Consider the following 72,089-nt stretch of genomic DNA (forward strand, 5'->3'; position numbering starts at 1 on the left):
ATATTCGACGCTAATATTCGTCATTTTCATTGTTTTTTACATGCCACCGTCTCCCTTTTTATGAGTATTATGGGGGACTGAAATTGGAATGTAAACTGTATCGGAACTGACAGTGTCAATCTCACAACATGCAGACTGTGGATTCGACACTCATATAGACCATTTTCAATCATTTTTATATATTACACTTCCTTAGGCGTACAAGAGAGTCTTACCCTCAATAAGGGACTGAAATTGAATTGAAAGGTCATTGAAACTGTCACCAATTTGCTCATAGACCTTGAAAATTATGAATTCGAAACTAGTGTGGATCATTTTTGGTCATTTTATTATACTTACTCTCTCCTCCTATGTATGATTTTTATTTTACTCACACAGTACTCTTTTCCAGACTGTAAGAAATATGTATATTATATTGAGTCAAAATTCCTCCAGGCGTTCTAGAGTTATGCGGAAACGAACACACACACATCTATTTTTATACACCCATGTATAAGGATATTTTCGTTGTGACTTGAATGTTACTATACACTTTTAGAAAATCTATTTGCAGTAGAGTGACATATTTTGCGTATATTCGGCAGATGCCCCTGTTCGGCAATCATAAAGAAGTTAATGTTATTTGTTGTCGATCTAGATGTGTAAGTTTAAAAAGTTTAACATATTTCACATTTAATATTGAAAAATATATATTATTTTACATTTTGTCACAAAAGCTTTATATCCAACGTAAATGGAAAATGTTATTTTGTACCGCCACATGTCAATGTATAGAAATATCAGTTTGAAACCCCTGAAATAAATACGATGCTTTTGTTTTAATTACATCGTAGCTATTGTAATTGTAATTATACTCTGAGAAATTACTGGAAACGAAAACTGACATAGCATATGAATCATTATTATTTATAGACTATAATTAATTAACTATTCTTTTTGATTGACAGTTCATAGGTTTTGTCAATATTTCACTAATATCAATAGGTTATTTCAATATCTCAATGCATTCAATATATTTCAAATGAAGTCAAAATTTCATAATTATGTGGTACATAACGATGTGTTGTAATTACGTAGTTAATGAAGCTCTGTAATTAGGTGTTTTCGTTAATTTATGCAGCAATACAGTTGATGTTCTTTTAAAGTAAAAACAATGGTTTTATTATATATGTTATTTAAAAATCAATTTAACGAAATTCTAGTTTAGACAAATTATTATGAAACCATTATTTAATGTTGCGGTATTATCATGTAAACAAGCAACACGTTTTCAAAAAATCATCAAAAATATGAGAGTGCTAATTATAACCCTTTCTGCTAAGGCAGAACTGACTTCGGTTTCGACTTCTGTTTGAATAATTAGCGAACTAGCTAACTCTATGGCGTATGTCCCGAAAGTTCAATGCCGCTTTCAGAACAACTCTCCATTGACTTCTGTTATTAGCCAGCTGAATCAAGCTTTTACTTTGTGTTTTTATCTTTGAGATTTGTCTTAATAAAATCTTCCCTTCTGCGGCTCAGCCTTCCTAATAGTCTCATTTCGATTGGGTTTCTACTTAATATTTTGAAAATGTCCCTACTTTCTTTCATTCTGGTTACATGACAATTTGAGACTACTAAACTTAAAGACTTTAGGAATGTTAGATAAAAGGTATAAATTTTTCAAGATCCTATCCTGAAGTATCCGACATCCCTCTTGGATCCAAATATTCGCATAGTTTTTTTTCATCTGCGTTTGTTCTACAAAGTAAGAGGATATGTTTTGCAATAATACAACACAGTCCCCCTTCAAATGAGTTTGGGCTGAATAATAACTCAAATGCCCTGCTTTCGGTTGATATTCAATCCAATGGGATAGCATTACAAATATTGAACGCAACGTAAATGTTGTAAAATCCACCGTAACTGATGCTGAGAGTGAATGCTGAAATGCAACACACACTGTCACTGACTGATATATCACTTTCTATTTTAAAATCATTTGGACGTTATTTCTGAACACATTTTTGTGGAAATTCTATATTAAGAATAGAAGCATTTAATACATCTTTTCGTGTCTTTTGATGAGCAACAGCTTTTTCAACACATTTCCTAAAAATGGGCACGTACATTCAGCCCATGCAAAACATTTTCTGGAGGAATTTTGATCACGTCTGCTATTATTGCTTCCGGTTAATCAAGATTTTTTTGGTATCTTCTCCATAGTCTATCCCTGGAGGATAACATGTTAAATCTATGTGGCAGGTTGGCCATTAATTTAGATCATGTCTCCTCATCCAACGACCAAACAACATGTCATACAGCAATTCGTGGACCTCGTCTCATTAATTGCAGAAACTCTACAGTGCAGAAAAGGCGTGGTTGTTTCAGTTGTGAATTACTGGTCGCAAGAGTTCTAAGTATATACTAATATATTTCACTAATCATTGTGTTCCGTACGAAAATAAAATGGCCTTGAACTACAGAAGACATAGAACCACACCATATCAATAAATTTGTATGCTGTTCTGCTTTTTAAACACACATCTTTCTCTCATAAATGAGTGCTATGTCTGTTCAGAAATCTACAAACATTGAACTCCTGGATCATCACCCGACAAAATATTGTCAAATATCTCGGGTCAATTATCATAAGAACCCATGGTTCTGTAATCTCTAGATGTTTGTCAGTCAAGAAACAATTATTTTTCTTAATAAGGTTTTCATGTCTTAAAAGAAAGAGATACTTCTTGAGATTGATGCTCACTTCATAACGTGTGAGACATGTATCACAAGTCTCTTGATGCACTGATTTCTTTTGATTCACGATCAACTCGATAAAGCTAGCAATATTCCCTAATATTTATGAAATGACCTCATTGCATCAGTGACACTCTCTGTTATTACTGAGTTGTAGCCGAAATATTTATTTACTTTTGCGTCCAACATTGCATAGGTTTCCATTTGACTCTTTGCCACCTCTGCACTCGAACAGCATACCTTGTTAAGAATAGTTGATCGAACTATGACCATCTCTTCCCCAGATACTGATGCCCTCCTCCTATACTTATCCCGTTTTAATAAACAACCTTATAAACATATTAAAGTCCCATCTACGTTCGGAAATGTATTACTTAGAGTATGGCACTCAACGTTAACCTCAATAGGTTCCTCCAGCATAAGTCTGCCTGTGTCCTTCAATTAATGCAACAGGTGATACCTAACTGGACGGGAACTGTAACAAATAAAAGTGGAGACATTTATAAAGTTCAACTGCTCATATAATTTTCCATTGTACTCGTACCAGAGTCGGGAGAGTATCATGTCAATATGTAATCTTATACTATAGAGCAACAAAGAAGCAACTTAAGATTGTACAATCTTAGTTTAACGTCCCTAACTTCTAAATACTTACTAGGAGTGCACTATACACAAATCACCTTACTAAATTATTTATTTTCTCTATGGCGACGAATAACTCTTTCATGTATTTCTTAATATCGTGTTCAGTTTCGTCCTTTGCCCTTATTTGCTCGCGGCGCGTGAGAACGATGGGACAGAAATAGTTTGTACGGATGCGTAATATTATCTTGTTAGTACAAACATCATTTTCCATAATGTCACTTGAAACTGACGGTAATAGTTTCTTAAATTAACATATCGTGATTTACTTAGAAGATGTTTATTACAGAAGTCAGTATGGAGCATACATTATTCATATGCTACATACTCTTCCCACTTAGATGTTACATCATGCTATTGCAGGATGTATGGAATTTAACACTCTTTCGTATATTATATACATATACATATGTTACATACATCAGCTATATGTTACATACGTCCGTCTATATGTGAGATCCTGACTGGCTATATGCAGTTCTTTTCTTGTGCGGAAAGTACGTTTATTCGGAACACTTATACGGAAAATACGTATAAAATATTTTTTTCAGTTTAAGTACTAAAACTACAGTATTTACACATTTAACCTACTTTTCCCTTACTCCACATACATTTTTGCTCAGTGTAGTACCATCACGATTTCAATTTAGAAGTCTACCAACTTGAATTGATGTTCAATATTTTTTAATAAGAACGTGATCATGCGATATACCGTACTGGAGTAGCTTTTCATTACGAACAAACGTCTGACTTTATTTCAAAACTTTCATCAATTAATAGTTAATATCTTTATAATAAATATGGATCAACTTAGTTTTCTTTCCAAACTTACAGGGTACCTTCGCCTCGTATTGTATATTATGTGGTGAAACTTAAAAACTTTTCGGAAGTCGTAAAAAAAAGACTACGTTAATATACAGGGTGTAACATTAATGCATATCGAAAAGTAACGAGGTGATTGCGGACATCCAAATAATTAAAAATGTTCTTATAAAGATGGGTCCGATGCCACTTCGTTTCCGAGAACAGGATGTTCAAATCTCGAGTCCCTCCAATGGCTTACTATGAGAAAGTGAATGAAAATGTTCATTATTACAAGAATAATACAATCAAGTGGAATTATGCCTATGCAAATATATTTACACTAACATAGAGGATGAAATTAGTCAACACTTGAGGTTATTGTATTGTCAGGTTACCAACCTCATACAAAGTATTATGTTTTCAAATAGTACTAGGCGTCCACACAAAGTGGACAACATTTAATTACTTTGTGGCTTCATACGTAAGTTATCATTATGTGCATTCATTTGTAACGACACAATAACACTTTTATGCAAGAATGTTGATCTATGAACCGTTTTTTCCTATGGTGGGCTTTTAATTGACTTCGCATTTGGACGCCTTGTCTTTCGAAAACGAAGCGGGATCTGCCCCATGTTTACGAACGGTTTCGATGTCTGCAACCGTATGTTAACGTGTTCACTTCTAGTGCTATTTGAAAACGTAACACTTTGTACCAGGTTGGCAACACTAACGACCTAACAGCCTTAAATGTTAATCAGTTTCATTTTCTGTGTTAGTGTAGATGTATTTGTACTGATATAATTCCAGTTTATTGTATTACTCCTGCAGTATTGAACATTTCCATTCACTTTCTCAAAGTGAGCCATTGGAGGGATTCGACATTTGAGCACTTTGTATCTCGGAAACGAAGCGGCATCGGACCCATGTTTATATTAACATTTTTACTTATTTGGATGTCCGCAATTACCTCGTCACTTTTGGACATGCATTAATGTTACACCCTGTATATATATGACCGGCTTGTAAAACATACCTTTTACATGTTATAACTTTTATGTTAACTGTGAAAGATATTTCAATATTCTCATGCAACTCAATGCAATGAAACCTACCAAGCAAGCTTCCTTTTTCATCTGAAGGTATATTTCAGAAACTGAAGTGCGTACAGCGTGATCCAGAAGTGGGCGTACCCCTAATGCACTTTTTCGAAGACAATGGACATTCCTACCTGGAGATGCTTAATGCGTTGTTGGTGCCTCAACTTGAAGAAAATAGTATCAAAGACACTGTTGTGATACAGCAGGATGAAGCATCAGCGCACTTCTGATTCACGAGCTCAGTTACTTGAATCAGATGTTGGATTGGAAGCGGTTGTGCATCTCTACTAGCTCCTTTCCTGGCCTCCAAGAAGTTCCAAACTGACGACACTAGACAATGCTCTCTGGTGTTTCATAAAACAAGTAAGAAACACTTGATATCACACAATGCAGGAATTACCAGGAGCTGTGGACCACGCCTTCACCCTCGAGACTCCGTAGTATCTCTGCAAAACATCTGCAAGAACTTAGCACAGAATTCAGCTGTGTTACGACATGGATGGTGATCATAGAGATGTTTGTGTCTCTTAAGACTCAAGATAACTGTACAAACATTCTATCATAACTAACACTATATTGTTGAAACTAAAGTGGCATTAGCCCACTTCCGGACCACCCTGTACATATGAGTTCAGTTCTATTGTTCAACTTCACCCTTAAAAAGTAAAAACTTAATTTCATTGGAAGTATTACTTGCATTATGTTCGACCTAGTCTTTTATATTTACACTGTATTTATTATATATGTAATTGGTTTCTTAAGTTCGAATCCAAAATTTGATTACCTTCAAGTCGGCAACTAAGAGGTCTCTATCCACTTCACGAAATTTGAAATGTTGTCAGATTTGAATGAGTTCAGTAAGTATGTGAAATATGGGGTGTACAATTTAAGCTTCAGAGTTATTGTTCTATTAATTTGGATATATTTTTAAAAAAACTACAAATACCGACTTTAATGGGCAATAAATAAAATAAATCCAAAATCTGCATAGCATAATGTTTCATATGCATATAATGTCGTGAACATCTACGATCATGTCAAATTTGGTGGCGCTCAGTTCAGTTCACTCTTTGACGTCTATACAGCAATCAATGGCATGTTTTTTAAAGAATGGGTTCCCCAAATGGGAATTTGTACGTTTTTCGTCAAGAGTCCAAACCTCATTACTTTAACTCAGACTTTTGTTTCGTTCTCGAGATACTGACTCTATTAAAATTGGGGTTTGGACTCTTGATGAAAAACGTACAAATTCCCATTTGGAAGCTCCAGTAGCTTAGAAACAAAAGCTCTGCACATCATCATATTCCGTACTGTTACTTGTATAAATATACCACCATTACAAATTTGATCAAAATATACTAAGTTATATCAATCACGTGCATCATATAGGCCTACATCATTGGAATTGAGTTTTGAAGAAAATGTCAAATGAAAGATAAAACCAGCCTTAATCATGTAGAAAACTTTCTAATGTCTTTTTATTAAGGACGCCATAAAGATTGATTGTCTCACATAAGATATTTGACATAAATTTTGTCATAAATATCCCATAACTGTAAACAACAATGTGTACTGCAAACACATAAAATATTATCAAGCTGTAATTCTCGAAGTGTGACTTCGTAATCCCTTTAAATAGAATATTAGTCCAAGATAAAGAATCAAATGAACACGGTATAACTTATTGTAATGATTAATCTAAGGTTATCTGCATAAATATAGGATATGTCCAATTGCATTACAAAATGCATGTGTGTTTCACATTGTTACTAACTTTCAATCCAGAATGAACTCACGTCGGTTTCTGAAACTGTTCACATGTAAATAGACAAGCTGTCGCGTATTCATCGTATTTTCTAATACACTTGAAGATCTCCTCAACCACTTGTGTATTATCTTACAGAATTCCTTGTGTAGATCTTAAATGCAACTCGTAATTCCTCTATTCTTTAGTCTGCTATCCCCTTATACTTTACTTTTTTTTAAAAAATGCTCTTGAATAGAAACTTATTGCATGAAGACGTTATCATAGAAGCGAGAGAAGTTGGAGATAATTAATTAAGCACGTCATAGGGATACACAAAAACCATTAATACACGTCAGTTAATCTGGTCTGTGTGGTGATGGACGTTCTTCCATTCAGCAAGAGGAAAAAGCTGGGTATTCAGTGTTAAGAGTTTATTAATGGTATTATTCACTGTCACTTTTGTTGTTATGTGGCTGTTCTTTTTCTCGTTATTGCCGTCCCACTTCACGTATCGCATGTGACAGCATTTAATACTATTTCCAGCCAGTGGCCTTTCTTGTAGTCAATTTAACATAGGTTAACAATGTTCAGTAAGGTATTAAGCATTAGGCACAGATCATACTGTCTAGAATAATAAATATTAATCTTCATTTATAAGTTTCAAGTCATTTTTTTCCAGTTGACGATATGTAATTTTGTACTCTTTATATTTGTAATCAACGAAGTGTAATGACTTATGATTAATTCGAAGATACTGGTTTGAGTTTTGTACTCAATGATTCTGCAAGGACTGTAGGTTCATAGAATAATATTTAATCCTTAATTACTAACCATTTATATAATCACACTATTACTAAGCCCGGGTGTATTTTCACATTGTTCAATGCAGTAGTCAAACTCCAGATGTCTGTACACTTCCACTGCCACCAGCACACTGAGTAATAAAAAAAATACACCGAAGACAGTTTTGTAGGTGCTAACCTCTTTTGATGGTAAACGAAAATAATTCTCTTAGGTGTTTTTTTTAACCCTGCGTTTAATGAAATTAAGGGTTAATGAAATTACGTGAGTAATCTGCATGTCTAGCAAGAAACCATTTCTCTGCTATCAAAAATTAAACTTCCAGTAAACTATGTTTCGATGGTTTTGTTATATGAATATATAAAGTATTTAGTTAGAACAAATTACTTCCATGAATTCTTGAGTAAAATTAAATTCGAACAATTCTTATCAAACAACCTTATCAACACATATATCCATCAAAATATATGGACAAATCTAATTGCAGTATGCACCAAGTCATGTGTAAGCGCCTGTACCAATAAGTATTCTTATTCAGTAATAATTATTTGGATATTGTCATATGCATTTTAGTAATCAATTATTACCCAAAGGAATATCTATACGATCAGAACAAGAAACCACGTCTCACGTCAATACTTCTAGATGTATTATTATTAGAAATATGGCTCTAGAATGGATATAAGATCACAACTATGGACACTTAGAGTATTTTCTTTATATAAAAAGTAGAACAAAGAATGGACAAATGAGGATAATAGATAACAAAAAATAGAAACAACACAATGTTTAAACAAGTGCTCTACTTTAGCAGAAATTGTAAATAAGGAAAATAGTCATAAATAAGAATTAGTATTTTCTCTTTATCTGATAAATATATTTATTTCTTGACTTAAATTGATCATATGACTGTTTTATATAGACAACCATACACGAAGTTACGTCTTCACGAAGATTTTAATACATGGAACTTCGGAAAGCATCAAGAAAAGCTCTTTATGAACCTAGCCAACTGACAACATAATCTTTATCCACTGTCAATTGTTACTGGAATAGTTATTATATTTATAAAGATAACGAATATTTAGCGTTAGCATCAAACACAAAACAAGTGAATGACATTTAGCAAACAATTCAAAATGATTGAACTTTTTATACTCCACACTATTCTCCGAATACGTTAGAAACATTACATCTATTTATTACCTGTGACCGCTATATTTTCTAAAAATCTACTGTAATAATTTAAAGCACCTATTCTATGAGATTAATTGTTTTAATAATCAAAATAAGTGCTTTGATACGCAAACACTATTACGTTTAGCCGAACTACTATAGTCAATGAATAATGCCTTTACAAAATTGATCTTCATTTTGTTTTAAATTGTGAATTTTTATTAGTGAATTATTAGAAAATGTACCTCTCCCAGGATAAACGATGGATTCAACATTTGCACTGTATTAGAAAATTTGTTCTGAATACGTAAATCGTTTCGGTTAGGTTGGCTTCCTTATCTTGAGTTATCAAATAACGTCATTTGATCCTAACGTTAATGAATTCCTAATCTATATTCCTTGGGCAGTCGCTTGTTCGTTAAACATGTTGAGAAATACTCCACTGATGAGCTCGAAATATTTCCTATGCATACACATTTTTTTCTAGAGGGTCTATTATAAAAGTAATGTGCAGTACCTGGGAATATATTTATTGATCGGACCTAAAGAAATGCTTAAAATTCTTCAAAGTACTCTCCGCATGCATCAATACACTTGCGGAATCATTTTTCCACGCCTGGAAGACACCTTGAAAGTCCTCGATGGGAATGTCTCTCAAGAACGTTGTATATGCTATTGGATGTTTTCCACAGTCTCCCAATGTTTTCCTTTCAGCTGTCTCTTCAGTCGGGGAAACAAAGAAAAGTCGCACGAAGCCAAGTCGAGACTGTAAGGGGGATGGGAGACTACCGGGGTGTTTCTCTGAGCCAGGAAGTTGGTAACGATGAACGACGTATGGCTGGGGGCATTGTTATGGTGGAGCTTGACCGTGTCTTTCATGTCAGCCCTTACGCGCGCGACCCGGCGTTTCAGTCTCTTGAGCACCTCCAGTTAAAAGACTGAGCTGACAGTTTCTCCCTGCAGTACAGACTCAAAACGGCCGTTGTTGGGCGTCCAGAACGGGGTTCTTTGGCGACCTCCTCCCGGCCCTCCTTGAACGCCTTTTGCCACCTCCCGGACTATGGCCTTCAAATGCAGTCGTCCTTGAAGGTCTCTTGAAGCATCTGGAATGTTTCGGTTGCATTTTTTCCAAGCTTCACACAGAACTTAATGATGTGTCACTGTTGAAGCGAACGCTCCATCGTGCCGTGTTACAAAGTCGAAAAAAATAAACACTTGACGCGGAGGCACGTTTTCCCGCTCACCCTGTTAGGAGCAAACTGGTGACCGGTACGTTGAAAGGGCAGACCCCCATAACACTGCCCGACCGAATTTACCGCGCTGCCATGGATAGTCGCATTACAATAAAATCATGCGCATTATTTTCATAATGGACCCTGTACTTACAGCTTATTGAGAACCTAAGTTGATGTGTTTTTCTTCTCTATAATATATTGCCAATCTTTTGCCATGAATTGTTGATTAACCTTGTAGCTAAAATGGAGTCAATCTGATATTTAACATAGAGTTATAGCTTGCAAATATTTTGGGAGTTTAAATTAAGAATGTAACTTGCAAAACCATGTAGCAAAATGTTTCTTCCTCGAAGTAGGATAGTATTGAAATTACTTGTATCTATTGTAAAAGAGAGAAAAAGCATGGATTTTCATTCCACCAATGTTTTTGTGTGTGCCACGGCTAGTTTAAAATTTACTGCTCGTCTAAAGTTTCGATAAGAGATCCTAAGTGGTCCTACCTATTGTACAAGGTCAGAATACAACCACAAATTATAACACAATTGTTCCTATCAATAGTATTATCGTTAGCCTTTTGACAATATTTTGATTAGAATATTAGAGACTCTGAACGTTTTCTACAAGTTCGAGTCTTTCATTCTCAAGCCCTAACTGACTTCATTCCTGAAATTGAGTCTTTAGTTCTCAAACCCTAACTGATTTCATTCCTGAAATTGAGTCTTTAGTTCTCAAACTCTAACTGATTTCACTCCTGAAATTGAGTCTTTAGTTCTCAAACCCTAACTGATTTCACTCCTGAAATTGAGTCTTTAGTTCTCAAACCCTAACTGAATTCATTCCTCAAATTAAGTCTTTAATTTCCACACCCTAACTGATTTCATTCCCGAAATTGAGACTTTAATTCTCAAAAACTAACTGATTTCATTCCTGAAATTTACACCATATTTCGCGAGTGTTGTTTTAAGTACCCTATCTTTTACGAAAGTTATAGGTGAAGTTGCCCCTTACCGTTAACGAAATAACTTACTAATCGAATGTTCAGATAGACAGCCTCAAAGAAACCCACACTGCTTTATAAAATTCCGATATTTTATAAGGAAAGCTATCAGTGACTTTCTAGATAGAGTGAATTCTCATTTGTTCCTGAATAATTTAAAATACAATTATTAGATCAAATTTGTGAAGGTAAAATAAATAATATGTTATTTAAAAATCGATTTTTTTTTTCTCTGAAGGTACTACAATTCATTGGAATATTAAAAGTTCCTATGCTTGGATAAAAGTCTAATTACATATTTTATACTAATTTGAGAACGTAAAGTCCAACAAAACTATTGTTAACATATTTGTAACGAGAAAAAAAATACCAAAAACTCGGAAACAAATTTGCTTATATTTCATATTTTATTGACAACAGGCAGGCATTACAGGTATAATATTATGTAAAAACCAAACACCATTCATATATAGTACGTGGTATATACTATTTCATGAAATCGCTTTTGATACATAAAAATAATTATCATAGTAATTAGAAAACAATAACTTGAAACATTGACGACACAGTGCAATTACTTTTCAGACAAGTTATTGGGTGATGTCAATAAAACAAAAAAGTTACACATTACTCCCAATTTTGGAAAATAAAATCTTTGAGTTGTACGTCTCACTGTTATGCCAGTTAGGTTAAAGGAGACAGTGATGATGAGTGATGAATGAAATGGTAGAGTGAAGAAAGTGGGAGGAAACGGGAGAACCCCGAGAAAACCTACGCACACGGTGTTTGTCCATCACAAAGTTCACTTGGCGGGAGCTGGGATTGAATCCCAATTTTGGAGTAGTTACTCGCATTGGTATCAATAAAAGCAGAACTGAGTACCTACTCTTCTCGGCTGGTCTTGGAGAATTCCCACCCTTTGTAGTAACCACACCTCAATTCTCGATCTGAGTAAGTACTCCGCATTTGATATCAATAAAATTCAGAGATTGCTCTGTGGTGCAAGTAACTTCTCGAAAGTTTTGGAGCAACCACAGTAGGTGACTCCGTGCGAAACATGGTAGAGTACATGATTGTTTTGCCTCGTAGAAAAACTTATAATGCTAGAAATGGTGATTACAAAAATCTTTATAGGTTCAAGAAAGAAAATGTGGAGTGGTTAGCACAATACTTTTTTTTCTTTCTTTTTCAAGGAGAATCAAAAAGTGATAAGGGGTTTCAGGTCGGTGGGTGTCAGAAGATTGAGGTGTGGTTCAAAGCGATAGAGCTCACCATTTAATCTTGATACTGCTGGATTCGAATCACCATCCATCAGTTCCCATGGTTTCTGTATTACTTTCTTGTTTCCTGTTTTGTTTTTCAAATCACTTTTTTGGTTTATTCTCGCTCAGATATTAAAGATTTTCTTTTGGATTTGTGTCTCAGTCATTGGAGTATTTGACAATTCGTTGCATTCCACTGTCATTGCTTTTAAAGCTTCGGCTTTCCTTCGTTTACTTCCTGGTAACTGTGACTTTGAAAGTATCACTGGAACTTTTTATAATATCCACAAATACACTTTGATGGAAACTGTCGTCGCTACTTGACATTTCCATAGCGTTTAGAATACTGCGCCATAGGTTAATCCCAACGATTTAACCGCCCAACAGATGGGAGAAATGAATAATTACTTCTTTTATTGATATGATTCACTGACACGTATAGAGAAAACGCGAGTAAACGGTCATAAATCTGGAGCAATCTCGATGTGAGTAGTGGCTTGCTTTATTGGCACGAAATTGAGGAAGGATATTGCTCCCGGTGTAGTTACTCCGATTCTCGTGAAGGACTTCTTAGGAGTAGTTCGTCATTTTTATTGATATGCCCCATTATAAGAATATGTTCATATCTCTTCAATTACTATTAATAACTCATTTACTCACATAGACTTAAACTTAATATTTACGTTAAAATTGATTCGTTTCGTAACATTGTTACCTTTTATATCCTACATATCTATTTTATATATATATATATATATATATATATATATATATATATATATATATGTATTTAGGGTGTTAATGAATTATACCGACAAACTTTAAGAGGTGGTTCCCAACATCACAATAAGAGAAAAAGCTCATATATACCCATGACAAAAAGTGCATAGTTTCAGAGCTAAGGCTGTCCGAAATCACGAAAAAGTCAAATTTCAAGATTCCCTATTTCGAATTCGAGAAACTGTGGATGGTGGCCCTTATCAGCGAAAAGAAATTCACGCACACGCAATCCAAAAATGCATATTTCATTAATGTTCAATGGGTGTACGGATTATTCCCTGCAGGGTGAAATTCCCAGACGTGCCATCAACCGAATTTTGAGATATGCTATCACTTTATGATTGGTCTAAAGTAGGCAAACAATAAGCCTTGATTGCAATGAACACGGAATCCTTTAGCGCGATGTCGGAAGTGTTAAGGATCGTCAGCAACACCGTCTCTCGTACTCGGGAAAACGCATGGTGCTACGCTTTCTTTCACGCTTATAAGTGAAGAAAACGTGAAATATTCCGTGAAAAAATACATATCATCACACGTTGTTGAGAACACATAGAAACATGGAGCTACCGGTTCCTGGTACTGCCGCCTTCCCTCCGAAGCATTGGATGTCTTTTGTTGTCAAAGTTTACCTCCTGCCTATATTAGACCCTTCTTGAAATCAGGGTATATCTGAAAACTATATTGAAAACATATCTGAGAATTACACCCTATACGGAATAACCTTTACACCTATTAAAAATTGATGAAATATTCACATTTGCGTTGTGTATGTCTGGCTTCCTTTATGCTGATAAGGACCACTATCCAGAGTCTCTCGGATTCCAATAGGACCTCTTGAAAATTGGCTTTTTCACGATTTTGGACAGTCTTAGCTCTGAAACTATACACTTTTCTCCATATAGTTCATTAATACTCTCTCTCTTTCTCTCTCTCTCTCTCTCTCTCTCTCTCTCTCTCTCTCTCTCTATATATATATATATATATATATATATATATATATATATATATATATATATATATATATATATATATATATATATAGGGTGGACAATTTCTCTTGATTATCCGTTATAGCCTAGAAACCAAAAGAGAGAGAAAAACGAAACTTCGCACGAAGCAACCATGAGGTAGGGGACATCTTCGTATGTATTAAACAGACACACCCAACAAACAATGTTGCCAACCAAATATAAAGTTATGTTTTCTCAAAAAGCACTTCATCAGAGTATTACTTTTTTCAGATCAATATGTCAAACGAAAACTAAAAATACCGGTACCACTTTTGTTATTCAGTGTTGCAAACTAAAGACGTTACTGTATCACAAACATCCAAAGCTTGGAAACCTCTATCACACACAAACACACACACAATACAATGAAAACGGACAGGGTAGTGAATATCGAAAGTACCTTGGCGTTGGGTACAATGGTCATGGTACAGCTTGTTTTGAATGAATACGAACGAAGTTATAAGGGTTTGGAAATGTAATTTTCTCCAAAAAGTTTTATTTCGAAAACGTGCTTAGATAAGTGTCATACCTAATTGCTTGTATGGTTTGCAATTGGCAAACAGGTCATTTTGCAGTAAACATCACTTCGATATATCAAACCGCACCGCAGATATGAAAAATAATTACTGAAATTTGCAACATTGTTTAAATTCAGTAATTGGAAAAACTTGTTGTAATTGAAGCTACTAAAAACCATTGCCCTAATGCTGTAAAAGAGAAGGAACACAACAATAATTATAAATATTTTCCACAAATACACCATTTTCAGCAATGTTGCTAATTTCATCAATGTTTATCATATCCCCGGAACGTTTTGAGATATGGAAGTGATGTGAACGGCAAAACGATTTATTTGTTTTCGAATTGCAAAGCACACAAGTATATAGGATACTTATCTAAGAATGTTTTCGAAATAAAACCTTTCGAACAAAAATTTCAAGCCCTTCTCGCTTTGTTCCTATTCATTGGTAACAAGCCATACCATGACCATGGTATTCAACACAAAGGCACTTTTGATGTGCGCTATCCTTCTCATTTCCGTTATGCTGTATGTGTGATAGAGGCTTTCAAACTGTGAATGTTTGTGATACTATAACATCCTTAGTTTGGAACACTGAATAATAAAATTGGTATTTTAAGTTTTCATTTGACATGTTGATTTGAAATATGCAATAATCTGGCGAAGTGTCATTTGAGAAAACATAACTTTATATTGGGTTTGCAACACTGTTGGGTGTTTCTGTTTAACACATGTAAAGATGTCTTCCTTCTTATAGTGTCTTCGTGCAAAGTTTCACTTTTTTCTCTCTTGGTTTCTCCGTTGTAGCCGATGATCAAGATAAATTGTCCACCCTAATATATATTTGTGTATTCAATAACAGATCACATCTTATGTTGTAGTTATATACTAATAAACTTCATATAACTTTCTAGACCTTTAAAGTTGTATTATTTTTTAAGTATTTTAGTAAGAGACTGATAGCTTATTGAGGAAATCTTCTTGAAATCCTATATGTTTAAATTATGTTTGCAATATGATATTCTGTACTTAAGGGATTTCTTTTTATAATTAATAGATTCTAAGATAAAATCAAATACAGTGTTATTACAAATGGTCTGCCCACGTACAACCTGAACAAATATTTTTTAACGAAACTTAACAAACTGAGAGGCATTACAGTAGTATCAACTGAAGCGAAAACACGAAATGCTATGTTCCACATTTGATTCATATCGCCAGTCAAATGCTCCCAATGTGAACTCCTTTCGTCACATGACAAACCTCTAGTCTATTTTTCCCACGCACGTTATAACATTTAGATCCTGGATACTAGTTAGTAAACCTAAGCGATACATATGTTGCTTGACTAAACACCAGGGAAGAAAAAAATCTCAGGTTTTAAGATCGGGGGAATATGGAGGCCAGTGCAAACGTTCACTATCATTTCTACCATCATGCCAATCAATCTGTTTGGTAATCACCTATTCAGTTCAAAGTCTGACATGGAAGTAGAGATAGGGTGGTGCTCTATCATGCTCGTAAATGAAGCAGGTATTTTCTGTTCTACTTGTGGAAGAAGCAATTCCGTAACATCTGGTGGCTTCATTGTATCCTCGTCGAAGAAGAAAGGAGCACACACCTTTTCATGATTGATAGCATGATACAGCGTTCAATTTGGTGAGACTAGGAGGCCACGTTCAAGTTCCACATAATATTTAGGATTATCTAAGAGCCAGATCCTGACATTATGTTTGTCCATTTTGCCTGATAGGTGGCAGAAGTGGCAGCGGATTTCATCATTCAGTACTAATATTTTTTTGAATCAATCTGTTTCCATTTCGATTTTGATATTCCAGCAGCGGCGTAGCGTAAGGGAACGCCTGTATGCCCGGCATCCCCTGTTAATAAGAAAAAAGTACGTATTTCATTATATTTATAAATTGTTTGCTTATAATTATCACATTATTTCCACTGCAATCTTGTGGATGCGCTCTCTCGCTTCACTTTGGCAAGCGGAACCTACGCATGCGCATCACTCAGATGCACATTTTCTGTCTTTCCTCTTGTTGTACGCTACGTTCCTCGGGCATCCAGGCCTACTGCAAGCATCGGGGTTTTCGTCTGCTTTCTGTCGAATGCGCATGCCCAACTACTCCCCGCCCCCCCTTGGCAACCCAACATTTGCTTTAGATAAAAGCTGGCGTATGCTCAAGTACTGCCAACTCTATATATTTTGAACTAAGCAATGGTTTCTGTATAGAACGTACGACCGCTGTCAAGGAAATAGAACAAAACATAAATAGTTAGTTCAACGCCATTATGAAGCATGTCGCTTATGTAAGTGATATATAAAAATAGTTTTGCTTTAATCGTAATTAAATGCATCGTAATTGTAATAGTAATTAAAGGCAAACTAATAATCTACATCATAAATACATATCATGTCCCAGAATGTAGCCAGATATTCTTTGAGAGGACTCACATACACAAGCATAACTATAATTCATTCTGTAAAATCACGGTCACCGATCCGGTAGGCCACCCTCTGCCCTTCACAAAGTTCACTTGTGCTCTTCCGTATCTGGATATCTGACAGTGAAGTAGATACACAGAAATAGGCCCCCAGAGTTGCTTTAAGTGCTTTCTATTTGTATCTTCAAATGATATAAACACTCAGGCCCATTTTCACGAACGGGCACCTGAGGTCCGGACCCAAGATGACAAATTTCTAGGGGTGACATTTAAAAAAAAAACAATAAATAAAACGAGATTGAAGAAGCTGCGGAGCAAGAAGCTGCCCACGAGAAAGAAATAAAGGGAATTATACTGAAAACAATATTTATACAAAAGTGGAGCCGGTTTTTCTCGTCACAATGCTAGTGGCAGAAAAGGAGCTGAGACAATTGCTTATTGGCGTCTAACGTAATCTACACATTTGCTACTGTATGCTCCACCAGGCGTGCAATTACAGGAGCCTGGGCCCCTAAATGTTTTGACCTCCTAATTATTAAGAATAGTTATTGATAAAAGAGATCCAGAATTGTGACGATTGGACCCCCTAGCATATTTGTGCCTCTCTCCTAAACTTTAATGGCTGGTTGCGGGCCTTAATGAGCAGACTCAGCCTGTTAATCTTCTATTTGTGTTGTGTAATCGTATGGGATGGTTGCAAATTATGCCGTGCTAAATATAAAGCTTCTGCAAGTTTCTTGTGATAAATTATTGGCTCACCTCTCCCTGGCTATGCCCTTGCGTTCTGTACTAGATTTATGCTTTTGATTAGCAACATTGATCATTGGTGGTCAAGAAAAATTGGCGGTATAATTTTTTTTTTTCTTTTGCGTTGTGATTTGAAATGAATATTTGTTTTATTTTTATTTATTTTTTTTTACTGTAGTATGAAGAAAATTACATTTATAACTAAGAGACAAAGCTGTGGAATGTGTTCGGCGGCTACAAGGTATAGTACCTTACTAACTTTTAGCAAATGTTGACTACGATAACAGTACCAGACACAAATTTAATTTATTTTTTTGTTAACAACTACCATATCTCGGTTGACTTACGAGCAGCGCTGCTCTCTGAAAGGGATACGACCTACCCCAAAGCTTTCCATATAAACGACAACTAGCAATCAGTCGCAAATATTTCAGTCTTCGTGTTATGATGATAGGTTTTCTTGGCTTTCTGGGTGTTCTGTAGGGAATAAAATGTTATGTTTCGTCTGCATTATGTTTGGGGCAAAGGAGTCGGAGTGGTGTTCAAACGGTATTTCTGATTTGGGTGATTTCATGAAGAAAGCTCTAAAACATGAGTCATCGAAACAACATTTGCTGCATAGTGAATCTTTTCACTTGTTAAGGAAAATACACATTCAACATGCATTGCATTGTATTGTATTATATCAGACAAGTGACTAACTTTGGCATCCCCCTTTCGGAGTACCACGCTACGCTACTGTATTCCAGCGGAAGGAGTGTCTCTGTGCTTTTATCGCAATTACATGGCCTGCAACAATTGAAAACGGTAAGGATGGAATCGTAAGCAGTTGTATATAAGGTACACAATTGATTATGGGATATCTGATTCTCTAGTGACTGGTTTGGTGAATTTTTGTGAACATCGTACGAAAGTCTGTCTCTCACGTTCCACAGTTCTTTTGCTTACTGGTGAAGGCTATGTACCCTCATGCTTACAAATGCATCCATTTATGTTAAATTCAGGATACCATTTAAGTACATTGTGCCCACTGAACGCACCTTCACCAAACTTCCAGTAAAATTATATTGCACCATTATTACAAACTGTGAGACCTTAAAATGTAGCATATAAAACGACTCTCTATGTTCGTTGACAGCTATTGCGTTTAAAATCATAATTACATGACCAGGTTTTATAAATCTTTGGGCCCCGGGTTCGATTTCCAGTGAGGGCACTCAGTCGAAAAAGTGTTAAAAGCTTTGTCAGGTCATCTATCCTCAGTGAGGTTTCCCTGGGTTTTCCTCGTTCACACCAGACAAATGCTGGAGTGGTACCTAACATAGGTTCCAGGCTGCCTCCTTCCTGCACCACTTTACCCGGATAATGTACTCGCCGAAGGACGTCATCCCTCAAACGTGACGCGCTAACATGTTCAAAGATGCGGAAAAATGAAATGAAATCTTTGAGTTTTACGTCCCACGGTTATGCCGGTTAGGCTAAAGGAGACGGTGATGATGCGTAATGAATGAAATGGTGGAATGAAGAAAGTGGGAGGAAACGGGAGAACCCCGAGAAAATCCACGCACACGGTGTTTGTCCACCACAAAGTTCACTTGGCGGGGGCTTGGATCGAACCCGGGACCCCAAGCACCAGAGGTGAACGCTCTACCACTGAGCCACCGCGGTCCCCTCAAACATGCGGAAAACCAAGGATGCTATAAATAGAGGATCTGCCCATATGTATCGTCATCCTATTAAATCGATGAAGCCAAAAACCAACCGAGCATCGGCATGTCTGATTGGCAACTCTCGTTTCCACCATCGTCTGATTGGCTACTTTCGTTTCCGCCATGATTATTGGCTCTAAACATTGCGATCCTATTGGGCGGAGTGGGCAGAGTAGAGTGGCGAAACTGTGACGTATGGGTTCAAGATTTTGTTGTAAGAGCAGATCCTCTATTTTATAAGATCCTTGCAGAAAAATCCAGAAATCTAGAATTATAAATCCTAAACCATTTGGTTTCTATTTCCATTGATACCACTTTCACCTAAGTGCTGATAAACGAATTTGTTTAGGTTCGTAATCCGGAAGGTCATTTGTAATAACACTGTATTTATATTCCAACATTGAGACCATTTCTCTTGTGACCCCATGAACGGATATGGTAAAGAATAAGTCATTCGGATTCCATATCCACATATTAATATGAAAACCTTGTTTAAAAATTCTAATAAGTGTAGCAATTTTCAATTTGCATGAATAGTAGATTTTTAACGGTCAGTGTATTCGTTTCAATGATAGTTCTTTATCCCTTCTTATGGCTAATATCAACACCAAATTCTAAGTTCATTGGAATTTCTCGAAGAAAATAAGAGTGCATATCCATCAAAACTAGAATAATTTTATAAAACATTTATCATATAAAATCTTTTTCTCATGATCATACAATAACCATATACAAATTTCGAATTTATAATATACAATTAATAACCCGATTTTACTCTCTAATTCTTTATGGATTTCAACCACAAGCAGTACAGAAGTTTCTAAGTGTCCGAAAAATGCACGTTAATTCTATGAAAATCGGGCAAATTTGAGAAGGTTATTGCGGAAAAGACTGACGCATAGATAGTTACACAAAGTGTATGTTGTGTTAGATTATAGAAGCTTACTTCAGTAGCAATCAGTACTGTTACACTAAACGTTCTAATTATATTATTGAATTCTCTCTCTTTTTTTTTTTTTTAATATTACATTTATGATAAAATCGTTACAAATTTTAATTAGCCTGTCTGTAACATCCTACTTCTTAATTTAGCAAAAGTTGCAAAGGCACAGGAAACTACTTACTGTGAGAAAAAAAGTGTGTTACGTAAGATAGGTTTTGAGAAACCTCATTTGGAGAAAAGCGTTACAACCCAGACTAAATGCAGTTGTTATTGCCATGCTAGAGGTTGTACATTCACTATCATTTAGAAGATAATCGCCACTCTGTGGGGAGGCCGTTTTCCTTTATTTCTGCTCTATTTAGCAAAAATACGACTGACATAATCGTACAATTTATATACTTGTATCGGGTTAAGTGTTCTGCGGAGGTTGATATTACGTTGTAACACGCAGTTAAGATTGTTACGAGGACTTGTAGTTACATAGTCTACAAAATGTACGAAGGTAGAAAACTAGTAGACAAGAATGGAAAATTATTACTTGAAATATTTTTTTATTGCTTTCATTTAAGAAATTGAAATTATGACTCCTTTCGAAAGTATTAAACTAGATGTTTCTCATTTTGATAGGGTGGATTGGACTAAATATAATATCTAGAAAGGTAAACTTGAGGAAGAAAATATGAGAATAGTTTTACTTCAGTATAGTGAACAACTATTTTGCTATTTAACTTTTTCTATTTTTCTTGCTTATGCTACAACGCGGTTGTGAAAAATAAGACTTACTATTAACGTGGGTGCTGATACATCACAGGGTATTGATCTAGTACAGATGATATATCATTAGACAAGAACAACCCATAAACTTCAATCCACCCAATTAAGTACGGTGGCTCAGTAGTAGAGCGCTAACCTCTGGTGCATGAGGTCCTTGGTTCCATCCCTAATTAAGTAAATTTGTGGTGGAGAACATTGTGTTTGTGGATTTTCTCTAGGGTACTCCCGTTTCGTTTCACGGTCTCATTTCACCGCTTCTCCCATCATCATCCATTAGGCTTAATCTTCCATCTCCCTTAGCCTAATGGCATAATCATAGGACATAAAACTGAAAAATTTCATTTCATTTCATTTCAAGAACGATCGTCATAGTATATGCTGATCCTCACCATCTTACCTCGCCTTGAAAACTGCTGGATTACTTAGGGTTGCCATATTTCAAAAATGAAAATCCGGGACGCTACTAAATTACGAGAATTTTTGAAATGCTTAAAATGGAAAGAAGTGTTAGCTATATACTAATTTACTTTCTTCTATTAGATAGAGTTGTTCAAGTATTACGTAATTACATTTTACTAATTTTAGTGGACCTTCTTCTTCCTAGTTAAGCAAACGTAAGCAGATCAATTACCCCCTCCCCTTGGTAAGGAAATTGATTGTTTTAAAACTTTCTTAGGATCTCTTTATGTTCCGTAGCTTTCAGATCTGATTTAGCTCATTCAAGAGATGATGTTATCTTTCACACGTTTTGTCTGTTCCTGTTTTATTTTTATTTTTTTTAAAGAACAGTTAAATCATTGGCCATATATTCTGGCGGCGTTTGTTATCTTCAAATAACTTCTTTCGTCGAACGTTTACTTTATTTCTGTTATTTTTTTACAAACTAACAACTCAATAACTCGCACGTCTGTTCAGTAGTATCAATTAAAACAATATATTTTCTTCAATGGTCAGCAGAAAATACCAAAAATATCTGTCAGGGATTATTGATGAAAACATTTCAGAAGCAAGATGCAGATTGAAACTAAAGATATCAACAAAATTTAACAGTAAAATCTTTTGTCCTTGGCCCAATGAAACGAATGCTTCGTTCAGTGTCAAAGTAGTTAAAAAGTGCACTTAATTAAATCCATGTTTTATGTATTTAAGCTTTTTCTTCAACTTTTGAACTGCCATGCTCAGAAGTTGAAGAGAATAATTATATACCTAATCCCGTAAAAAAAATCATAGTATAATGTTCTCTTCCTTTCTTCTTTGCTGAAATCCGGGACATTTAAGCGTACCTAGAAATATTTTCGGGACACCGGGACGCAAATTTCCATTCCATGACGGTCCCGGATTTTCCAGGACCAGTGGCAACCTGAGGATTGCTGGATCACACCACCAAATGTAGCACTTTATTCTTACCTTGGTATTCTATAATCTATTCTATTATTATTATTATTATTATTATTATTATTATTATTATTACTATTATTTTACCAAATTGGTTCTAAGAATACATATTTAGTTTAACGAAATTCTTTTTTGCACTAACTCACATGACTAAAATAATACAATTCATTGTAAAATTACAATGCAGTTCAACTTTCCATAACAGACACTTCCCAATATCGGACATTTATTTTTATTATTATGGGACATAACGCTCCCTTTTACAGACACTCTTTCTTTTCTGATAATATTTTTCTCACAGAGAGCTCATTCGTGGCTAAGCGGTTAGCGTACGCGCCTTTGGCGTGGGAGACCCGGGTTCGATTCCCGGCGGGAGCTCATGTGGTTCGGATTCCACGTTAATCAGTAGGTCCAAGTCTCACATAGCCTCGCTGCTGAACGGGACGTAAAAACTCAAAATCACCTCACCCCTTTTCTCCCAGAGTTTCGCTAAGTTCTCCATAACGGACAGAAATTATTTTCAGTTTATGTATATTTAATGCATAAAATAAGAAAACACCTTCTTCAATTTGAAAATAAGTCTGCGATTCATTACAGAAACCAAAAATTGACGAGTTTCCTTCCCTACAGAGTATCTTTATTATAAGTCCTATTGAAACGCCATAACGAACAGTTGCAAAATTAAATTGTTACGTAACTTACACTTCTAGATAAGTTAATGTACCTTAGTGTAGAATTAAGAGATGTGTGTAGGGGGCTGTTTCCTTGACAAGAAAATTGTAACATTAGGAGTATATTTCCCAGTACATGCTAACAGAAACATTTCTTTCAGCGATATTTTTTTTCCATATCCCCTTCTAACTCAAGCACAGAACATTAGCCTTATATACGTTTTCAGTATGTGCTATTTACTTTACACTGCATGTAATTATCGAATTATTTATTAGTAATGCAAGTTTGTGTAACAACACCTCTGTAATAGACACCTCTCATTTACAGACTAATAGTAATGTCTCTTAGGCGTTCGTTAATTAGAGGTTTCACTCTATTTTGCCTTTAAATTTTTGTTTGCTTCAAATATTTTACTGCTTGTCCTTTAACTTTATACTGAACTGAAAAGCAACCAATGATTATTGCAACTTTCTTAATGTGTGAGGGATTGTTAGTGGTTTTATGGTGAAAAAAATACTCTGTAATGTGGTGTGTTGGCAGAAGCGGTTCAGTGGCAAAGGGATAATCTCTCGTCTCCAGGATCTCTGATCAGGCTCAAAGCCACATTAGTTTGAGGCAGACAAAAGCATTTATTTTGGTTTTCTTCGGTTTTGCCGTATCCTTCCCGCTGTCTTTATCTCTCATCCTCATTTACTTGTATTTATTGTCTGCCTCCTTTAGCCTTTGTTACAAAATACCGGAACATTAGTTAAGATTTTGTTATAGTTTAGAATAGGTTTATGAGTACTATCGACAAGCATCAGAGCGAAAATGGTAAGTATGCAAACTTTCTTTTTTCTTTTCTTGCAATTGATTCAGCATTCCAATAATAGATTTCATGTTTTCCCATCAACTCTTTTTTTTTTTAAAAACTGAAAGTGGTTCAAATTTGTAATTTCAGGTTTCAACGTCTATTGTCATAGAAAGAAAACAGTAACATACAGCGAAGAGCAGTCTCTTGGAAACGATTAACGCGTAAAATAACGTACTATGACTATTTAAACATTCTACTGAAACCGGAAGTGGTTCAAGTTTAATACTACTCCTGGTTTCAAGAACTGTAGCAGATATCGATTTGAGTTGACTTTGAATTTAACGTCCCGTTCAGGAGCGAGGCTATATGAGACGTGAACTTACTGATTAACGTGGAATCCGAACCACATGAGCTTCCGCCGGGAATCAAACCCGAGACTCCCACGCCAAAAACGCGAACGCTAACCGCTCAGCCACGAATGAGTTGTCTAGCAGATATCGAGATGCGGTTTCCTGCATTCTATTAACTGTCCCCAAAATAGGTTCCACCTTCTTAATTAACTTTCTATTTAAATAAAAAGCGGTTCAAATTAGCAATTTCGGTTTCAACACTTATCGTCATACTATATAAAATGGTAATAAATAGCGGAAAGCAGTTTTCTACAATCGGTCCAATGTCTTAAAGGAGCATATCATTACAAACTATAACAGGTATCGAAACCGAAATTGGTTGATATTTACTATTACTTCCGGTTTAGCACTGATTTCCATAGAGCAAAACGGTAAAATTTATCGGGATGTAGTTATCTGCAATCGATCTATCGACCAAAGAATAGTTTCCATTTTCTCGTTAGCTCTATATATTTAAACCGGAAGTCGTCCAAGTTAACCATATCGGCAGAGAGTTACACATTATTAGATAGCAAGCAGATCACGGGGTTCTGAGTGCGTTCTCCACTCATTGCAAATAATGCATGCGTTTCCAGTTCATAGTAACCTTGGATTCTTTCGTGTTGAACAACATGCCGCCTCCTCAATGCCGTTTCAGAAGGGCTGAGATAAATACGAATTACGAAGCTGTGCAGTACACATTTTTAGTTAGCGAACCAGATATCAAAATATGTCTCAAGTTTATTTTTCAAGCCTGTGCCCCCGTCAAAGGTTCCTGGGTCCGTCCCTGGTATCGACTGTCGCCAGTTAACTGTCATAGCGTACCTTTTTGAAATATTTTCAAACGTTCTTTGCATAAGGAACAGTTTCCCGTATCTTTTCTTTTTTTGGTCCTTGCGTCCTGGAGCAACTGCTCCACTCGCTCCATTGTAGTTACGCCACTGTGAAGACACATTAAATATACAATGAAAGATTTGTCTGAGTGTATTTTGTTTAATTCTCTATCTTTCAATTGTAGTGTTATATGAACCCCTTCATACACAAGTAGAGTATGCTACAAGATATTCAGTATACATCATTGTATTCAAACAAAATTATCAACAGAATCTCCAATTATAAAATATTTCGATACTAGTTAGATTACATAACACACAACCTACCATAGATAGTAATCTATAATCGTAGTGTCTGTAGATCGTACCATTAATGGTTAATCTTACTAAACGATAATAATTAAGGTTGCGTAGGAAATCCAATATGTAGTCACAGTGTGTTTCTGCAACATCATAAGGATGTCAGTAAATGTTTTTCAATAAAATGACTTTTACCATTGCCATGTAGTTGGTGTTCAGAAAGGAAAGTGGTCCAACTGCCACTCACGTGCGTTAAGACTTGTCAGCGGTCCATCGGTGGTGTAGATGATCGGGGACTGAGAATTCATACCACAAAACTGCCTCCAGGATTCCTGTGACACGTCTGGGGGCAGTTGGATTCGTAAGTCTACATCAATGGCTGCCAATACAATTACAGCCATCGTAAGAACATGAACACAAATAATCGATTACAAGTCTAATGTTTCGCGTTCTTTGACGTTCTTCCTGACATATGCTCATAGCCGAAAATGCTTAGTGTGGTGTCTGAGGAAAAAAATTGAAACTGAGACATTTTTGTATTTAGCTATGAGAGCCGTTCCTGTCTCGGACACCATGGTAATCATTCATGTGTTTATTGAAGTACAGATAAGCAGAAAAATTCCTATATGTGTTTACACTCATATGTAGTATTTAACTTGATATTTCTGAATATCTTAAACATTACTCTCGAATAAAGTCTTCATTAAAAGGAATATTGCTATTGCGCCATGTATTTGTGATAGTGTTAGTCATATTTTACAAATTTATTTGGGCTTAAACTTTCGTCAGAGTACATCTTGTCTTCAAACTGATAGGGCAATTCATTGGTATCTACATTGTGCTTGGTTTCCTAACCAATCTTGTAGGTACTTGTAGAAATAGCGCCTGATGGCTAGTCGGCATTGCTTAGATGTACGGAAGTGTGAAGAAGAAATAAGTATGTGAACTACATGTCAAACAAATCTTTAAATACTCTATTTTTAAACGAATATCCTTTCCTCGATACTGACATTATTGCATAGAATTGCTATGATATTACTTCAAACAAATTATCTTTCACTTCTACATAAAGTATTAAAACTGTAACATAATGTGTAAAATATATAAAACTTGTTTATTGTTGTTATCATTGGGTAAAGGTGTCGCAGTGTTTTTTATTCTTCATTTATTTATATTCCCGTACTACAAAAAAGAGATACCTTAGTACAACATTAATCTATGCTTCGTTAGGGAAATACCGCAAAACACGGATCCTGGTACTAGATTTCAGCATAAAAGATCTTCATAATAGCATCGATAGATGTTAAGGATAGTGTTACCAAAATATGCCTTTAGAAAATAGATAAATGAATCTAGCTAAAAATGACTAAACCCTTTTACAATATAGCTATGTATCGCTAGCAAAATTTGACAATGTACAACAATATTGTCTATCTTTGTAAATACTTTTTCAGTATTGTTTATAGTTACGGGCAAAAGTGTTATTTTGAAGGCACAAGCACTTAAGAAGAAGAAGAAGAAGAATGAAGATATAAAAATATAATTTAAATGTTTGTTTTTTAATTTGGTTGTTATGACGACTTGTTTATTTATTTGATGTCGTTGTCATGACAATGCAGAAAGACAGAATAGAACGAAGTGCCATATTGTGTAAATTGATTGTATGATATTGTAATGTAACAATACAATATATTTTGAAAGTGAAAATATATGTTCTAAAGTGAATAACTGTGTTGTGCAATCCACAATAATTTCGTAATCTGTATTAATATACATTAGTAACTAGGGAAAGTAACGTAAGGAGAAATAATTAACGTTACGAATAAAACAAGCAAAATATTTCCTAGTTTCACTGTATACGTAAAACATACTGTACTATCGCGGTATGTTCAACTAAAATGCTTTTACACTTAGAATATTTACAGCATACTTTACTTGTATCATTGACAAACTGCTACATATCACTTGAATTTCCTCCATCGTTCTCAATTTCTGTGTTTATCTTTGCTTCATACAAGTGGCAATATAATTTAAAGGTAACACTAAACATACACGTTCGTGCCGAACGTACTTAAAAAGTTCTTGTTGATAAAGTGATTAAGAATTGAAATTTGCTATAGGAAAGTGAAGTTTCGCGATACTTTATTTGTTAAGACCATACTGTAATTGAGAATTATAAATAAGATACTTAGGACAGGTTGTGCTATGATAATATAGGTACTATTATAATCAGAGGAATTAGCGAAATAGCGAATCATATTTTATTCTATTTGTGTTCATAATTTGAGAGAATTTTTGACTGGGAAAGGATTTCAATACCGCTAAGCACAGCTACCTACAGATTTTAAACTATGAAAGTAAAACTGACCAAAACTGCGACTATATTTTTACTGGCAAAACGCCACGTGAAAATGACTAGGTTAATCCCTAAAATGATTAGATTAGCAATCCTGGTCAAGAAAATAATGTTTTCGTTTAGATGAGAGCCATAATAAGTATGTCAAATAACCAAGAACCAGCCATCACTCAACGAAGGTACCTGGGAGATTTATATGTAATACCCGAATTAATCTCGCTCTTTGTCTGTTAAAGTACTACGAACCCTACTCAAGCTTAATATTGAAAGTGTTAATGCCATGCTAATGGTATAAAGAAACATGACTCTCAGCAAAAATTATTTTTCAACGAGTGTATCTTAATTATTAAATCTTTAAAATGGCGTAATATTAGAATTATTCTTTTTAGTACTTCAGATTAATAATATCGCAACTCTTCTGAAATGAAGGACAATAGGCACGTCTTTTTTTTTCAGTTTATTAACATTATATGAAACAAGCACATAATAATAAAAAAGAGCATGTTTTGTTAGCTACAGGGTCAGTTAGCGGTAGTTTCTCGTGTAGCGTTAACCACAATAGAGACGATACCAATAATCATGAAAGCTTAATTTCTTGTTTTATGGTAACATTTTCTGACACTGTATAGTTACTTTTTTTTTCGCTCTCTATTCGGTATGTGACTAGTTAATGGGTTTTCTCGTGTCTCCCTGAGAGATAAAAACCAATAAAGTCTCGTTTCTCGACCATTTTGTATCTGTTCCTCAGCCTAACTCTGCTAAAAGATCGCCTCTTTCCACGCGCGCTTTCTCTAATAAAGGCTTAGTTTAGTGGGTGTATTTTTGTAGCGAGAACGCTCGTATGTTTGTCATAATGCATGAGATGTAACCCCCGTAACTATAGTTTTCCACTTGGGGATTACGAAAGTGGTAATCATGGTGGGAAAATAGGCATATATGGAAATGGAGTTTATTGGGAAAGCGTATATATGAAAGGGGGAAAGAAGAATTTAGTTATGTGTTGATGTGGGGGTGGGAAATTTTGTACCTAAGAGTGGGAGTATTCAAGTTCTCTGGAAAAATGAGCCCCTGAATGAGTCATTTATGGCATATACACATTGAAGTTTTTTTTCAACCTGAGAGAAAAAGAGTAGGAAATAAAGTTAAACGTATAAAAATATAAATGAAACGTCTAAAAGATGCTTAAGATACGAAACTGAACACATTTATTAGTGAGCTTACCATTAAACTCAACTTAACTAGGAAATAGCCACTCTCCTGCACGCAATGAAAGCTCTTCACGTTTTAGATCTTCCAATGTGCTTTCATAGACAGGATGTTCTATGATCTTAAAGCCACTTGCACGTTCTTATTATGGCTTCTCTTCCCTCCATGTTCACATTTCAGCAAATCGAAAACCAGTTATCTTTCCTTTTTCCGTTTTGTTTTCGTTGATTTATTTTGTTTCCCGCGCCCCCAGGTTTCGTGGTCACAAACTGATTGATCGACATGAGAAGATACAAGGTGGCGCTTCCAACATGCACGAATGTGTATATATATATAAATATATATTTTTTATATGAGGAGGGAGAATGTTCGATTGTGATTCTCATAGTAGTTAAAGCGAAAATGTAGACGCTTTTTGTCTGCAGGAGCAATACCAACGAAAATGCATGCTCGTATAAAGTATCCATGTGTGAATATCATTTGGCCGCATTCCTCAAATAAATGGTTTACTTTCATGACTACTGAAGGTTTGGGAGATAAACTAATACAGTTGTTTTTCCTACCTACTAATGGAGAATAATGTTTTCCCATAAACTTGGTTTGCCGGATGATATGATATCGAGAGAAGAGGCAACGTGAGAAATCAATGTTTTTATTGCTGATTTACTATTCTTATGATCTACGTTCTTATATAATAGATGAATTCATTACTTAGATTTCTTGGTTATATTTTGACAAACACGAAAATATGAATTCTTTAATATATCTTAATATTACATTAAGATTAATTTACATTCGTTAAAATTGACTTTTAATTTTTATTCATTAAGTCTTAGAAATTGAAAATGAGACGTGTGTATATACAAGGGTCATTCGGAAAGTAAAGAACGTTTTGCGCTAGCGCATGTGCGTGTTCCCCCACCCCCGCTGCCGCTGGGTTATTGACCTGGGCATGCTTTAGCCTCAGTGTGGCACCAGCTGCGATCCGCTACGGTCCGTTATTGCTTCGCTGTGCGACTGTAAAATGTGCGATACAATTACTGATCCCGCCAAGTATGAGGTTCGTAGTGTGATAAGATTTTTGAATGCAAGAAAAGTGCGTCCGATAGAAATTTATAGACAAATCACTGAGGTGTATGGAAATGTAATGAATGAGGCATCAGTTCGTAAGTGGTGCATTATGTTTAATGACGGACGGACGAATGTGCACGATGAGGAACGCTCGGCTCGGCCTTCTGTTGTGACTGACGAACTCAAAGGAAGAATTGAGCGGAAAATTCAAGAGGATAGGCGATTCACTATTGATGGGCTGCACGAATTCTTTCCTGAAATTTCAAGAACTTAAGGAAGCTGTTAGTGATTGGTTCAACAGTTTGGCGGCAACTGTGTATGCCGAAGGCATAGAAAAACTTGTACCACGGTATGACAAGTGTTTAAATTTACACGGCGACTATGTCGAAAAGTAACCTAAGTATCACATAGTATGTAACACAAATTTCGCCTTTGTATATCAGTTATTAAAGTGTTTATACAAAAACGTTCTTTACTTTCCGAATGACCCTCGTATATTAAAGTAGTTCCAATATTTCGACTTCCGAGGAATTTTGAAATGGTTCCATATCAGATCAAAGATTATCTCAATCGAATAATTTAAATGGTGCCACTTAGCTACCTCAAGTTTTCAGTGCATTTACAATACACAATACGAGCCAAAGAAACATAGTAAGATCAGAGAGTTGAGAAGGAGTGACACAACATCTTTGATAAGGGCAATGAAGGTAGAGTGGCATATATTATCATTCTACAGTATCGTCATGGTGTCCAACTTTAATTCCCCCATCTTTGATTCAGATTCAAAACGTTTTACAGAAAACGGTCATGTGACACGTTTTAGGTTTTTTCACCACCACAGAGATTTGACGTTATTCCCAACTTATATTTAATCTTTTTATAGTTATTAACATCATAATATCTTTTTATTAGCATATAATTGTTTCCCCTCCTTACAAGATTTTTTTGCCTCATTATTGTATGCAATAAACACATTTAAAACTTGAGGTCGGTTATGTCTCCACTTAATTTATCCAATTGACTAATTTTTCTCGCAGGTTATTTTGCCATGATGTAGAACCATTTTCGGGAGTAAAACTAAAAGAACTCGTAATGTGAAAAATAAAGTTGTCCCTAATATGTTAAGAACAAACATAGCATCTGAGAAAAACATTAGCAGGAAATATTAGATGGTAGGAGTACGAAGCAAAGATTGAAAAGTGAGAACACTGGCATACCAATGAAGACAATGTAATTTTTTTATACGGCATGAGATTATAACACAGAGAATTAGTTCCCATGCTCAAATTCAGTATTGGCTCAAAACTGATTTGCACAATATATTAAGAGTTAGAAACTTGTAATTGAGAATATAAAGTTTTGTGAGCTGCAGGAGACGAATAGACACAGTGTTCGATTAGTTATGGTAATCATTATTTGCATTATAATTCTGTCACACAGTTAAGTAGAAAAAGGAGAAACGAAAACATATATCGATCTAATTTAGTTTGTAAGTTCAATGCTGATAACAATAACCATGGAAACTGGTCGTCATTTCTATGTAGACCCATTTATGCGTAATGTTAAGTGTTAGCAAGGTTATCTTTCAGCTGTATAGCAATTAATAGTTCGGCGTCACAGAGAAGAAATCTAGTCTTTTCAAACTAGATCACCTAGTAATTTCATGTGTTCTGGAGATGTAAGACTTGCTAGACTGCCCTTGATATCATGCATATTATTAAATTGTTTTCTAGAGTAATTCTGCTCCAAGACAAATAAAACAAGAAACTAAAATAGTTTCGCAATCTTAATAACGCTTCAGGTCTATAGTGTGAGGGAGCAACCGTTTTTACTTTCACCGCTTACATACGTTGTAGTTTATCCTTGAGATTATGTCTGAATCTGTTTTTACTAAACCTTATTTACGGGTATCACATGACAAAAATAAACTTTTTTGTTATTGTTATTTTAATTACTACCATTCATATCCGAAATACATTATTCAAAATTTAAGAGTTCCTAATTATTTTACAATCTCAGAGTGAAGTTTGGTTAGAATTTGTATTAACAAATCTCCATCTACTCTCAAGAACTCGAGAAACATTCGTACAAAATAGTTTCAGACTATTCTACAATGCTGTCTCAAAAATCTCACTAAATTTGGAAGCGCCATGGAGTCTTAAAAGACGATAATATAATCATGAAATCATTCATAAAATGATCTGTAAACTTCACATTTAACTAATAATTTACAACTGTTAAGCTGACGTCTTGTTGTTTGTAAGAAACTGACACTAGAACATTGTTAACCCGTAACCGCAATACATGGGTTCTGAGGACCCAAGGCAATTTTATCTTGCCTTTCTTTTCGCTTGTATTGGCAGCACTGCAGTCATTATCGCAGTACCTGTGTGCGCTGCAGTTCTCGTTCAGACAGTAGGTACTTGTTGTGTCTATGGTTTCTCTGAACTGGCTTTGTTCGGATCCTGGGGACCCATATTTTCCTGTTATGTAACATTTTTACAAGTGCTTCAGAAGTTCAGAGGAATGGCTTGGCGATGATTATTGTAGAGGAAGAAGTAGAACGTGTACTTCCTGAAGTGTTAAGTGGCGATGAAGACATTAGTGTATCTAAAACTGAGTTTGAGTGCAGTAAACATGAAACTGAGCCTGAAGCAAGTGCAGACGAAAGCGACAGTCAAGTGGTTACCGAGTCACACATTTTTTATGACGAGAATCGATAAAATTGGACAAGTAAGCCTTCAATCCGCGGTAGAACACCACAACATCATATAACGAAATGCCATTTACCTGGCCTGATAGGAAAAGCACTCCAAATATCAAAATCATAATTGTCATCTCTCTTAAAAATGCTACATTTTAATTTGCTTTCGGAACACACTGCAGTTTTTTTTTTACTGTATTAAGAACTCTTTTAAACTATTGCAGTAAGATTAGATAACGTACTGTCGAGTTCAAAATAATAATAATTTTATAAATCCTAAAGTAACATTATGGTGCCAAAATCACAATTTTATTATGTATCCCTCCGAGTACTAATAAAGAAGTTATAGAGTATTTATCTGTAAATTTTGAATTTCATTAAAAACTCAGGAAACAAGAGTGTCAATATTTTCAGGAAAGTCACATGTGCATGAACAAGTATTACAATCATTTTTGAATGTATATGTATTATGTTAAACATAAATAGATTGTGCTGGGTCCCTGGGACCCACTTATTCCTTTAGTGTAACAAAAGTATGTGTACCGGTTACGGATTAATTACAAAATAAATTAATTTTTCCATGTCCACTTTATAAGTTATGGCAAGATGATAGCACTTTCTATGTGGAACTCATTACCCTTTCAAATCTTACATAATTGTAAGAACATTATTATTAATAATTATATATATATATATATATATATATTAAGAAACAATACAGTATATTATAAGTGGGTGTTAAATGATAACGCAAACTGAATACAGGGAAAGAGATGATAATGCGTCAGTATTCATACATCAAGAAATTACAACGAAACAGAAGATTATACTACATACCGTATTACAAATACCATCCGGAACTCATACTACAAACAGACAAATTTAAGATTTATTGGGACACAACCAGGTCGGATTAAGGAGGAGGCTTAGGAGGGCTATAGCCTTAGGCCTCCAGGTGGATAGGGGCCTCCACTCTGATCAAAATTTCAACTGGCTATCTAAAAAGAATCATGAAGATATAATAATCGTCATAAAATAAAATATGACCAAATATATGAAACATATTCCCTTGAATTTCCTTTTTTTTACTTTCACAGAAATGTATTAGGTGAAGTCAGCAAGGGCCACACATTTTTTCTAGCCACTGACTCCAGATAGTTTAATCCAGCCCTGGACACAACAATTATAATAAATAAAAAATGCATCATAACAAACCTGATATTACCATAATAAACAAATAAAAGAGGTATACCTAACAGTATGCCATATCGCAATACTGAAGACAACAAACTTTTAGAAATCACACAGAAAATAGGAAAAATGGAAACACCCAGCCCAAGCTTTGATCATAGGATCAGTGATCCACAATAAGTTGAGAAAGGCACTTCAAATAATTTCCATTGAAGACAAAATCATATATAAGATACAAAATCATATATTATTATTATTACTTCTCATCTTTAGCCAGGTAAGTAAAGCATAAAATCTTACTTCTTTGACTATAACAATTTCCAAGGAAGGTGTTTCAACACCTTGACGAGAGAGAATCTTCAAACCTAGATGCCATCCGCTAAAATTAAAAGAAATCATTGATGTTTAAGTATCAATGAAGAAGTAGATTTCCGATGTAGTTTTTGATTTCTACCGTAAATGCGCGAGCTCGATAGTTCTAATAATTGAAGGAAGATCATATTGACAGGTCTCTATATGTTTAACAATCGAAGGAAGATGAGTTCATTATATTAAAGGGTTTCAAATTGTGGGTCTAAATTTTTAATTTTATAAAGATCAGTTAGAATTATAATTGTTTCAGCTTGCAAAACAAAGTAATTATTACATGCTTGTCGAGATATTTTAAAATAATTTGCATGTTGTTATTACTGTTATCGTAGATTCATTTTCTCACTACAAATAATTCATAAAAAATCCCTGTAAGAAAACTTACATCTTCTCTTCTGCCATAATTTTTACTCTTTGTCTTCTTACTTCAATACACGATATAACACTCTTCGCTGGACTAATGGCAAGCGCACCCTTCTTTGTTGCAAAGAGTCCTGGTTTCAAGTTCCGGTAGAAGTGCCTTGAAATTTGAACGCATTAAATGGTTCAAATTCTACTTTAAATTGTAGGTCCACGTTTCTTATAACGTGGGTGCTGAATCGGATCCTAAACTTCAAAGAAACTTACAATCTTTGTGAGATATAGTGTCACTTACTTCTGGTGGGTGAGGTCTCTGGTTCGACACCCACCAAAATTAATTTGTAGTGGACAACATCGTTTTCTTAGGTTTTCTGAAAATTTTCCGGTTATTTCCCCACATTCTCATTCCACCAATTCTTCCATCATTCACTTATCTTGATCATCCGTCTCTCTTACCCTAAAAATCATAGAGGTGGTACTTCAAACTAAAATATTTCGTTTCATTTCATTTTCAAACGCACCATTGAATCTACCGTTACATCCTTCGTTAACTTCTCCAACACATACAGTCTATATGCCTAGGTAGACTATTAAAGACTATAGCTGGAACGACTAAAAATACCGTATGTTCCAAAAAAATGTGTGTTTTGAAATAACGGTTTTGATGAGACGTGTGTATCACAAAACCAATTTATATTAAAATTTCAGCCTCTCCCTCTTTGTCCGCTATGTTGTAATTGCGAAGTTGAAATTATACTGTATCTTAAGCTCCGAAATCCCTCAGAAACCATATTGCGCGTACTGCAAATGAATATGATAACAATAGGAATCCCACGTTATTTTCGATAACAGGTCATCTCAAGTGCGGAAGGATCCTAGAAACCACTCAGTTATATTTTGATATAATTAAATTTTAAGAAAAGTAGTTTAAATTTTGTTATCCCGTAACTGTACATGTAATTTCGTACATAAAACTCTTAACCGTTATTTGTTTCTCCCAAAAAGAAACTTCTGCATTCTTTATTAATTACTAAGACCCATAAAAACATACTAAGCTGTAGTCAATAATATAAACTTCTTGTCCTGTTGGTTAGTAAGGCAAGATACATACTTTATTTAAATTAAAGACATGGGAAATAGAATTCTTTCATATCATGACTAGATAATAGTCTTTTAGTTAAATAATATTTGCTATGATATTCAAATGAAATTGTTCCAGGAGGTTCCAAGGTTGGATGGGGGATTCTCGAACCCACTGACCTATTTTTCAGCTACTTATGAATTAACTTTAATGTCAGTACGATAAATTGTCTGACAAGTAAACCTTACGTTTGGGTGAATCGAGTTGCTGATTGAGACACATATGAGAAAGTAGTACTAAATGAGGTCAGTATTTCAGTGAAGTTGTAGGTGCGAAGCTCCAGGGGTTTAGGAGATACAGCTACCAGAACATCACATGGAAGTACACTGAGAAAAATGATTGGGTTGAAACGTGACCATGCGGTGTGGTTAAAAAGATTTAAACCAAATTGGGTTTTTTAGGAACAATGGATGGTCACTTGCAACCCAACAGCATTAACCGTTGGGTCAACAAAATGACTATATGTCACCGTAGAGTATTTTAAACCAACACTTGAGTCATACCTGGTTAACGGAAAGTGTCATAATACGTGAAACATATAGTCTAATCGAAGCTGATTTAAGTGGACTATTAAGTACTACAAAAATTACAACACATGTTTGTTATTTACTGTCTATTCAGTCGAAATTATACAGAGTTATATCTTGACAGAGCACAATTACAATAGCAACGTTAGCTCCGGTCCAAGCGAAAGGCTGCGGAGGAAGAAAGTAGCGCCAAAAAGAAAACAAATCATTGCATCGAAACCACAATGCATGAATAGCAGTGCTGTAATCTTTTTTCCTAATGTTATTCTTATGTCCTAGCATATAAGAATAACAGATGGCGCCACCGTTACTGTGTAACTATTGTCAGACTGTTCACAAGTTTAAAAAACGATTATTTTAGCCAATTACAAGAAACTTAGAACGTTATTTGTAGCTTTGCACAAATGTCAAATATACTGCGGAAAGCTTTGAAATAACTACTTACTGGCTATGAGAAATGAAAATATTTACAGCCAGTACGTAATTATTTCTGATATACTCGGAAGGCGATGTCGTTAGTGTTGAATAAAATTTTAAGTAACACGATAAAGTGGTAATCATTTTATATTGTGGAGTGTTGGGTCACCTTTGTAACCAACGCATGGTTTGTTAAATCCCGTAACGGTTAATGTGATATTTATTCTTTTAACCCATTATTTCGTCATGTTTTAACTCAATCATTGTCAATTTTATCTCAGTGGGGGGTTATTTACACTCCCCTTCTCCAAGCGACCCCACACTGTGGTCATTTCTTACCCCATGTTTATTTACTTTTAACTACACGTTTGGTCAAACGCATTATCGGGTTAATGGAATTTACACTTTGTTGGGTCATATTTTACACCAAGTTGGGTTAAATGTATTAACCGGTTAAGCGATTTTAAACCAATTGGGTCGTTGGGTTGGACTCCTATATTTAACTACACGTTGGGTTCAATTTATTTCAACCCAATTTAACTAAACGCTTTGACCCTATTTGGGTCGGAGCAGTTTTAGCCACGTGGTTGGGTTAAAATATGCACCAATAGGGTCAATTTCAACCCAATCATTTTTCTCAGTGTACAGAATAGTCTTCATACAGTTGGAGGTAAAAGCTCTGTAAGACCTCTTGTAATGAAAAAAGGTGAATAACAAATATATGTGTACATATTAGGACTAGGGGGAAGTCATATAGTAAGGGTATACCTGACGGCGGCCATCTTGAAATCCGCCATTTTGAATTAAGGTTAAGCTTTTTAAAATAAGAATAAGGACATGTGATACATCATTTAAGGCGCAAATTTAATCAGAAGAAGAATGGTGACGTTAATTTTGATTTACGCGCAATTGGTAAAAAGTTACAGGAAAATTAAATATTGTTGCAGCATATGTATTAGTCCTTTACCCCACCTTGTAAATTTTGTGTTAATGATAATAATTAAATAAAAAACAGGTGGATAAATATTAGGTCCATGGTAAGAGTTGCCTTGATGACGGCTATGTTCAAATCAAAATTAACGTCACCATTGTTCTTCTGATTAAATATGCGCCTTAAATAATGTATCACATGACCCTATTCCTATTTTAAAAAGCTTAACCTTAATTCAAAATGGCGGATTTCAAGATGGCCGCCGTCAGGTATACCCTTACTATATGACTTCCCCCTAGTCCTAATATGTACACATATATTTGTTATTCACCTTTTGTCGTTACAAAATGTCTTACAGGTCTTTTACCTCCAACTGTATGAAGACTATTCTGTACTTCCATGTGATGTTCTGGTAGCTGTATCTCCTAAACTCCTGTAGCTTCGCACCTACAACTTCACTGAAATACTGACCACATTTTGTACTACTTTCTCATATGTGTCTCAGTCAGCAACTCGATTCACCCAAACGTAAGGTTTACTTGTGAGTAACCGTAACTAATACTTAGCTTATAGTAGAACAACCGACTGATAACATTTTATTGGGTTTTTCAAAAACAAAATCTACCTTGTGCATTTAAGGAGTATGTATGTTTAACATAATAAATAAAATGTTAGTGTTTACCATGAAGAAATATACCGGTGTATATATACAAGTAAATAACATCGTAGGATACTAAAAATATACCACATTTTGTTCTACGTAATTATTTCTACCCAGTCATCAGAACAATAGCGGAATTGGAAAGAACACTTTCTTATTTTGAAGTTGAATTCTCGTACATATATTTTTTGAATTAGGAGTTTTGATAAGTCTAACCCTTTAAAATAGTTTCATATCAGACCAGAGTAATCCATGACGAAAAGGAGAATAATTATGTAATATTAAATAGTGTCCCAAACTACTCCAAATTTTCCGTGCATTTATAGTATATACTATAAAGCAAAGTTTGGAATGACTAGAGAGAATGACACCATTTCTTGTCAGTAAAGATGATAATGTAGGGAGAACAATATCTGTTACGTATAGTACAATCTTGGCGGTCATCTTGAAGTCCTAAATCTTAAATATAGATTCAAAATGCTTAATAGAAAGCGAAGTTATATGACATCGTTTCGGGTTGTTCTTCACCCCAAATACGTCTGACGTTATTTCTAACTTAAATTTAATCACTTGATAATTATATCTGTAAATATCTGTTTATTAACTTACAATTGTCTTTCCAAATTTACACGGAAAATTTGCCTCATAATTTATATTGTAAATGCATTCGAAATATGAAGTCCCTTCGGGTACTATTTAATTTATTTAATTGAGCTATTCGTTTTAATGGATTACCTTGGTTTGATATAGAATCGTCTGAGGTGGTGAGACAAAAAAATGTAGCTAAAAAATAAGGGGCAACCTAATATGTATATGGTTCCACTGTACTCAAAAGTTGTGGCATTAGATATGGAGCTTAAACTTGCATTGGTTTTACGTGTATAACCAATAAGATAATCATGCTTGTAATTAGGAAATATAAAATACATAAAGCAAGAAATAAACAAAATATGACTTTTAAAAAATGAAATTCTTCAAAACAATGTTCAGTAAAGCAAATGCTTCCATTCACATATATTTATGATTTTTTTCAGAAGCAGAGAGAAGAAAAAAACTAGTGTAAATTTTACGCATCGCAGATATGATGAATATCCAACAACACTTGCTTGTGGCAGAATAATTTCAGCAACGAGATGCGAGGGAGGATATAAATTTAAGAACGAAAGAATTTTAAAAAAAGAAAAAAATGTACCAAAAACGGTCAGACAGCTGCTGGTTGTTGATGACGCTATGTTTCCACCATACAATCCCGTGGGATAAAGAGGAAAAAGAAGTAAAAAAAATGAAGATCTTTTTCTTTCTTTTTGTACGGGAAAGTGTGGGATCTCTTTAGCTTTTTATTTCCGTAAATTTTACACAGCGCCACTTGTCGGCGATACTGAAACTCTCATTAGCTGTAATTACCAACTACAACTGACACACAGACTCACATATACACTCTCTTTCACACACATACACACTGATATGTATACAAAACACAACGATGCTGCTTATATATATATATATATATATATATATATATATATATATATATATATATATATATATATATATATAAAGTAGTTTTCACTATTTTTCCATAATAACTTGCCGTCCGTGTATACTGTGAAATATAATTAAAAACAGGTAAGGATCACCGCCTTTAAGCAACTCTGCAAAAACAGAATATTCTCAAAGACAAGCTCTTGTATGCTTAACGTGTAATTGGATTACCGGAAAGTTAAATACAAAGTTTTAAGCACTAAACCTGTTGAAGTTTAGCGAATTGTCTCATATGTTTTCGGGTTATGCTGTTGGAAACAAAAAAGAAATGAAACTGTGCAAATAATATCTTCTTGTTCATAATATGTGCACTTTTAAATATCGTAAAACAGTATAGAATAATACTGATATATTTGTGAACTTCTAACATTACATTAATTCTTTTAAACATAAGCTGTATCCCTTCTAAATTTATTTGTATTTCTAATCTTTCAATTGTATAGCTGCAGATTGTTGACTTCCAGCCGTTATATTAAAAAAGATTCATAGTGACTTAGTGATGAACAATATATAACACTCACCTCGTTAACGACATTTGTATTTATCCCCAAAATGTCAGGCAGTACTTCATCAAGATAAAGGTCCTTTCATTGCAGATATTTCAGTTATTCTGATTAAATTCAGTTACTTTCTCGAACTTTATGTGCTACTGAAATACAACAACTGCTTATGTTGAAGATTGGACCTTTTTTTTGTTTTTAGCATAAACAGTTATCTCACCGATAGAACATAGATGTAGATATGTTGGTCATTATTATCCTAACGTAAAGTTTAGAAAACAATATATAAATATCTTTTATTTGTCAATCGTAATATTTACATACTACACTAAGACCATTATTTAGATAATGTCTCTGGACCCAAGAAAATTTTGCACCTTTCCTCCTTAGTATAGACTTAACAACACAGACGCGTCAAATTACATTCAAGAAACAACAACGGTACGGTACGTTCAGAACCAAGTATATGGTGGAATCTAATAAGCAAGAACCTCAGCTCCTTCTTGCGACAATAGCATCGTAATGAGAAATTAAATCTTGCCTCAGTACCTACATTGTTTTCAGTATGTGTCTCCCGTAATTTTTTCTTTCGTAGAGAACTTTTTCTCTCTCACATCATATTTCAATCTCTCGAATATTTTAATATCCATTCTATGTCCGGACTCCTATAGCTCCTATAAGTACTAACTTGACAAATTGTATAGAAATAGAAGCATTACTAAAATTAAAACCATGTACAATAAAATCAACCAATACATAAAAGCATTATTTCTTTCTTGCTTGTTTATCCCTCATAGATACGACTTTTGCTATTGGTTAGCTTTGAGTCTAATGGAGGCTTCCGCCGAAAATATTTATCAACATCACTTGTCCTTTCTTTCTATTCTGTTCTTTCCATTTCAAATGCTAGTTTTGGACAAAAACTTAACTTTGTATTAAATTGGCTGGTTATAACATTAAATGTCACATATATACTACATTCCATAACTAACAATGCAATGCAAATTTTATATTTTGAATACATAAATATCTACTTGCAATACATATTGTTTTATTAGCCTTTAACATGGGAAAGGTTGTTTTGGATCACCCTGTATAATTATTTGTATTTTGGTTTACAAAGTGTAAACTTTAATGGTGGTATTATTAATGATGGCGGAGAAAAAAGTAAAGGACACGTGAACAATAATTATGGGTCTGAACAACCGCATATGTATTTGACAGCTATAACGATAGTTTTCACTGTTTTTACTTTTTTGTTTCATATGCATTACTATCGTCAATACAGGGATAATTTTCTAAAATATAAGCTTCCTTTTGTCTATGGTTAGCGTTTATAACTTTGACTCGAAAGACCTAGGTTCGATTCTCGACTGAATGTTACGTGATTTGGTTCCCACCTTAAGCTATAGATCCACGTATCGTATGGCCTCAGCACTGAAATGAACGGTAAACTGAAATCTAACCAACTAGCCAGTTTTGTAAAATAAATCATTGTCGTGTATATGTAACGGTCCGTTATTAAACGCCACAGTAGATGATTTATTCTATTTTACGTGGCATTATTTACATTTTGCGTTCAATTTTAGTGCAATTTACTTAGCTGAAATAAGCATTCCTCACACGAGAAGGACCAGGTTTATGCATTATACTATATTATATTCGAAGACAAAGAATTTAATAAAATAAATAAGAAAGACCAACGTTATTGATGTTGTTCCTGTCGATATCACTGAAATATATAAATAACGAAGAGCAACACTGCAACACTCTTGATGTTGCTTCTGTCGATATCACTGAAACAGATAAATAACGGAAGCAACGCTATTGATTTTGCTCCTCTCGATATCACTGAAATATACAAATAACGAATAGCAATACTATTGATGTTGCTCCTGCCGATATCACTGACATATAAATAACGAAGAGTAATGCTATTGATATTGCTCCTGTTGATATCACTGAAATATATAAAGAATGAAGAGTAACATTATTGATGTTGTTCCTGCCGATATCATTGAAATATCTAAATAATGAAGAAAAATGCCATTGATGATCTCCTGTCTATATCACTTAAATATATAAATAACGAAAAGCAAAGCTACTAATGTTGCTCCTGTCGATATTACTGCAAAATATAAATTATGAAGAGTAACGTTATTGTTGTTTCTGCTGCCGATTTCACTGAAATATATAAATAACGAAGAGCAACGCTATTGATATTGCTTCTGTTGATATTAATGAAATACTTAAATAACGAAGAGGAACGTCTTTGACGTTGTCCATGTTAATGTCAATGAAATGTGTAGATAACAAGAGCAACGCTTTTGGCGTTGCACCTGTCAATACCAGTTTAATAAATAAATAATGAATAGCTCCTCGGCGTTGTCCTTCTCAATATGAGTGAATTAAAAATACCGAACAGTAACGCCTTTAGCGTTAACCATATCAATTTCCGGGTAAGCTACCATGATCCTTCTTTCTTAAATGTGTTTCCAAATGCCATCAAAACTCTCACCAGCCAGCTTAGTGATCAAAAATTCTGCGTGTTTCACACTAATATCCATCAACTTGGATTTGTGATTTTTCATACGTCCCAACTGCCTAGCGATGGGGTTAACGCGGGAGCTCATGCACCAGAGTCTCACATGTTAGCCACTGGCTATGCTGTGAGGACTTCCACAAATTTTGTATTAATTGTTGCCTTACTTTACTATAAAACCAAACTAATCGTAAATAAAAGTCTCTGTCGTTTAATTCCATTCATTTTTTTGGAACGATTTTCACTATTACCAGATTAAATGTTGTAGTGATATTTTGAATTCAAATTACATAATTATTTCTTCATACGCTACTTACATATTGTTATAATTTACTTTATTATATGCATTCGCGATGGGGAAATCTACACCTTCGTATTGCTTACTGATATTTTCCTGTGTGTGATCTTCATTAATTAGTGAAACAAGATATATTTCCATTTTAAGTTTCAATACATTTTGGGACAAACAAAAGGGTCAGAGTGACGTGATGTATCACTGGTCTCAGTAATTGTATATGCTACTGTTTCAACTCTTGAATCATGGAACAATGGAAACAACAACAACAGGACGACGAAAATTGCATCGGTGCATTGCGGATACCTAGATCAATATTGAGAAGTTGCCTTTGTTATTCTGAGAACTACTATTCCTTCACGTCTGTCCACCTGCATAAATTCAAGTTGTCGGTAAATACTTAAGTTACATTTGAACAATTAATTTAAAGTGTGATACTAATTTTCCCCAATGCCAACAAATATTTGGCCTTTAGTTATTGCATATTATGCACCACATAACAAAATAATTGTACACAAAACAGAATAAATGATTTTTCATAAATCGAATTTTCTTAAGACCTCATTTTTTACTCTTAACTCTTTAGGGCCTTCTATTTTTAAATTAGTTTTTTTGTCAGAGGCAGGGAAAGAAAGAAAGTAAGTAAGAGAAAATAAAGAATTTTCGAACTGAAGTTTCATTGGATTGCAATTTGTACTTGAAGAATGAACTATTTGGTAAACTGATCTTTAATGATACTAATAAAACACACTCATCCTCTTCATTCAGATGTTGTGTTTACATGCTACAACTGTCCTCAGCGGAAGGATCAGAACATATAAATTACTCCCTTCTTTAAAAAGAACCTAAAGGAACGTATATACATTTCTTTCACTTTTGATGTACTAACAATATAATAAACATCTTTTTTTAAAATATGAACATACTTCGAAACAGGCATTAAATAGTTAGAAAATAATAAAAGTATTAAAAGGCAAAAAAGAACAATAATAAAACGCTTATAAACAAAATATAATTTCTTAATATATCTACTATAAAAATGCTGAAGTAGTCCCAAGTTGTAACAATAATTGTCTTGTATAGATTTATTTCGATGGTAAATTTATGATACATGAAATATGTTTGGCTTGGCACAACTTCAAGAAATTTATATATGATAATACTAATTATGTTATTATTGTTTGCTTTTTTGAGATTTTTAATATGTTCTGCCATTTAGTTCCTTTTTTCTTGAAGTTGTTTCAGATATTTTAAAAGGTCTTCTTCTATTAATATTTTATTGTATTTTTGAAGCCAGTTATTTTCTTTTAAGAAGTTTTTTCTCCTTTCTGATTTTTAGTGTTTTGAAGTCATTTATTTTTAAATATCTTAATATTTCCATTCTTCGTTACGTTATTAGCTTACTTATATACCTAAATTAAATCTAGTACAATAACCCTATCCAAAATGGTCTCTTTACAAAACATGGGTCAATAAATGCGTACTGATTAATTACATTTTTTATTGTAGATAAAAATATTCCTTGGGAAAAGATAATCGCGTTAGCGAAAATCGAATCAAAATATTTGTAGTCTAAATAGCAGTTATTGTTTTGCGCTCGAGCTGGTATTAATGTCCAAAATCACATGGTATTTGGGTAATATCTGATTCAGCCTAATATAATTTGATAGCTGACAGTTGAGGCTAGCAGATGTGCAAGGAGTGACGGAATTCTTTGGACCAGACGTAAGGTATTGCAGCGTAAAAATCAGTAAACTTTCCGCTAAATTGCGCTACTTTTTCAATTTTATTTCGATAAAGCCACATAGCTACGCAAGACGGTTAAGAAATTTGTACTGTGTGTGGACAAACTGTGTTATCAAAACGCAACAACCAAAAGATGGTTTCTTCGGTTTCGTTCTAAAAATGTCGGTGTCCAAAATGCTCCTCGCAGTGAGCGATCAATGACAGAAGAAGTGGGCGGAATTGTAGTGAACATTGACCAAGACCGGCATGTAAACAGTCATGACATCGCCTAAGACTTAATATGAATCACTGAAGAGTGTTAGAAAAGGTTTTAATACCTTCAAAGATACAATGTAAAACAAAGGAAAATATGGGTTAAGAAAATCAATCTAATTTGTTTTTCATTGAGTACAATTTCCTTTAAAACGATAATTTGAAATTAAACGTTTAAATATTTTCAAATGCTTTTTAATGAATGCATAAAATGTTTACACTAAAATAGTAAAAAAAAAAAATTAAAAAGACGTTTTTCAGCAATAATCGTAGAACTTTTAATAATTTACAAAATACAGTTCAAATGAAGGAAACTAAACAAAATCAGAAACTCTTGTAACTTTACAACCAATCGATTTGAAGAAACTATTTCTTCCAATAAATTACCTTAAACTAAAGTTGAAAAGCGTCAAATTATTATTGCATATCATTTTTTAAATAGTTAATTAGAAAGTTTGAATTTATGTTTTCACCAATGACCTTAGACTGTGAGTCGTAACTACAATCCTGATGTTCAAAAACTTTCTAAATAAGATATTTTAAAACAGTGGTCAAAAATGTTAATAATTTAATAAGGTAAAAATTTAAATTAAAGCTTGAAAGTGATCAGTCAATCAGATTGCACCAGGGATAATGTTCTCGTAACTACCTTAAGACTATAAGTTGCCCAAAGTTGAAAGTTTGAAATCCTTATTTTGCATATCAATTGATTTTAATAAATATTTGTCAGGTTTTAAGTCCTATTTTTTCCATCAAAGATAGTAGTAGAAAAATGATCGATCTGGAACAGACCTGGAACAGACCTGGCGCAGCATTGGCCAACTCACAAGCCACTGGGAAAATGACCATTGTAAACCGTGAGCCCACGGTCTTTTACGACCTCCATTTTAGGGGTGAATTTATTCCCTTTTATGACCACTTTTTAGGGGGTGTATTCGTTCTCTTTTACGACCTCCATTTTAGGGGGTGTACTCGTTCCCTTTTATGAGCATATTTTCCAACCCCTATTCGAACATAGCAGAATATGAACAGATTCGTTCCCATTTATGAACACTCTTTCAGGGGTGAACTCGTTCTCTTTTATGAGCACATTTTAAGGGGTGAACTCGTTCCCTTTTTCAACCCCTATTTTAACATAGCAGAAATTACATAGCACAGCTAATAAAAGAACATGGTTTATTTCAGAAATTACACTGAGACTATGAACACACAGCAGAACAGATAATACATAGCACAGCTAATAAAAGAGCATGGCTTATTTTCCAACCCTTATTTTAACATAGCAGAAATTACACTGAGACTATGAACACATAGCAGAGCATAAGACTACGTAACACACAACAACCTCCATTTTAGGGGTGGATTCGTTCTCTTTTATGAGCATATTTTTCAACCCCTACGAACACACAGCAGAGGTGTATTCGTTTTCAACCCCTTAGCATAAGACTATGCAACATAGCAGTTACGAACACATAGCAGAGCAGATAATAAACACAACCACCTTCATTTTAGTGGTGTATTCATTCCCTTTTATGAGCATATTTTCCAACCCCTATTTCAACATGACAGAGACTACGAAACATGGCGGACACAGCACAGGGGGTGTATTCATTTTCTCCACCCCTAATTGAACATAGCAGAAATTACACTGAGAGTACGTAACACACAAAAACCTCCATTTTAGGGGTGTATTCGTTCTCTTTTATGAGCATATTTTTCAACCCCTATTTTAACCTGGGTCCTATAGTTTATGTGGCATACGCCCTTTCTATGACAATTTTAACCAATTTGGGTGAAACTCGGTATATGGGGGTTTTCGGACATGCTGATTACAAATATCATACTTATTTTTATCTGGGTCTTATAGTTTATGTGGTATACGCCCTTTGTGTGACAATTTTAACCAATTTGGATGAAACTCAGTATATGAGGGTTTTCGGACATGCTGGTTACGAAGATCATATCTATTTTTAATTGGGTCATATAGTTTATGTGGGATACGCCCTTTGTATGACACTTAAAACCTAATAACTCGAAAACGGAGCCAAATATCGAAATGGTGTTTCCACATTTAGCAATAGGTCATCAGGTACTACAAATTCCAAAATTAGTGGTCATCGAGGTCAAAGGTCAAAATACTTAAAACCCAATCACTCGTAAACTGCGCCACATATTGAGGTGCTGTTTCCACATTTAGCAATTGGTCATCAACTACTACAAGTTCCAAAATAATGACCATCGAGGTCAAAGGTCAAAATACTTAAAACCTAATAACTCGAAAATGGATCCACATATTGACGTGCTGTTTCCATATTTAGTAATTGGTCATCAGGTATTACAAGTTCCAAAATAGTGGCCATCGAGGTCAAAGGTCAAAATACTTAAAACCTAATAACTCGAAAACGGAGCCACATATTGAGATGGTGTTTCCACATTTAGTAATTGGTCATCAGGTGCTACAAGTTCCAAAATAATGATCATCGAGGTCAAAGGTCAACATACTTAAAACCTAATATCTCGAAAACGGAGCCACATACTTAGGTGCTGTTTCCACATTGAGTAATAGGTCATCAGGTACCACAAGTTCCAAAATAGTGGCCATCGAGGTCAAAGGTCAACATACTTAAAACCAAATAACTCTTAAATGGATCCACATATTGAGGTGCTGTTTCCAAATCTAGTAACTGGTCATCAACTACTACAAGTTCCCAAATAATGATCATCGAGGTCAAAGGTCAACATACTTAAAACCTAATAACTCAAAAACGGATCCACATATTGAGATGGTGTTTCCAAATCTAGTAATTGGTCATCAGGTACCACATGTCCAAAAATTAGTGGTCATCAAGATCAAAGGCCAAATACTTAAAACGTAATAACTCGAAAACGGAACCACATATTGAGATGTTGTTTCCATATTTAGTAATTGGTTACCAACTACTACAAGTTCCAAAATAATGATCATCAAGGTCAAAGGTCACAATACTTAAAACCTAATAACTCGAAAATGGATCCACATATTGAGGTGCTGTTTCCATATTTAGTAATTGGTCATCAGGTATTACAAGTTCCAAAATAGTGGCCATCGAGGTCAAAGGTCAAAATACTTAAAACCTAATAACTCGAAAACGGAGCCACATATTGAGATGGTGTTTCCACATTTAGTAATTGGTCATCAGGTGCTACAAGTTTCAAAATAATGACCATCGAGGTCAAAGGTCAACATACTTAAAACCTAATAACTCGAAGACGGAGACACATATTGAGGTGCTGTTTCCAAATCTAGTAATAGGTCATTAACTAGTACATGTTAAAAAGTACTGACCATCGAGGTTAAAGAACGGAGCCAAATATTAAGGTGCTGTTTCCAAATCTAGTAATTGGTCATCAACTACTACAAGTTTCAAAAATAATGGTCATTGAGGTCAATGGTCAATCTCGTAAATGAAACCACATATTGAGATAACGTTTCCTCATTTAGTAAATTTGTGTGATTTATTCAATTTTGTACAAAGCAGAAAAAAAGTGAAGAAGGAATAAATTTGAGTGGCTTATTTACTTTTGTAGTAATGAGAAAGAAATCAAAGGAACACAATTTTAACTAGAGCAGAATTTCTGTACCTTTTTGGGCTATTCAAAGCAAGAATTAACAAGAAAGAAAGCAAAGATATGCCATATTAACTAGCTGAGAATTATATGTCATCTTGTATTATTTAAACAAAACGAAGGGCTAAATTTGAGAAAGCGAACATGGACCATTTTACTCAAATTTGGATGGAGTATTTATCTTTGTATGAACCAGAAAAAAAATGAAGAAGGTTCAATATTTCTATATAATTTTGTACTACCCAAATAAACGAAATTTTATATTTGTACCAATTACAAGAAAATCAAAGAAGGGTCATTTTATACCTCTTTGTGTTATTCAAATAATGGACGGAACAAATTTCAGTGGTCTATTTTATTTTTGTACCAATCAGAAGAAAAGCAAAGATATGCCATTTTAACTATTTAAACAAACGAAAAAATAAATTTGAATGACCTATTCAATTTTGTACCAACGAGAAATGCCATTTTGTACTTATCAAATAAACAAAAAAGCCGAAGAAGGATCATTTTAACTAACTCAGACTTTTATACCATTTTGTACTACTCCAATAAACGAAGGAATACCAACCAGAAAAAAAAAGAAGTGAAGATTAGGTGGATTATTTTCTTTTGTACCAACTAGAAAAGACAAGAAGAGCTACTTTAACTAGCTCAGAATTTATGTAACTTTTGAACTACTGAAATGTTCTATTTTTGTATTAATCAGAAAAAAGTGAAAAAATACCATTTTAACAAGCTCAGAATTTATATACATTTTGTACTAATCAAATATACGAAAGAATAAATTTAAGTGACCTATTCAATTTTGTACCCATGAGAAATTGCATTTTAACTGGCTCAGAATTTTACTACTCGAATAAACAATGGAGTATTTAGTTTTATATCACCAAGAAAAAAAAAGAAATTGCACCATTTTGGAGTATTCAAATAAACAAAGGACTTATAATTTGTGTCAACTCTAAAATCAATTAAACGAAGTAATGCGTTTGAGTGAGCTATTTAATTTGAAAAACCGAAGTTGTGTATTTTATACCATTTTGTATTATTTCAACAAACAAAGGAATAAGCAAAAAAGAATCATTTTATATCATTTTAAACTAGCCTAATAAACGAAGGCATAAATAAGAGTGAGCTATTTAGCTTTGTACGGAATAGATAAAAGTGAAGAAGGTTCATTTTATACATTTTGGTGCAATTCAAATAATCGAGGGAATAAATTTGGATGGTCTATTTTATTTTTGTACTCATTCAAAAAAAGCGAAGAAGGACCATTTTATACCTTTTTTTGCCATTCCTATTTCCTTTTGTTCCAACGAGAACCATTTATAACAGGCTTAGATTTTTATGCCTTTCTTGTAATATTTCTACCAAACAGAAAAAAAAGCTACACAAATAAACAAAGGAATAAATTTGTAATAACCACAAAAAAAGCTAAGAAATGCCATTTTTAACTAGCTCAGAATTTCTAGACCATGTTATACTATTTAAACAAACAAAGGGATAAATTTGAGTGGTTATTCAATTTTGTAGCAAGAAGAAAAAGGAAAGAACTAACATTTTGTACTTATCAAATAAATGAAGGAATTTAGTTTTGTACCAAGCAAAATAAGAAAAAGAATAAAATTTGGATGAACTATTTTCTTATGTACCAACAAAAAAGAGAAACCGAAGGAGGAATAAATTTGGGTGACCTATTCAGTTTTGTACTACTAAAATAAACGAAGGCATAAAATGGAGAAGGGCCATTTTATTTAATTTTGTAGTACTCAAATATACAAAGGTATAAATCTGTGTAACCCATTCAGTTTTTGTACTAAGCAGAAAATTTGTTGGCTTTTTTTAAAAAGACCATTTTATCTTTTGTTTTCGGATTTTCCGGCTACTTTTTGCGCTCTACAAATAGAGATCATTTTATGTGCCTTTTGTAACGAAGGAACAAATTTGAAGGAGGCTCATTTTAACTAATCCTGTTGCGAGTAGATCAATGTGGCATTATTGCGACTTTCATTTTCAAATACATACGGATTAAACCACTATGGCCAAAAAAAGTACTACTCTCTTCTTATGCTTATTTGGAGTAGACTTAAAAGGATCAACAATTAGAAACCCACTAGTAGGACGTCGATTTAGTAAAACCCGTTATGCTTTCTTCTACGGTCTTCAGCATGTATTTTAAACCAAGAGCAGCAAGATTAATATTCGATACTTGGAAATTGACCCAACAAGCATCTGTTAAATTTATCCATATCTTAGAATTTATGAGGTTACAGCTAGTAAAAGAAAACGAATAGATAATTTTGAGACAGTTCCATATGGGTAAATACTGTAGTAGTAGAAACGAAGGCTTTTTTTAATTAAGTAGAGATAAAGAGAGAGTGTGAAAAAATGGATAATTAAATTTTAAATCATTATTATTATTATTTTAGAGATCAAAGGGAAGAATAAATGAATTTGAGTGTCATATGTACGAACAAGATATGTCATTTTATTATATTATCGTGTGCTGTTTAAACAAATGTAGGGAAATGCACTACTCAAATAAACGAAGGAATTTAGTTTTGTACCGGGCAAAAAGGAGTGAAGAATGAATAAAATTTGAATGGAATATTTTCTTTTGTACCAGCTGGGAAAAGTGAAGGGATTTAGTTTTGTACCATTGTAACAAACTAAGTATTTTGTACTATTTGTACCACCGAGAAAAAACATTCAAATAAATGAAGGTATAAATTGGGATAGAATATTTAGATTTGTACCAAGGCATAGTATTGTAGGTTAGATATTTTCGGTTGGATAATGGTATACAGCCATGTTTTGTTGAACACAATGCTCACTATAACGATGTGGTAGATAATTATTTGATGGATAGATATTTGTTTAATGGTCGCTATTATCGCTTCTTTCGCTATGGGAGAACACAGGACACTTTGGAATCATGAGTGCGAGTTCAGGCCAAGTATCCAGATTGCAGATTTACTTGGTTTCTTTACACTATGTGGTAAAACTGGCCTTCTTACGGTATCTCCTGATACCTATCTGTTAGACCTCGCAGTATTTGGAAACTTGGTGGAAAAGAATAACAAATGGTGTTTCTCACAATAAAGCTATACATACAGAATAATCCATTATGGCAAAAAATACTACTTTCTCCTTATGCTTATTTGGAGTAGACTTAAGAGATTTTAGGTGGTATTACATTATACTTCGATAACAATAATGATGCATTGTGTAAGAATTTCCAATTAATAGCGGTATTGCACTGTGTTTATAATATAATAATAATCTGTAATAATGCAGTTTACTTTTCGAATGAGAGTAGTTTTTACAAGAACATTAAAACTTTTTAAATAGGTTACATTGCACAAGAGTTTTAAAGGTATATTCTAGTCTACCAGCAATAATCATCTCTGAGAGAGTTATTAGGTAAAGAAAAAACTTACCCGATAACAATTACACCACCATTCTGCGACAATGTTCCGAACACATTTATACCATCTAATTTCTCAGATTTAAGGCTAAATTAAATGAGGAAGAGGTGTACCACAAATTGTGCAAAAGTATTTGGGAGATATAAGTAAGAAGTACTAGGATGGAGTTAGCAGATGTGCCCATAGAAAAATTTCAGAACATCTACAAACAGAATATTATACAAGATTTTGCTGGTATTATAATTTTTGAATCGAAGGACAAGAATATTAACACTATTTGTAACAACGATGATTCCGTGAGTGTAGATTGTCTTAGATGGAATACAGGTAATTCTTCCATTAAAATTTACAACAAATGTATTTGCCAAATTCTTGGGTAACTATCTAATTTATTTTGTTCATTGTTCAGACAAGCCTTTACATTGTATTACGAGATTGGAAGCAATTATCTTTAACTACTATACTGATGAGTGGATCCAATTTTACACACCAAAGAATATTTTACGGATATGGATAAATTTAACAGATGCTTGTTGGGTCAATTTCCAAGTATCGAATATTAATCTTGCTGCTCTTGGTTTAAAATACATGCTGAAGACCGTAGAAGAAAGCATAACGGGTTTTACTAAATCGACGTCCTACTAGTGGGTTTCTAATTGTTGATCCTTTTAAGTCTACTCCAAATAAGCATAAGAAGAGAGTAGTATTTTTTTTTTTGGCCATAGTGGTTTAATCCGTATGTATTTGAAAATGAAAGTCGCAATAATGCCACATTGATCTACTCGCAACAGGATTAGTTAAAATGAGCCTCCTTCAAATTTGTTCCTTCGTTACAAAAGGCACATAAAATGATCTCTATTTGTAGAGCGCAAAAAGTAGCCGGAAAATCTGAATACAAAAGATAAAATGGTCTTTTCAAAAAAAGCCAACAAATTTTCTGCTTAGTACAAAAACTGAATGGGTTACACAGATTTATACCTTTGTATATTTGAGTACTACAAAATTAAATAAAATGGCCCTTCTCCATTTTATGCCTTCGTTTATTTTAGTAGTACAAAACTGAATAGGTCACCCAAATTTATTCCTCCTTCGGTTTCTCTTTTTTGTTGGTACATAAGAAAATAGTCCATCCAAATTTTATTCTTTTTCTTATTTTGCTTGGTACAAAACTAAATTCCTTCATTTATTTGATAAGTACAAAATGTTAGTTCTTTCCTTTTTCTTCTTGCTACAAAATTGAATAACCACTCAAATTTATCCCTTTGTTTGTTTAAATAGTATAACATGGTCTAGAAATTCTGAGCTAGTTAAAAATGGCATTTCTTAGCTTTTTTTTGTGGTTATTACAAATTTATTCCTTTGTTTATTTGTGTAGCTTTTTTTCTGTTTGGTAGAAATATTACAAGAAAGGCATAAAAATCTAAGTCTGTTATAAATGGTTCTCGTCGGAACAAAAGGAAATAGGAATGGCAAAAAAAGGTATAAAATGAACCTTCTTCATTTTTTTCTGGTCCGTACAAAGCTAAATAAGTCACTCATATTTATGCCTTCGTTTATTAGGCTAGTTTAAAATGATATAAAATGATTCTTTTTTTGCTTATTCTTTTGTTTGTTGAAATAATACAAAATGGTATAAAATACACAACTTCGGTTTTTCAAATTAAATAGCTCACTCAAACGCATTACTTCGTTTAATTGATTTTAGAGTTGACACAAATTATAAGTCCTTTGTTTATTTGAATACTCCAAAATGGTGCAATTTCTTTTTTTTTTCTTGGTGATATAAAACTAAATACCCCATTGTTTATTTGAGTAGTAAAATTCTGAGCCAGTTAAAATGCAATTTCTCATGGGTACAAAATTGAATAGGTCACTTAAATTTATTCTTTCGTATATTTGATTAGTACAAAATGTATATAAATTCTGAGCTTGTTAAAATGGTATTTTTTCACTTTTTTCTGATTAATACAAAAATAGAACATTTCAGTAGTTCAAAAGTTACATAAATTCTGAGCTAGTTAAAGTAGCTCTTCTTCTCTTTTCTAGTTGGTACAAAAGAAAATAATCCACCTAATCTTCACTTCTTTTTTCTGGTTGGTATTCTTTCGTTTATTGGAGTAGTACAAAATGGTATAAAAGTCTGAGTTAGTTAAAATGATCCTTCTTCGGCTTTTTTGTTTATTTGATAAGTACAAAATGGCATTTCTCGTTGGTACAAAATTGAATAGGTCATTCAAATTTATTTTTTCGTTTGTTTAAATAGTTAAAATGGCATATCTTTGCTTTTCTTCTGATTGGTACAAAAATAAAATAGACCATTGAAATTTGTTCCGTCTATTATTTGAATAACACAAAGAGGTATAAAATGACCCTTCTTTGATTTTCTTGTAATTGGTACAAATATAAAATTTCGTTTATTTGGGTAGTACAAAATTATATAGAAATATTGAACCTTCTTCATTTTTTTTTTCTGGTTCATACAAAGATAAATACTCCATCCAAATTTGAGTAAAATGGTCCATGTTCGCTTTCTCAAATTTAGCCCTTCGTTTTGTTTAAATAATACAAGATGACATATAATTCTCAGCTAGTTAATATGGCATATCTTTGCTTTCTTTCTTGTTATTTCTTGCTTTGAATAGCCCAAAAAGGTACAGAAATTCTGCTTTAGTTAAAATTGTGTTCCTTTGATTTCTTTCTCAATACTACAAAAGTAAATAAGCCACTCAAATTTATTCCTTCTTCACTTTTTTTTTCTGCTTTGTACAAAATTGAATAAATCACACAAATTTACTAAATGAGGAAACGTTATCTCAATATGTGGTTTCATTTACGAGATTGACCATTGACCTCAATGACCATTATTTTTGAAACTTGTAGTAGTTGATGACCAATTACTAGATTTGGAAACAGCACCTCAATATTTGGCTCCGTTCTTTAACCTCGATGGTCAGTACTTTTTAACATGTACTAGTTAATGATCTATTACTAGATTTGGAAACAGCACCTCAATATGTGTCTCCGTCTTCGAGTTATTAGGTTTTAAGTATGTTGACCTTTGACCTCGATGGTCATTATTTTGGAACTTGTAGCACCTGATGACCAATTACTAAATGTGGAAACACCATCTTAATATGTGGCTCCGTTTTCGAGTTATTAGGTTTTAAGTATTTTGACCTTTGACCTCGATGGCCACTATTTTGGAACTTGTAATACCTGATGACCAATTACTAAATATGGAAACAGCAAATCAATATGTGGATCCATTTTCGAGTTATTAGGTTTTAAGTATTGTGACCTTTGACCTTGATGATCATTATTTTGGAACTTGTAGTAGTTGGTAACCAATTACTAAATATCTAAACAACATCTCAATATGTGGTTCCGTTTTCGAGTTATTAGGTTTTAAGTATTTTGACCTTTGATCTTGATGACCACTAATTTTTGGACATGTAGTACCTGATGACCAATTACTAGATTTGGAAACACCATCTCAATATGTGGATCCGTTTTTGAGTTATTAGGTTTTAAGTATGTTGACCTTTGACCTCGATGATCATTATTTGGGAACTTGTAGTAGTTGATGACCAGTTACTAGATTTGGAAACAGCACCTCAATATGTGGATCCATTTAAGAGTTATTTGGTTTTAAGTATGTTGACCTTTAACCTCGATGGCCACTATTTTGGAACTTGTGGTACCTGATGACCTATTACTCAATGTGGAAACAGCACCTAAGTATGTGGCTCCGTTTTCGAGATATTAGGTTTTAAGTATGTTGACCTTTGACCTCGATTATCATTATTTTGGAACATGTAGTACCTGATGACCAATTGCTAAATGTGGAAACAGCACCTCAATATGTGGCTCAGTTTTCGTGTTATTAGGTTTTAAGTATTTTGACCTTTGACCTCGATGGTGACTAATTTTGGAACTTGTATTAGTTGATGACCTCTTGCTAAATCTGGAAACAGCACCTCAGTATGTGGATCCATTTTCGAGTTATTAGGTTTTAAGTATTTTGACCTTTGACCTCGATGGTCATTATTTTGGAACTTGTAGTAGTTGATGACCAATTGCTAAATGTGGAAACAGCACCTCAATATGTGGCTCCGTTTCTGAGTTATTAGGTTTTAAGTATTTTGACCTTTGACCTCGATGGTGACTAATTTTGGAACTTGTAGTAGTTGATGACCTCTTGCTAAATCTGGAAACAGCACCTCAGTATGTGGATCCATTTTCGAGTTATTAAGTTTTAAGTATTTTGACCTTTGACCTCGATGGTCATTATTTTGGAACTTGTAGTAGTTGATGACCAATTGCTAAATGTGGAAGCAGCACCTCAATGTGTGGCGCAGTTTACGAGTGATTGGGTTTTAAGTATTTTGACCTTTGACCTCGATGACCACTAATTTTGGAACTTGTAGTACCTGATGACCTATTGCTAAATGTGGAAACACCACTTCGATATTTGGCTCCGTTTTCGAGTTATTAGGTTTTAAGTGTCATACAAAGGGCGTATCCCACATAAACTATATGACCCAATTAAAAATAGATATGATCTTCGTAACCAGCATGTCCGAAAACCCTCATATACTGAGTTTCATCCAAATCGGTTAAAATTGTCACACAAAGGGCGTATGCCACATAAACTATTGGACCCAGGTTAAAATAGGGGTTGAAAAATATGCTCATAAAAGAGAACGAATACACCCCTAAAATGGAGGTTTTTGTGTGTTACGTACTCTCAGTGTAATTTCTGCTATGTTCAATTAGGGGTGGAGAAAATGAATACACCCCCTGTGCTGTGTCCGCCATGTTTCGTAGTCTCTGTCATGTTGAAATAGGGGTTGGAAATTATGCTCATAAAAGGGAATGAATACACCACTAAAATGAAGGTTGTTGTGTTTATTATCTGCTCTGCTATGTGTTCGTAACTGCTATGTTGCATAGTCTTATGCTAAGGGGTTGAAAACGAATACACCTCTGCTATGTGTTCGTAGGGGTTGAAAAATATGCTCATAAAAGAGAACGAGTCCACCCCTAAAATGGAGGTTGTTGTGTGTTACGTAGTCTTACGCTCTGCTATGTGTTCATAGTCTCAGTGTAATTTCTGCTATGTTAAAATAAGGGTTGGAAAATAAGCCATGCTCTTTTATTAGCTGTGCTATGTATTATCTGTTCTGCTGTGTGTTCATAGTCTCAGTGTAATTTCTGAAATAAACCATGTTCTTTTATTAGCTGTGCTATGTAATTTCTGCTATGTTAAAATAGGGGTTGAAAAAGGGAACGAGTTCACCCCTTAAAATGTGCTCATAAAAGAGAACGAGTTCACCCCTGAAAGAGTGTTCATAAATGGGAACGAATCTGTTCATATTCTGCTATGTTCGAATAGGGGTTGGAAAATATGCTCATAAAAGGGAACGAGTACACCCCCTAAAATGGAGGTCGTAAAAGAGAACGAATACACCCCCTAAAAAGTGGTCATAAAAGGGAATAAATTCACCCCTAAAATGGAGGTCGTAAAAGACCGTGGGCTCACGGTTTACAATGGTCATTTTCCCAGTGGCTTGTGAGTTGGCCAATGCTGCGCCAGGTCTGTTCCAGGTCTGTTCCAGATCGATCATTTTTCTACTACTAAAGATTTTAACAATGAGTAATAACTACAACTCCTAAGGTTGAAAATTACAATTTTAAGGAAATCAGATCGTGTTCGAATATTTGTTTCATATTAAAATTTTAAGTAAATATATTGAAAACTTTAGACAATTGTTACTCAATATTAGAAAGTGATCAGCTAATCAAATCGTATCAAGAATAACTTTGCACTGATCGGTTAATCGGTTTGCACCAGAAATAACATTTCATGAATCACTTTATGTTGTGAGTTGTATAAATTCAGGAAACTTTATATGCCGTTCTATATACTATATTAGATTGAGTGGCAATTTTAGTTTCAATAGGTCTTAAATTTAAATGTAAATTAAGCCTTTAGCTTACGTCAAAAAGTCAGAGAGGTCTTACAAACGCAAATAATTGTTTATATTAGACTTGCTGAATGATTTGTGGAGTATGGAGTAGAAGAGCTGAAAGAAGATGAACAGCCATGGTGTTGCTACTATACACACACCAGAGTTGCCAGGAATCGAAATAAAAACACTTTGAAACAAAGATAAATTCTGTATTATTTAGACCTCATACTATCCACACTTACAAATTAAAATTCTCAATATATTGTGTAGTTATTTTAAACGAGCATGCATATTAAAGTATATATATATATATATATATATATATATATATATATATATATATATATATATATATATATATTTATATTTATATATATGAAGAGTTTTATGTAGAACAAGCTAGTTGAAATTATGATCTAGTTATTTGAAAGATGTAATAAATATACCTCAGCATACAATAAGTTGAGAACTTTAATTTTAATGTAACTATATTGTTGAGCTAGTATTGAAGATGATAAATGAAACCTTATATTGTGACAAAAGAAATTTGTGATTCATAGATCCAAAATTTAAGAGAATCATGCCTGTAGAAACAAATAAAAACAGAAGCTGTTCTTATATTCTAATTCTCGTTCTAATCTGTTCTGTTTACTGGATGGATGCCCTAACAGTAAAGTCTCAGAGAAGAATAAATTTTTTGCATTTTATTTCCTCATAATCACTTGAGTGAAATTGGAATACAAGTGTTTTATCCTATTGATCTACAGAGTAGAGAGACTGTTGTTAAACAAAAGTAAGCACATAATCAATTATGGAGCACCGAAGATAAGAATACAGTGAAATTGAAAACAAATATTTTCGCGGAAACTTTATATGGTTATCGATTTTCATCGCTTATTATATAAAAAATATTCTTGCATGAGTGAGAAAAATATTATGATCAAATATTGAAAGTATTGATTTTATTATAAGTGTAGCCCGCACATTTACGAGAATGCACATGTGATGAATTTAGTTTTTTCTGTATGTTCAGTAGTCTACTTAACTTAAAACATATATTAACCATTTGAAACAATTTGTTAAAATACTTCAATATTTCATGTTAGGTTATGTGCATATTGCCTTCAGAAAAGAGTCTTAATAATTTTCATGGGCGGAGCCGTCCAGCCAATTAAAGTATTCAAATATTATGCATGTTGAAATCAATACAGAATTACCAAAATATTTAATAGAAATTCATTACGCTTTTAAGATTTTAAGATATTTTATGCTTGTGAGTTTCTTTGTTCAAAGTCCAATGTTTATCTCGAGGGTTTCACACAATATGGTAGTTAGCATATTTTTTTCTTTATTGTGTATCTGATATAGAATCATGCTCTTCCCTTTCTCGGTTTCTCTTCTTGTTTCTAGAGCGCATATGCATATTTGGGATTCCCAACATGTATACTTTGTATCGTTGACATTGTCTTATTTATAAAATCTAATATATCCAAACAAATATCTTTCCGGGTGATTCTATCTTGTCTGTATGACTAAAAACATAAGTTTTTACGTTGAAAAATTGTAATACTGGCATTATACTAGCATAAAAATAAACCTATTTCAGAACAACCGTTAACATAAAGGACGCGAACTATTATTGGTTATTTTACCTTACTTTCTTGATCACTAGTTGGGTACAACTGATTTCGCTTATATCCCTGAAATTTCACAATGCACATTATATAAGAATGAAAGTTGTTATTCATGTTTACAATGAGGAATAAAGTCTTCCTTAATTACTCCTTGTCGCGATTTAACGCCTGATTTACAAGGGCAATCCCAAAAGTACCCAATCTAACAAGTAAAACACAAAACATTGGAAAAAATCTCTTTATTTCTCAACATAACCTCCTTTTATCTCGATATACTTTTCCCAGTGATATTCAATAGCTTGAATACCCTGTGCATAGTGTGAATCATCGAGCTGCTCAAAATAGCCATTAACCACAGACTCTGTTCCTTGATTGTTGGGTAATCTTTCACCCAAGTTTGGAAAGATAGAAATAACCCGAGTGGCGAAATCTGGCGAATAGGGAGCATGAGTGAGGTATTAAAACCCATTGATTTTGGCCATCACGGTAACGCGTGTGTGAGCTGGTGAATTCTCTTTACTAAACAATACTTTATTTTTCCTCAAATGTGGTCTTCTTTTTACGATTCTTTCACTTAAATCATGTAATAAGTGTACACAATACCTACCATTGGTTGGTTTTCGTTCCTAAAGATAATTAATGAAAATTATTTCACGCTCACCCCAAAAAGGTAATGTTGACCTTACCAGCAGATGAAACTGTCTTCACCTTCTTTGGAGCAGATTCTAACATTTCAGTCTATTGTTTCGACCGTTTCTTCGTCTCAGATGCCAAGTGATGAACCCTTGTTCTATCCAGGGTTATGAATCGACGGAAGATTTCGGCTTTGTTGCTGTGAAACGTCGCCAAGTACTCAACTGAAACATCGTCATGACTCTGTTTTTGTCCCATTGATAGCAAACACGTCAACCATCACCCGCACAGCTTTCTCATGTCTAAATTTTCAGTTAATATGTGACACATGACATTTAGTGAAATGAATACTATGTCTACTAAAGTACGAACTTTCAGTCGACGGCAATTCAATAATAGTTTGTAGAATTTCGTCACCGTATTTGGTGTTGTCAATTCATTTGGTCGACCACTGCGATATTCGTTTTTGCTGCTCATATGGCTTAGTTTAAACTCTGACATCCAATATTTTACTGTTGTAAACAAAGGTACAGACTAATTTAGATTAGAATCTATCTCGGCTTTGATATGAGACAGACCTTTCAAGTGAAAATATTGTATCACATAACGAATACCCACTTTTTTCATATTTACAAATTCACTGACAACGTTGACTACTGAGGGCTGCGAAACAAACATTAAACAACGTAGTGTCTTCAAACTTCACATTTGAGCTTTATAAGGTTTGTACATTCGATCATAGTAATGATTCCAAACAACCGCAAGCTGTACGTCAGGTTGGGTACTTTTGAGACTACCCATATATTATTGATGCTCTATTTGATATTTCAGATTAACGATTGAAGTAGTTCTTGTCTCATCTAGTCTAATGATACGTGGTGATTCTTATATTGCAATCCGGAGATAGATATAATGTCATACACTTCTACTCTAATGTTATTGAATGTCTGAAGTTTATTGAACTTGATAAGTTACGGCTTCACTTAAAACTGAGATTGAACAATATTATGAATAATAACCAATAAGATTTTTCACAAATAAAGCCATACTTATTATAGGTTTTGGGCAGGTATATTATTATCTCCTCTAAAATTCATGAATAACATACTGGTAAGCAACATTTCGTAAATCCTTCAACATAATTTCCAAATCAACCTAAAATTTCTTCGTAGCTTGGGTTTGAAATTAGTATTGAACAAATTTCAAAGATCAATAACAGATTTAGAGTTTGCTTACGAAAAATGTAGAAAATTCATCTGATCTATTAGATGAAGATGACTATTGATTTCTCGTAGTTGTGGTAGCAGTGACAATAGGTCGTATAACTACAAATTAGACGGCAAGATTTGGCCCAGGTGAAAACGGTATCATTTATGACATACTCTTGCTTTAAAGCGACTATATAAGTAAGTTTCTTGGTAATTGTGGAGTGTTAAGGCAGTCGTAGCATGTGTTGAATTTTGGATGTTCGTTGAAGTTTCAGTAAAATCTCAAGCGCTATCCACGCATACCCGTGGACATTCTTGTCCTCTCCGGATAAGCGGTACAACTTTACCTTTAGTGAGATTTTACCTTTGAAGTGTTACACAGGCCGACGTTATTAAATTTTTGAAAAGTTACAGAAACTAAACTTACTGATTCTGACTAAGTTTCGATTCCTGCATATGAATGTATCAGTTTTACTACATTAGCTCGATTTTTGTGTAACGCATAGTTGCCAGTTTTACCATAATAAGGAAAATGAGCTATCATGAAGTGTACCGGCCAATGAGCTGTTTGCGTGCTCAAAGGGAATTAACTTCATTTCGACAGTTGGTCAAGAACGACATTCAGTTTTAAAAATTCTTAAAATTAATTTATTGAATCAAGCCAGTAAAACAAAAACTATATATTCTGTTTATGTATTAGCACTAAAAAACTATATATATTCTGTTAGTGTAGGCATATTAGCATTTACATACACAAAGTAATTTATAAAGTCTAATGACTAGAGCTGTAAATAACACCATTTACTATACTTTTTTTTTTCTTTTATGAAATGTTGGGTCCTCTCTCTTCACCGACCAGCAACAGTTCTCATCATTGCAGGGTCCCAGCATCGTTGATATCGAGTTTCCATCGTTCTTATATCATGGTGAAACCGTTCTCCCATTTCGTCGCTTACATCTGCAAGATTTTCTGGAAAGAACTTGAGGTGGGAGTGCTGAAAGTGGATTTTCAAACACATGCGACATCCCAGGGCTTCATATGCGACCAGAAGTTGCTGCACCAGAGCCTCGCAATTTTGAGCTTTAGTTCTGACCAAAAAACCTTTTACAACTTGAACAAAAGCACGCCAGGCATTTAACTCCTTGTCGTATATACTCTGTTCAAACAATTCGTCACGGATAAGTTTGCGAATATCAGGTCCTGTGAAAACTCCTTCTTTTAATTTACCATGACTTAGTTTTGGAAAAGGGGGCGCGGTAGTTCAGTGGTAGAGCGTTCACCTCCGGTGTTTGGGGTCCCTGGTTCGATCCCAGCTCGCACCGTGTGGACTTTGTGGAGGACAAACACCGTGCTCGTCTTCTCGGCGTTCTCCCGTTTCCTCCCACTTTCTTCATTCCACCATTTCATTCATTTCTCATAATCACCGTCTCCTTTAGCATAACTGGCATAACTATGGAACGTAAAACTCAAAGATTTATATTTTAGTTTTGGAAAACACTGTCTAAGATACTTCAATCCTTCACCTTGTTCGTCAATAGCTTTTACGAAATTCTTCATGAGGCCCAACTTAATATGAAGAGGTTGAAACAGCACTCTGGCTGGATCGATCAGAGGCTCATACTTGACACTGTTGGTACCGGGCTTAAATGTCTCTCTGGAGGCCACTCTTTTTTTTTAAATGTTTTCTTGTGGCTCTTGAGTCCCAAAGACACAAGAAACAACAGTACTTTGTAAATCCACCTTGCAGACCAAGTAATATTGCAATAACTTTCAAATTTCCGCAGATTTGCCAACCATATTCTTTGTATTAATAAGATTTAAAATGAGTGCGAGATTCTCATAAGTCTCTTTCATTGAAACAGTGTGTGCCATAGGAATAGACGGGGGCTTATTTCCATTATGAAGTAAAACTGCTTTCAGACTGTACTTAGACGAATCTATGAAAATACGCCAATCGAGTGGATGATGTTGAGTTTCTAATTCATTCATCAGACCATTGATCTCGGTGCATACGCAAAGGGAACATTCCATCTGTAGTATTTTGAAAAGGGCTCGTTCCTTTTCCTGTAATGGATGTAAGAAGTTCCAGGAGCCAGTAAATTCCACTTTTTGAGTCTTAGATCCAAAAGTTGAGCTTTCTCTTTCGAAATTTGTAACTCTCTCACTAAATCATTCAACTCATGTCGTGGGATGAAGTGAGGCTCATCTTTTACGTGGAAGAAACTGTCTCTCGGATCTTCATCTGCATATATTGAGTTAGTGTCCTCATCGCTTTCTGTAGGCGCTGTAATATCGTTAGTTTCCCAATCTTTCGGAGGAGTAGGTACAGGTAAATTTTCTCCATGGGGCACTTGTCTGATCGCGGATTGTAAGTTTGGGTATTCGATGGCATGTTGTTTCTTCGTGTTACTTCCTGCTGTATTCGTCATACAGAAATAGCAATCATCATAATGATTCCGGGGTTCTCTCCATATCGTCGGAACAGGAAAAGGTATCCTTCGTTTGATTCCTTTAAGCCAGGCAGTTAGAGTCGCTTAAAACATCAAACAACACACATGAGGGGCCCAGTTTTTATCTTGATCACCGATCTTGCAGCCAAAATAAAAATAATATGCGACTTAACCATAAATACGCCACAGATATAACAAAAACTGTCCGGTGAGCTTTTACATCCTCTGCGGGAAGAACTTGACATTTTGCACAGCAAAGCGAAGCTTAGAGCAACAGCACAACGACTTATTCCATAAACTCACTAAAAGATACTGAAAACACAGGTAAACAGTTCTAAAAATACGGTAAAATAAAACTGAAGTTACTGACGTAAAAATTCCAAGTCAATTCTCCCGACAAAATACTTATACACTTGAGAGATTACTTGCTGCAATGCATAAGAGTAAGACTGAGCCACGCAATAACGGCGCATTCGGCAGGTTTTTCGCTCGCGTCATCGTGCCGCTCATTGTTGCCACATAGACCCTATTTTTTAAACCGGTATCGGTGGTCTAAAAACAAACAAACAAAGGAGTGGAAGGAACACAAGTGTCAAGCATTTCAATCCTTCCCGTCCTCCCGGTGTTCATTGTTTTATATATATATATATATATATATATATATATATATATATATATATATATATATATATATATCCTATCTGTCGCCAACTGAGTGAAATCCAGTTTATTTCTTACTCAAATAGGATTGTCAGACCGGTTACTTCGATGACAAGTGAATCCCTCCCTACAAAATGGCAAAAGTGACAACAATGCATAACGCCAAAAACCGAGCAAATGTTGTAAAATTTCGAATTCAGTATGGGTATCCTGAAATTGATCAGAATCAGAGGTTTTCCTTTCTGTAACTAAACTGACGTCAGGCAGTGTTATTATTACTGTACGGTTATTATTGTTACTATATATGACTTCTTCATATATACATATAATAATAATAAAAATAAATTTCAAGCAAGCTGTATTTAACCCACGAACGCCCAAGACCAGTTTTATTCGTTAGCAACTGCATTGAACAATACCGTGTTACATCAAAAACCTGAGAAGAAAACTGAACGAAATTCATACAACAAGAGAACAGGTAGTGTGCCTGAAGTGGAACAACGGGGGTTTGGCTAAATGAATGATATAGCGCATGTAACGTAGTGAAAAATAAAGTGGGTCACTGGTGGCACAAGGAGCGTTTGTAGGTTAATGATAATTGAGAGTAACTAACACATTACAGTTATATACGCAGTACGCAATATGAAATCGAGACCGCAGAAGTAGAAGAAAAGAGCGTTAACATAAAAGGATTTTTACCTTCAAAGTATGGCCCACCTGCATTCATACATAGTTGTGCTCTAACCATCAGTGCATAGAAGGCTTGCTGGAAGTCCTTTTTATATTCCATTTTAATAATACTAATAATAATAATAATAATATAATGTTAGAATTAATACTAAGCTAAATTATTCCAGTAAAAATTAGAAAATTTCTTTGATTCATGTTGTATAACAAAAATTATTTATAAACACAAGATAATATTATGTAATGTGATTTGCAAAAAAAAAAAAAAAAAAAAACTATTTAAGAAATTGAAACTCGTATTTCTTAAAGTGTTCAAACTATATACTTCATAAGCTTCACTGAAACTTACTAAAAGTACACGTATATTCTAATTTATATTCAATATTCAATATATTCAATATATTCTAATTTATATCCAAACCATTCGGTACGCTGTACACTATAGTTTAAACTTAATTGAAGTGTTTAGAATTAATATTTTTCACTGACTTCCAAAAAGAAAACAGTAAGTTCTCAACTCCACTCGTCTATATATAATTGTGTGTATGATAAGGCATAGCTTCAAGATAGTTTCATTTATGATTTTCTGTCTGTTTGTTTAAAAGAGCGTACCTTTCTAATTGTATCATGTAAATTCCATTAAGATGTCTCAATGGGTGACAGTATCCATTCCATAATTGTATGTACGATCACGCAAAGTTCAACATATTTTCGCATGAAAACCAGAGTAACGTAACTCTATAAATGCTGTTTTTGTTTTCTTCATGTTTGGACATAATTTTGAAATCCCCAGTTGGTATAAATGGAACGCAATGCCATCTGTTCTCCTTGTCGATCATCTGTTGTAATGTAGTTCAATTTCCATCTTATTAAAAGTACATCTTTCTGAGAAAATAATAGTTTTGTTCTCTCGCCTGTAATCCTACGAAAATGGAGTTACGTTCCTCTGATTCGCATGCTACGATACTTGAACTGAACTTCATGATTTATTTTATTCAAAAGACTATGCTTTTGCAGTGATTTCATATAAATTTCATTAGGACCTAATGATAGCCTTCGCAACGTGACCAAGAAATTCTTCAACGATTGGCACTGTAAACATAATAATTAACTAATTACTATATTTACATGCATAATTTCAACATAGGTCTACCGATTTATTATTATTATTATTATTATTATTATTATTATTATTATTATTATTATTATTATTATTATTATTATTATTATTATTATTATTATTATTATTATTATTATTATTATTATTATTATTATTATTATTATTATTATTATCATAAGTTTCAAAAAGTCTAATACTCGCTTACAGGTTTCATAATACTTTTATTATCATCTAACAGAATTATTTTGGGCTAGAAGTTTGAAGTGTTTTGCATTAAACTTCTTAACACATGGTAGTGTTAATACCATATATATATATATATATATATATATATATATATATATATATATATATATATATATATATATATATAATTAATGTTGCGTATACCCATCTATTTATAATATATATATACAGGGTATTTCAAAATACCACTGCCAACATTTGGGAGGTGATTCCTGACACCAAGATAAGACGAAAAGTACAGAAAGCTGTTTCATCCTTATGGTAGCAATTTGCGGTCGCCACCAGAGGCGCTAGTTTTGCGTCAGCAACGTGACGCATGCAGTATGGAGTGGCCAGACACTTGTGTACAAGTCGTGCAGAGGAGAGACGTGTGTAAGCAGAATGCCGCCGAAAAATCGACCCTTTTTGGGAGGGCTACATCGTAGCACTTTCTGATATAGGCTATAGCTATAGGCGAATAAGAACACAGGGCAAGAAGAAAGGTTTCACATGTCTGATAAGGGAATTAATTCAGCCATCCATCGCAATGCAAACCCAGAGCAAACCATTGCAATGCGTCGTCAAAAGGGGTAAAAGAAGCAACCGGCTCCACAACGCAGTCAAGATGTCATAGTCAAGGTCCGCTGGTTTGTGACTCAGGAGAATCCACCCACCCAACGTGACATAGCGAGGCGTGTTGGACGGTCAACTGCAACTGTACACCGAATCATACGCGACAATTTTGGTCTCAGAAGTGCACACAAACGGTGGGTCCATGTTCTGAAGCCAACGCACATCGCAGAACGGCGGGTGACATGCAAAAGGTTGTATGAAGATTACCTCGCAGGTGACAAATGGCGTTATGTGATCACCTTAGATGAAGCATGGGTCTATTTGATAGCATCCCAGCAGATGCGTACAATTTGCTACCGCTGCAGTTATGGACCGATCATGCAAAGTGGGTTCGCTCCTGCAAGGAGAGTTTTCCAAAGGGATTTATAGTAGTGGCGGGTTTTTGTGCAAAAGGAAAGCTTCCGATAAACCGGGTGTCATCATATGTCAAGGTGAATGCACCATATTATATCGAGCATGTACTAGAACCCATCTATCGCCAACATGCCCGGCTTTGTATGGCAATGACACTGACAGAGTGGTCATCCACCAGGACAAGGCCAGCAGCCATACTGCCAAACGAACGGTGGCCTACATGACACTATGGAACAGGAGACAGGTGTAAAGGCTATCCCATCTCGAGACATCCCCGTCAAGTCACCAGATGCATCCCCTATGGACTTCTGTGCTTTCGGCCTCCTCAAACGGAACATCAATAAGCATCGTCCGACCACACTTGGTGGCCTTTGGAAAGTGTGCAAGGAGGAGTGGGCGAAATTGGATCAGACACTGCTCAATAGAAGTCTCCTTCAGTGGACACGACAATGTCGTGCAATCGTTCACCAACGGGGCTCTCACATCGAACATGATCGCTAGTGGGAACGAGGTTTTGCGCCCTAGGGCAATAACCGTCTTTACTAGTGAGGTGGAGGGCCGCAGCTAATAATAATAATAATATTAATAATAATAATAATAATAATAATAATAATAATAATTATTATTATTATTATTATTATTATTATTATTATTATTATTATTATTATTATTATTATTACACTACAGAAGAAAAAGACAAAAATATATTTGAAATATCACATACCTAATCAAGGGCCGCGGTAGCTCAATGGAGAACCTTCACTTCTGGTGCATGGAGTCCTTGGTTTGATCTTAGCTCCCACCAAATGAACTTCATGATGGACGAACACCGTGTGCGTGGGTTTTCTCCGGGTTCTTCCATTTTCTTCATTACACCATTTCATTCATTTCTCATCATCACCGTTTCCTTTAACCTAGTCGGCATAATCGTGAGACGTAAAACTTGAAATCTTTCATTTTATATCTATTCAATGAAACAAATAAGGGTGATTAGTAATGTTTACAAGGGTTGGGATATCTACATTCATTCCTGTTGTTACAGCCCGCAGAAGATGTAAAAGAGAGGAATCTCTAAGGCAGCATCTGATGCGATTCTTCACAATTTTCATGGTGGAAAATGCAATTCACACAAATATGTACTACCAAACATTGACGCTCTTTTTCGACCAAACTCACAAAAGTAAGGGAAACGTGTTGCCGTTGATGCTCGCGCCTTTCTGTTGTCCAGAAGCACTAAACGGATGCCTTATTTTGAAAGAAGAGTGGAAGCATTAAAAGAATGAATAAACATAAATGAAAATTGTATCACTAATAACAATCGTAAATCATGAAACGTCCATGGGCTGCAGAAAATAACTTCGCGGCGGGCCGTCATTTGGACTGTACTGGTATACACCAACCTGAATGCACAAATGCATCCTTTGTAAGTTATAGGCTACCCAAAATATGAAAAATGAAGTTTAAAGGCCCACAACTTCAATACTGTAGACCTACCGTAGTCGGGTCAAGATTGAGTTTAAGAACTAATATACGCCCTATTCAAATATCCATTTTCATAATCTTATGGTACTTGCACAACAATTTTTATCGAGGTAATTGCTGAGTACTTCAAATTATATGGCAGCAGCCAAACTGCCCCTATAAAAATTGTAGCGTGAGTAGCTTAGGATTCTGAAACATGCGTTTTTGGATAGTCCCTAAGTGAAGTCTTGACCGGACTACGGAAGGTACCATAGTTTTGTAGCTATGAAACTTTAAACTTCATTTTTTATATATATTTTGAGCAGGCTTTAACTCCGAAAGGAAGCACCCAGGTTTGTTTATATTTTCGTCTTATCTTGGTGTCAGAAGTCACCTCCCAAACGTTGTCGGTGTTGTTTGAAACACCCTCTATATAGTCCACGATGTACCCTACACCGTCTCACTTTATAGGAAATTCCTGTCGTATTCTTAGTGTAGATACCTATTAAACAACTACGGGGTAATGAAAACTTAGAAGAAAGTAACCGACTTCAAGAAGGCACTAGAAAGCACTAAGATAAGTCCAAAATATTAACCAACATATTAAGCATTAAAAAGTAGAAAATAATAAGAGCGGCATAAGTAGAATATAATAATAATAATAATAATAATAATAATAATAATAATTGCTTGAAAGTTTAAAATAATTAATAACCTTTATTTGTAAAATATCTTAAGTCTGTGCCAATACAGTTAATGAATAATATAAAATTAGTTTGAATGGCTTTTATGCGAGACGTTAACTTCTTTGGTTTTGCATAGATTTCTTAACTTTATAGATGATAGTAATAAATTATTTTCAGTTTTTATGCAGTTACTATTATTATTCTCTGATTTGTAGTTCTTTTTTTTATTATTATTTTCCATATTTAAATCTTTTAGTTGAAATAAGTTAATATTGCTTCTTCTAAAGAAAGTTATTTATTTTGTTAGTATTTCCAGCAACTGACATGCGGCTACACATACATTAATGCTAAAATTTAAATACAGTTACTGCCCTTGCCATCATCATCATCATTATAATAATAATAATAATAATAAACAGCAAACAACGTACATTTTCAGTATTATCAAACGCATTTTGAAGTAATCAAATTGATACAGTGCAGTTTAAATTGTAAATTAATTCATCACAATATACTACTGTAGAAATACATAAATTATAATGTTTATATATGGTTATAGTTCTTGTCCTACACTGAATGCTCACTGAATGGTGAACACATATCTAATACTTTGTTGGTCCACCTTTTGCTCAGAGGATGGCCTGGACATGGTATGGCATGGATTCTTGTAGTTGCTGATATGTTCTAAGGGGTTCTGACACCATATATTTCTCAGGGCATCGTACAATGAGCTCGCAGATGTCAGTGCAGGAACCATAGTGCGAAGACCTCGTAACACAACATCTAATAAATTTTCAATAGGATTAAGATCCGGTGAGTTACGGGACCAGATTCATTTGCCAAAGTTCTCTGGAATGTTCCTTAATCCAAGCAAATACAGTTTTGGCTTGGTGCCACAATGCATTGTCGTCTTGGAAAATGTCTTTGTGTGGATAAAATTTATATTGTAGGGTGTACGTGATCACTTTCAGGTGGTAGGTCTTGTATTGTAGGGTGTAAGTGATCCCCTGCAGGTAAACAACGGATTTCTCGCTGTGGTCCATCCACACCAACGGTCCCAGTCCATACCAACAGAGGCATCTTCAAGCCGTACAGTCACCCCCATCTGTACGCACCTATTACTCGGGTACCCACAATCATGCCCTACTGGAATGCGAATAAGTCCTTCCCACATTGCATTATAGAGTACGCAACATACACGAGGTGTCCGTAGCTTCGTGCTGCTGCTGCTTCAGAGCACAAACCGTGCTCTATCGGATCAATACACCCTTTTCCAATCATTTATGGTGCAATTAGTATGTTTCTGTGCCCAAGCGCGACGAAGTCTGCGATTACGAGTCGTAAGGCATGGGTGACGAGATGGTTGTCTGTTGTGGAACTTCATGCATGCCAGTATATGGTGTATAGTTGCTTGGGAAATAGGTGTTGTGTATCCACCATTGTATTGGTCACGTAATTCCCGGACAGTGATGGTTCGTTTGGTTGTCACAAGCTGTTTGACGCGACGCTCACCCCACGTTTTGAGCTTCCGTATACCCTTGCAGTTCCCTCTCTGAGAGACTGCTATCCCATTTTCTTCCCACTCCTTGTACGTCTTCACTACACAAGGCGGGCACATCCGACAAATATTGCTTTCTGGGTTATTGACACACCTATTGCTCGGATACCCGCAATCATGCTCTATTGGAATGCGGATGA

General features: G+C 34.5%; 1 pseudogene; it reads right to left on the reverse strand.

Moving 5' to 3' along the window:
- Positions 1 to 9,611: 9,611 nt before the first annotated feature.
- LOC145692460 (uncharacterized) lies at positions 9,612 to 37,508 on the reverse strand (annotated as a pseudogene).
- Positions 37,509 to 72,089: the final 34,581 nt, after the last annotated feature.

This window comes from Thermobia domestica, chromosome 8 (assembly GCF_964235325.1).
Source record: "Thermobia domestica chromosome 8, izTheDome1.hap1.1, whole genome shotgun sequence".
Classification (NCBI taxonomy): Eukaryota; Metazoa; Arthropoda; class Insecta; order Zygentoma; family Lepismatidae; genus Thermobia; species Thermobia domestica.